The 71,602-nt window shown below is 43.2% G+C and overlaps 1 protein-coding gene across 2 annotated transcripts; it reads left to right on the plus strand.

Moving 5' to 3' along the window:
* The first annotated feature begins 5,990 nt into the window (after positions 1–5,990).
* Positions 5,991–57,330, plus strand: LOC123031787 (junction plakoglobin). Of its 2 annotated transcripts, none has more exons than XM_044447107.1 (15): positions 5,991–6,080; positions 42,379–42,614; positions 43,768–44,021; positions 44,539–44,777; positions 46,584–46,785; positions 47,154–47,298; positions 48,998–49,101; positions 49,438–49,776; positions 51,254–51,409; positions 51,618–51,737; positions 52,229–52,379; positions 53,527–53,648; positions 54,642–54,681; positions 55,226–55,399; positions 56,383–57,330. In XM_044447107.1, the coding sequence occupies exons 2-14, from the start codon at positions 42,386–42,388 to the stop codon at positions 55,372–55,374; spliced, it is 2,250 nt and encodes a 749-aa protein (XP_044303042.1). In that variant the 5' UTR covers positions 5,991–6,080; positions 42,379–42,385; the 3' UTR covers positions 55,375–55,399; positions 56,383–57,330. The 2 variants fall into 2 exon arrangements, with proteins under 2 accessions (XP_044303042.1, XP_044303043.1); XM_044447108.1 differs by having other exon boundaries at positions 6,063–6,080; positions 42,384–42,614.
* Positions 57,331–71,602: the final 14,272 nt, after the last annotated feature.

Below are 71,602 nucleotides of genomic sequence, written 5' to 3' on the forward strand. Positions count from 1 at the left end.
TTCAAGAAGCAAAATAAAATTCACAGTTCTAGAATAAGAAGCTAGCCACAGCATGGTGATCCCAAAAGAGGAGTGTTCTGAATGAAAATCAAAGAAGGCTTGCCAAGATTTATGTTTATTTTAAACATAATCCCCTTTCATCCATAAGAAATCCCAGGGTGCTGTGCATCACCTTAAATGAAGATAAATTCAATATAATGATACAATCACAAAATAAGAGGTATAAAAACTATTCAACCAATAAACCAGCAAGTCAGTCAGAGAGAGAAAAATCTTACCTGGTTTTTGGTTTTTTTTGTTTTTTGTTTTTTTTTCCTGTACAAAAAACAACACTTTTATTTGACATTGAAAAGAAAGGAAGGCTGGTGCAAATTGTATCTCTCTTGGGAGGGCACTCCAAATTGGGGAGACCATTGCAAAAATAAAAAAGCTTCTCTTTTATTAATACATAATTTATTTCTTGCATTGGTGGCACTTGGAGAAGGGCCTCCCTGAAGTTCTTAATCAAAGTCAGAACACAGAAGAGCTACCTAAAGACGTTTGGGCCCAAAGCCATTTAAGGTTTAATATAGTTCTTTAGGAATGGGGGTGATACAGCTCCACCTGCCCAGTCTTCAAGCTGCTGATTTTGATACGAGCTGAATCATCTGAACAGTTTTCAAGGGCAGTTCCAGAAGTAAAATGTTGCAGTAACCTAACCTGGAGTTTACCAAAGTGTGGACTCCCATGGCAAGGCCCTTCCTATGCAGGGAAGGCTACAGTTGGCATGTCAAGGTGGCCAGAGCTGGTAAAAAATACTTCCACACACCAAGGCTGTTGGGATCTTAATTAGGAATTTATTTATGATGATGCTCTGTGAATACAAAAGGACCCAGGAGAGGGAAGAATCAAGAAGAAAATGGGTAACTTTTAATTCTGGCCTTGGAATAGCTTTTTAAACAGGAAAAGATCACCTTTTGAAAATGCTTGTTTTTTCAAAACTCAGGAACAATCTAGTTTAATACTGGGAAACAACAGCTAAATGTGCATTGTATGTGATGCAATTCTTCAAACTTAGTAAATGGATAACTTATTTAATTACTTTTCTCAATTGCTTTTTCTCAGAATAAAACAGCCCCCTAAACTTTATATGTGAATAGACTGTTGTAACTTTTACAGGGAAGAGTGACATAAGGCTTTTTAAATGGATGTGTGGGTGAAACATACTTTGGATTTAACATGCATCTGTGAAGTATATGAACCTTACAAGAACAAGTATATTAACAGTAGGAATTCCAGTCGTAGTCCAGTCACAAAACACTAGAATCCATTGACATTTTATCTCCTCGCCTGCCAGTTTTCTCTTGTTCTTTCCTTGGTGTTCCACAACTTATCTTTATAACTGCTTTTTATGTACCAGAAAACATGTAGTTCTGTTTTCAGTCTGACTTTCTAAGCACCTCAAACAACTAAATAGCTACCATTTCAGAGGCATTTGAAATTCATGATGCTATATGGGCACCAAGAGCCTGAGAAATTGTGACCAAGGAAGAAATCTCAGACGGAGAGAAGCAATATTTGTCCACCATAAAGGCTCCGCAGCAGCAGCTGGGGATTCATTAATCGGTTTCCTCTAGGAGATAGCAGCAAGTTGTTGCACTCAAGCTGTTATTCGAACCAGCTTGTACGCCTTTCCTCCCCCAGGTCAAGCACCATTTTTCCTCATTGCTTTCCGATGGGATGTCTTTTATCATCTTCCATTGTTGGGGAAAATGTCTTTCTCAATTCTCCCCCTGCCGCAGCTCTGGAATCCAACATAAAAAAGCCAATCTTGTTTTCAATTTTGTCTTTGTCACTCTTCGTTGCTCATGTTTTGAGGTAGTAGAAGAATGTGAAAAAAGCCTTTGGAAACTGCTAGTGTTGGTAGGTCTTCTCAGGTGTGTGTATATAATGAAGCATTACAGTGGTTATTAGCATCAGTTACAATTATTGTGGCATATGAAAGAGTGTTATACTTACATGCCGAAGGACGAGCTATTATACTGCTTCATACATCAACTACTCTAAGGTTCCCTGTTTACAACCTACGTCTGATTATCACTGATGGTTTATCAAGTGGAATCAGAATTTTTCTAATCCACCTCTCTAAAAGTACTCTGCGTTATTGTGAAAACTAGAAATTCAGAAATTTATCTGCTTTTAATATAACGGGTGATATTTGATCATGTATATGGGGTTTTGTAAGATGAACTGACTGGAAATTTAAGAGAGAGAAATAGGGCATGGATTTTAGAGACTGTGCCAAAGAAAAAGCTAACACAAATCCTGTCTTTAGAATTCATTGCTATTGATAAAAACAAACAGCAACATTGGATTTACACCTCAAGAGAGCTTGTTGAAATCTGACTGTCTGATTTATACCACAGTCTCACAATTTAGTTAAGCCGGAACATTTGGTATGTTAGCAAATAAGTATATTTCTCTACCACTTTTTGCTCCTCAAATAGCGCCCTACATTAATTTTATTATGCTTATCATATTTTAACAATAAAACAACTGTTCAACTAGCAAAGAATCAGCAATATAGAGCCAGTAGAAACAATATCATCGGTAAAGAGACAATATTTATTTTCATAAGAAGAAGAATCTTAAGTCTACCAACCCTTGAAATGAAAAGAGGAAAGCTAGTAAACCCATCTCAGGAGGAAGGGGATTCCACAGCTTGGGTTGCACATGTTCACTAGCAGAAAAAGTGGGTTGCAGAGCAGAGTCCTCTGCAGAGATCTTAGCAGGTAGGCAGGATAATTGGGAAGCAAGTGGTCCATCAGGAGACCCAAGCCACCTGCAGCATTAGAAGTCAAAGCCAGCACTTCAAATTGGGTTGTGAAACTACTTAGGAGCCAATGAAGCAGGAAAGCAGAGATACAACAGGCTCCAAACAAGTGGCTTCTGCTGGCAGCAGTGTCCTCTACCAGTTGTTTTCCAGACTCTTAAAGGTAGTCCCATGTGCAACATCTTGCCACAGGTTGACCCAGAAGAGGTGATCAAAACATATATGACAGTGGCAGAAGTCTGCCTCCTCCAGAAAGGGCTGCAGTGCTGCATCCATCCAAGGCGTGCTGAAGTACTCGTGGCTACTACTGCCATTTAGGCATCAATGAGCAAAGATAGGCCCATGAAGACCCCCAAACTCTGCCTCTGATTTTTCAGAGGTGTGTTACCCTATGCAAATCCAAAGGAACAATCTTCTTTAGAACAAGTATTCTAAAGCACCTATATTTTGTTTTAAATAAGTCTCAGCCTGAGAATCCATACTGAGCCCATTTCACAGCCTCCAAACAGTGGTAAAAGATTTCTACTGTCTCCTTGGAGTGTGATGGGAAAGATAGATTAGGTTGTTACCTAAATGGTTCTGAAGACACCATTAACATCTATGGATGACTCATATAGATTAGGGTGAGGAAATTGTTATGCTCAAGGGTCAGATTACTACCTGAGAAATCAAGTCAGTGCCATTTGGGAGTAAACAATGTGGCCAGAATCCAAAATGGGCATGTCTATGTCACTTTCCCACATGCCATGCCATGCACACATGTACATCTTTCATGCAGATGCACACGCGTAGCTTTCCCAGTACTTCTTCCCCAGGTAATTCATGCAGCTCAGATGAAGAGAGGGCATATTTAACTCAGGCATTTTTGCCAAACTATCCCACCCACTGCCCCACAATGGAATTAAAAAATACTCAGCAGATCCACTGAGGAACAAAGGGGGCTTAACCCTTACTCCCATCATGGAGTGCTAGGACAGAGGTTTAAACTGCACCTAGCATGCTACAGCTGGGTAAAGATATTTTCAGGTCAGATGCTAATGTGAGATAAGCTATCTCTCCCCAACTGGGGAGAGGAATGTGCTTGGGAAGCAGCTGGATGGCAAGCTGGGAAACGCCCATGAGCTGGAGGTTCACCATGCCTGACTTAGATAAATGGTCTTCAACTGGTAGATTAGAACAGGTCCACTACTGGGATGCAGGCTGATTTGAAGGTAAGTAAAATGAGCAGCACTATCACCATACAAATATATGATAGAAAATTAAGGATTAGGAACCAAGATCTTTGTCTGAGCTAAGGTGAGCTTAAAGGCCTGGTCTGCAAAATCTGAAAACTACTGATGTAGGTATGAGACACGGAGAGAGGTTCTTGAGAGAACCCCAAGGAGTCAAACAACAATCACCCTGCAGAAACATCTGGAACCTACCCAAAGCCAAAACATGGTCAACAAAGAAACATGACACAGCAGAAGCCATAAGGAACCACTCTTCTTGCCCAGTCCTATGTGTAGATTCTCAGTCAAGGCCAGTGTGATATATGGTTGGAGTGTGAGAGTAGGACTTGCGAAATCTGTGCTTTGGTCCCCACTTGGCCAGGAATTTCGCTGGATGACTTTGGATCAGGCACTGACTCTCAGCCTAACTTGCCTCACAGGGCTGTTTTGAGGATAAAATGGAATGGATGTCATGTTGGGTTCCTTGGGGAAAAGGCAGTACAGAAAAAGCTACCAATTGCTCAAAAACCTTGCCTTAAAGAGCAGACTGAAATTTAGCTGATGACTATCAGCTAAGAGGATCCAATGAGGAGGAATTCTGAGAGGGTTACCCAAACCATAACCAATTATTGCTTCCTTCAGTATTGGAGGTATCTATTCTTTCTGTCACTTCTAAAGGAGAGAATGAATACTTTGGGTGATGGAAAGGGAGGTTTTCAAGGCATATTCTAAGGAGAACATTTCCAGTGAAAGCAAGGGAGAGATGGAGTGGGAATTTGGGCCCAGAAGTCCTGATCAGAAATATGGGAGAAAAAATGCATTGGGAGATTTAAGTGAAAGATTGTGGGAAGATAAATTGAAAGGAGAGAAGTGTTTATTATTATTTGGGAACCATTATGCTAACATTGTGATTATAGAATTGTTCTTATTAGGAACAGAGAGTACCATATTTCTATTTCTTATTTTGTTTTGGTTTAAAAGCAGCCAAGTTCTTCCAGGAAATACGGCAAAATGAATATAATAGAAACAAATGGATTAGAAAGATTGCCTAGACAAAACTGAGAGGTAAGAAAGACACTGGAGGTGGGGGAAAATTAAAGGGGCTGAAGATGAGATGAAGCTTAAATTTTCAGTAGGACTGCAAAAGGAAAGACCCTGAGAGAAAACTGGGCAGTTCTGGGAACAACTTTATTTACAAGAATGAAGGGAAAATTAGGGAATTTTGTCGCAGAAAAAGTATGGAGGGGATGGAAGAGGAAATCTGCATGGCTGAAAGAGGACTTTGGAGGAGAAAGTTTAACTGTAGAGGAGGATTTGCGGACTTGGGCAGAGAATTTATAGTCAAGGAAGAATTTGGGAGCGCTACAGTTAGGGAAAGGCTTGAAGAGAGTAAACGGGAAATTCGAAGGAGACTCTTGAGTTTCTGGAGAAAAGGCGTTGTGGTAGTTCGTCATTTTGCAATTTCTGGTATGCAAGTTTTGCCCTTTCATTGGGAAGAAGCGAGATCAGCCGTTTCCTCCTCCCAGCCCAGTCTATTCTGACTTGGTGACGGCTCTCCAGGATCTCACGCAGGGGTCTCTCACGTCACCTGCTACCTGAATGTCTGTCACGAGGGATGCCATAGCCTGAACCGTGAACCTGCTGCAAAGCACAAGCGCGACTGCCATTTCCCCTCACAAGACCTCCTTGCTGGGATTTAGCTCCACCCACACCTGCCGGGCTCGACTCCTCCACGCGCCCTCCAGGCTCAGGGCGGGGTCCACCCTTCTCCCGTTCTCGTCGCCACCTGCCCTTCGCTCCAATCAGGAGACCCGGACTGTAAACACCATACCAAGGCAGGGCGAAGCTAGGCGGGGTGGAGAAGAGGAGACCACGCCCCCTCACGAGCGACGCGGCCAATGGGAGCCTCGGGGGTGTGGCCTGTGTCCATGGGGACCAGGGCTGGGCTCAGGCAAGGTCTCTGTTCACCCCCATTGTTCGCCGGGGCGAGTCACTCAGAGCGGGGCGGAGTGGAGTCGAGTGAGAGGCAAGCAGGGCGGTGGCGACAGGGCCGGCAGGTGGGTCAAGGGGGGAGGGAGCCAAGCGTGGGGACCCTGGAGGGAGGGGAGGAGCGCCCCAAGAGGGCTTCGGAGGGGCCGCATCGGGGTGAGGGCAAGGGGAGCTCTTTTCGCTGGGGCAGTGGGGTTTTCGAAAGACAGTCCGAGAGGCAGCGGGGAATGCTTAAGGAGGGGGGCATCGCCATTGAAGGAGGCTCTGGGGACTGCTGCACAGCAGTTAAGTAATAGCTAAGACCCCCTGGCCCTAGTTATCGGGTGGTGTATAGGAAAGGTTTGGGGAATGAGCAGAGCCCTAACTTACGTACTCTTTTCCCCTCACAACATGAATAGGGGCGGTTGTCCTAAATTCTTCGGTTATCCTAGGGTGGGAGCAAGAGATTCTGTTTCGGGTTACTAAAGGATCTAGACAAGATCCGTCACGAGTGCTGCGAGAGCCTTGGAGATGGGATAGAGAAACTGGAGGGATGGGCAAAGAGGTTCGGGAGGGGTCATATGGCAGGGGAGGGGGCAGGTAAAACTGCAGTCATTCCGTGGGGTACCTTCTGGGAGTGTGAGAGAGATTGTGTGTGAGGGGGGTTGCAGTGGCCCTGCTCGATTAGAAGGTGAGTAGCTTGGTGGGGTGGGGCTGCCCGAGATACCCTTCTTTTGGGGCTGGTACTTTCCCGGTTTATTGGACTGATGGACTTAACTCTCTGGATCCAATCTGGATATGAAGGGAGGGCAGGGTGGAATGGCAAAATTAAGCGGTTGTTGCAGTAAGGTGCGCTCTGAGGGGCTAAATAATAAAGATCTCCCAGGCGAGCGAGTAAGGAGCAGAGAGTGGCAAACGAGCCGTAGTGGGGAAGCAGGCAAACACCAGGAATTTAGAAGTCTGCAGGGGGATGTGCGGTGGGAGATCTTGGGATCGAGGGTGGGGTTAGGGGGTCACTGAAAAAGAGTTTTGGAGGTGGAGAGGGAGTTTTCCAAAGAAGCTCTCTGTTGTGCCCGGGGGTGTGGTGTATGATTAGAAGCTTGAGGTAGTGGTATATACTGCAGGAATTATTGAAGGAAGATGTTAATTTTTTATTTAAGTTCGTATTGCACCTTTTCACCAAAAATGGTACAAGTTGAGAAGGGAAAATCGACAGATTGACATTTAGGATGGAAAATTAATTGGGAAGGGATGGAAGTAGATACAGGATTGGAAAAGGATGCACAGACAGGATGGGGGGGAGGCTGGCATTGGAGGGGGGCTTTTGCATCATAAATTCAAGAAGATCCCTTGGTTTGTTGTGTGACATTGGGGGATCAAAACCTTGAAAGCAGGGATCCTGGTTTACCAGTGGTAAGGAAAGACGGTATTTGTGGCATGTACATGAATCTGAGGGAAGAGCTGTATCTGTTTATTTGGTTCAGGATGTGCAAAACTCTGCTTGTATTAAATTGTGAATCTCTAATGTCTCGCACTGAGTTGAAAGGTAGCACTAAAATGGCTCAAACTCTTTTTTTGTGAGAGTTGAATAATACCTCCACCCTGGTGTTGGTAGAAGGAAGGATTGTATATGAACACTGCCTTTGTCTACCAGGAAAGTGTAGGGTGTTTAAAGTCTCTAGTGTGACTTACGATATTCCTTTGTGCATGGGGGCAGTGAAGGAGACTCCTAGTCCTCATCATATTTATGACTTATAAAGAGTGTTTGTGAAATGTGGCTCTTGTGTTCCCCTTATGAGCTATTGTGTATTAGAATTTCATAATCCAACTTGTTTCTCCCAGACACGCCCTTTGATCCATGTTGTCCCAGAAGCAAATTGCTCCTCATCGTTCAGCCATTTTAAGAGTCTATTAAAGAAACAAACAACTTCACACAGCACTACTTGTAAACAGTATAAAATGAAAGGAATTCACATGATGGTCAGTTGATTTCAGGAACATTTGGGAAGCTGATTGTTTTGTTTAATTTGCAGAAACATTTGTTGAAACTAAGGGGAAGGCCTGTGGTTTTATGTCTTATATTTTGTCTTGGTACAAACTAAGTAATAAAAAACAAATTATGTATCAGGAACATAATTATGCAGGAACTTCCCTATTTAGAAGGTATGTTTAAAGACTTCCCCTCTGATATTCACCAGGTATCAGATATGCAATACAAAACCTTTGCCAGGCGCTGCCCTGTAAGCACTCTGTTAATTGACTTGTCATGATTCCTAGGAACAAATTTGTTGCCAAAAATACATTGAAGGGTCCGTTAAAGTCTCTATAAATGTGTTCTAATCAGAACAGTCAATCACAGTGCATGAAATATTTCTGTATGAATATGAATGAATAGCTAGAATGGTGAGTGCGCTTTACAAATTACCTGTATTCTCCTGGCCCCAGACAAAGCTGAAGCTACCTCTCATGAGCACTTGGGAAGCCTGTTGTCGAATGGAAGAAATGAAGCTAAAAAAAGTTCTTTGTGTTAGGAGCTGTGTAAATCTGTGCTGTCAGTTTTAATAGGCAAGTGAAGTCAGAAGAGAGATTCTGACTGAATTAATCATTGCAACTTGATTTTCATTGATTGCCAAATTATGCAAAAAAAATCTCAGCAAGATAAGCAAACTTGAAATGTTCTCTTTATTTTGGAGTGCTTGGCTAGTAATGTGTGTGTGTTGGTGGTGTTTAATCACTCTTTCTAGAAAGTTTGCAAAGAGAAATCTCTGTAGCTACAGAACTGCTGTATAGTCTTTCATGAACCTGACCCTTCCTAAGCTAACCCATTTTTGGAGTGCTGATTTAATTAGTTAAGTTTCTGTACCTAAGGAATGGTTGATCACTGTATGTTTGGCTTTGCAGATAAATTTATTGCCAGTGCTGTTGTTTAAAGCGTAAGTGTCTCAACATGTTTGTTTTCTGAGACAGCTCTGTCATTACTTTTTAAAAGATGTAGAATACTGGGCATTTTGTTGCTTTGTCTATGTGCTGTATGAGTCATATGGGAACCTTGGTGTGTTTTTCAAGAAGTATGCAAGGAAGGGAAACTGGAAACCAAGAAGCAACTGACTGTTTCTGTTTCTTGTATGTGTCATGTCTTGTCTTGTCTTGTCTCCTTCATTTTCTCCAGCTCAAACCATTTATCTTACTGAGTTATTGGACTATATAGATCTGTGAGGAAGCAGGAAAGACACTGATTGGAAGAAAGGAAGTGAAGACTTGAAGCCAAGATTTCATTTTGGTGGTTCTGTAGTAGAACTGCTATATGACCTTGGGATGAGTAGTTTCACTTAAAATATATGCTGGGCAGGTTACATACTTGTAAATGTGCAGGGACAAGGAGTTGTTTACTTAAAAGTTCTCATGTTCCCTACCAGAAAAATGAAATGTGAATTAAAAAAAATCTAGCCAGCAGCTTTGTACATGTTTTCTTTTGGTGCATGCAAATATTAGTTTTGTAGGCCATCTCAGAATCCATATTTGGGTTAGACTGAGATCTGTGGAATAGAGGGAGCTGAAGTGCAAGTTATACTTGGATTGGACTTTGTGGTCAAGCATGACTGAAAATGTGCAAATGGGCCAGATACAAAGTGACAGCATTCATGGTATGGAGGCAGGAGGAATTAAGTTGGTAGCTGAGTGGAAGTTGGGGACAAGGAAGTTATGCAAAGTATGGAAAAGCTGCCACATGAATGCTAACTTTCTGAGGAAACACAAGGATCTGAAACTGATACAATCCTCTGAGTAGGAGCTTGACTTGAGGAGCTTGGAGATGAGGGTTAATATCTCACTTACTGCCATGAAGTTGTCTTATAGGTGTGAACAAGGTGTGCATTCTCATATCTCTAATGAGAAAATGGGTGTGGTCTACATTTTTTCTGTTTGTCCTCATTTAGCACTATAGGTCATCCGTAAAATGAGGAAGAACAGGGAAGTGTGTGGAATCACAAATCATTTTCATAGCCTGATTTTATACACGCGCACATTTGGCTGAAATGCTCCATCGTTTTAAGAAAATGTGCCTGTAGCATGCCTTCTCCACAAGCATAAGAGCTAGACATGCATGAAAGAAAAGGTGCAAGTCTCAGGGATCCATATTTGACTGCTTGCTGTATGCAGTGAGATATTGTTATGGCTGCAAGTCTCCACTGAATATGTATGCATAATGGCTTCCTGGCATATCTGAGCTAGAGGAGCTTGTAAATGTGGTTCTTGGATTCTGATTAGGATCTGAATGCATGCAGTCATAAGCCAACTAAAGCCTTGATCTAGGACTCTGAGTATGCACACATCTTGAGTTTGTTGTTTTAAGACCTTCCTGATAATTTGTCCCAGTATTGGGAAGATTTGATTCTCCTTTACGACACTCTGAATTTCTTGGAAATTGAAAGTTTTTAGCTTGAAACGCTGTTGCATTTGAGTTGGGGATTCCTTTCTTTGCTCCTGGCTTTTAATCCTGGCAGAGGGTGAGGGAAGGGTGTTCTAATTGCATTAGCCAAATGATTCGCTTAATTAATCGGGCTTGCAGCACAGATGAAAGGATAAGGCTGGGGAGTTGCCTGAGAAAGGAGAAGCTGTCTCTAATGGTGCCTGGAAAAAGAGAGGGAGAGAGAAAGAGAGAGAGATCCAATCTGAATGGAAGATCATGCATAATAAAAGGCATGCAGACATGTATGTGCAAGCACCATAACGTACCTTCCTCAGAAAGCCAAGCTGACCTTAAATTTTACTCTGAAACAGGCCCATCCAGTATGAAAGAGTCTTTGGTAGCCTTTAAGTTTGCCATAGAAAACTGTAATACCCTTACCGCCATTATTCAAAAACTTTAGAGTGGAGTCACAAGTTTATGGATGCCCTGTCCCTTGCTTCCCCACTTAAGGTTTTGGGAGGTATCTTATGGTTGGCTTGAACACTTCCTACCAGAGCAATGCTAGCATCGTTGTCACTTCTCATTTTCCTTCTTCCATTTTAATGTATCTCAGGAGCCTGTCCCTCAGCTGTTGACAGATAACATCCTCAATGGTTGTCATTTTCTTGCTAGTTTCATACTCAAATCTTAAGTTTGCTGGAGGATGGTGGTAAAAATGTGTCCATTATGTCATGTGCCAGGGCCAATAGTTTTGGCTATTTATGCTCAAAACCTCAAAATATGATTTGATTTGTTTGAATATAATTGTTTTTATTTTAAAGGCTCTATGTTAATGACTGTACTTTGATTGTTCTTTTGTTTTACTGTGCTGCCAGAAAGCTGCTAAAATGGGTAGAAATGGTGTGATTAATTGTGCCTTTACACTCATGGTCTTCATGCTTATGTACCGGCCATGCAAGAAATGCTCAGGCTTTTTGCATTACTTCCATTGAGCCTACATTGAAAACAATAAAGTAGAGGCCATATTTTGAAATTACCTGGACAGCCTGGCAAAAAAGCAGTTGGGCCAGCTTTAAAATGGAAAAGATGACCTAAATTATCTGCATGAAATAGGTAAGGTAATGCTTCTATGGGTGTGACTCATGGGTCTTTCTCAAGGTGTGACTCTCACTAGACCGAGTCATACCTGCTTTCTTTCTTAGGCTGGTGGTGGAAACAAGTTCCTTATACCACTCTATATTATTTTTATGGTGTTGTTAAACAATTAGAAGCTGCTAGGAAGCTGCTTTTAATTGTTTCAGCTGTCAGGTTCTTCTTGGGTGATAAGGTGCTTTATGTGGCAAAAATACTCTGGAGGGACAGTGAGCTAGATACCTGAAGTACCCTTGGCAAATACTGATAGCAGGGATGGCCAGTACTTCTGCGCAAATGGCATTTAAGTATGAGAATTCTTCAAGGTCGCTTGCAGAAGGGAGGATTCATATTCATCATACTTGGGTTGGGGCTTAGTGAGCAACCCTGGCTGAAAAAGTGTTAAATAGGACAGGCACTAAGTGACAAAATCTGGTATGGTGGCAGTAAGAATGGAGTTGGTAACTGAGGGGAGATACTGCTACAGAAGGGGACAAGGAAGATATACAAGGTATGGAAAATCTGCCACAGGAATACTAGCTTTTGAGGAAATACTGAGGGTCAAAAGCTTGCCCTCCATTTCTAAAAGGACAGTCATGTTATTTGTAACTGAATACTATATGTACATAAGAATCAGTGCAATAAAATTTGCTTCCCTGAAGTTGTTTTTTGGTGATTCATGGCTATTTGGTTCACAAGCCTAAAATCAAAGATGCATGATGGTTTTAATCAAGCAAATGACCAGCTTGAACAAACATGTTATGCAAGGTAACCTTGTTAATAAGTTAAAAACTGTCTGTGATAAGACTTTTTGTGTATTTTGAACTGGGACACTTAGATTTGCAAGTAAATGCTTGAAGGTTATGGCAAACTTAATGTGTGGGGCTATTAAACTTAGACAAGGCCAGGTTTAATTTAGATATCAGAATGTTAAGTTCTCTGCTTTTGGAATAGCATGCCTGGCTTATGGGGAAAGCTGAGAATTGTAGACCTTTTCCCCTATAAAATAAATAGCATCACACATTTAAATTGTGTATGGCCACCCTGTTTCTCTTGTTCTGTGTTATCAGTCTGGATTTTTTTTTCTTTTTTTTTGGTTTGGCTTGGATCAATTTCTGTGTTGTTCATCTCTCCCCTGTTGAGTGGTGAGCACTCCCTGAAAGAGTCTGGTATTTCCTTTTATTTGGCAGAAGAGCCATAGACCCATGATTTTCCAAGTTGCCTTGGAAATGGGAAGATACTCAAGTAAGACATGTACAAGAAAGCTGTAGAACTGGACTATCCTAAGCTCCAGAGGTGTTGTCCTTAATGAGAGTTCTTGCCATTTGACTTCAAAAGCTGCCGGTTCAGAATTCAGATAACATATAGGGAGAGACATAAATATCTCCATGACATTCAGAGGACAAGCTCCATAAGGGTTAAATATTTTGTTTGTTTCATGTATTTAATTGCTACAAGTATCTCTATGGATAGGATATTGAGTGGAGTTAAGTCTTTCCCCTAAATTGATGCACAAATCACTTAGTTTGGCAAAGTGTTCAATCCCTAAATTGAGAGATGCTTGTAGAGCGTGTGGAACTGGGGAAGAGCATCTCTCTCGTTTTAAAACACCTATATTAAAACCTGTGGTTCATAAATGAATAGATGGGTCTAACAATGTATGCAATGAAAGCTTTCATCCTGTCTAGTTCTTTGCTGATGTTTATCAACGTAGGCTGTAAAAAGCACGGAAGACTCAATTAAGCTGTCTTTGGAAATGTGGACCCTGTAATTCCTCAGATTGGAAAGCTTCCAGACAATGTCATGAAAAATCCATTTCCCTGCAAATTTGACTTAAATTAGCTTGGCTGCTTTTAGTTTTCTAGGGAATGTAATAATATTCTTTGTTGTGCTGATAGCTTGGACAGCTTTAATAGGTGGCTGATTTCCTAGCAAGCAAAGGGATCAGAATGGAATTACTCTTTATAGCAGGGGCAAACAATCTTAATTGTGGCAACTGCAAACTTTCGCTGTTCTTCCGGGAAGGATGGCTTAAAACTACCTGCAGCCATTTCTGAACACAGAGTTCGACAGTGCCTTGTTGCAGCCATCTGTAGAAGGGTGTATCCATGGTTAAAGGCTATTGCTGAAAAGGGTATCATGAATATGTTTAAGAGGTGCCAGCCAGGTTGAGGCTGGTGCTCATCATAACTAATCATAGGTTAATCTATTTAAGTATGTAGTCCATTCTGTGCTTAAGGGTGGATCAGGGTAACAAGAAATGTTATCTCTGTGGTCCTTGTATATGATAATGAAAGCTGAAACTGTGAAAAATCAGATTGCAAGCTTAATTAGTTCAGTCCTTAAATTATTTCAGAACCCAGGTGAATTATTCTGTTTATTATTTATTTCATTTCTGTTCTGCCCAGCACTTGAAGTTCTGGGTAGTTCTCAAGAATTCAGGAAACACAATGGACAAATACGACAAAAGTAGCATAAAACAGCATATTTTCCCAATGTACAACATATTAAAAAGTTCAACAGCTAGAACAAATTTTAGTTCAATAGCTGCACTTGTTATGAACAGCTGAGATAAAGTCTAATTTGAAGAACTAGACTCTAGGAGTTCTTAAAGTGTTTCAGTTGAATTTTCTATCATTTTGAGGCTCATGACTTTATTAAATTCAAAATGAAATTATCCTATAGCGAGGCTAGCAACTGACTTGAGAGAATATCCTTCAAAGGTTGGGGTTTGCAGAAACGTATGTTGATGCTAATAATGACTTAACAATGAATCTGTTAGATGAGAGGATTAGTGGTGTGCCTCCATTTTATTCCTTTTCTATGGCCATGCAAAGCAATGTAATGCCATCTTCATGATTCTGCAGGGTTGCATGCATCTTGTAGGAAATCTGACAATCATACAGGCACCCCAGTGGAAGGGTATTAACTCTAGGGTGAAGAAGCAATACTTTTCCAGCACAGCAATTTATTTCCAAGTTTACTTCCCAGAAGAACTGTAAACTTATTTTTCAGTATGAAATGTATATTGAGGAAGCTAGAAACTAAACCTTACTGCTGTCCTGCACTGAAATCTTTAAAGTAATTAATAGTGAAATTAAGTTGGAAATACAGGAGAATAGAATATCATGCTATAATAAAATAAAATATAAAATAAAATGGCTTGTATGCTCAGTCATGGCCTAAAGAGGCTTGAGGGCAGAGTAATATCTGAGAACGTGACTAGCCCTGGTAAACATACTGTCCTCTAAGAGTTCTTAATATGGGACTCAGCTTTGTATCTTACTCTTCTCATTCCCAGTTTGGAGAAGAGATCACTTCTAATTCTGAGACTGCTTATGCAGCTTTATCTGCACAGCTATATGATAGATGTATCATAAGTGGGGATGGGGGAGAACATGTTCTGTTAAGTGGGCAGAGTTGCATGAGGCCACATAATTCCCTGCCCACACTGTGATGTGATTATATTACATAGTAATGTGACCTAACCTTTAGTACCTTAGGTGCTTTCATCTGAATGGTAAAGGGACATGCCAGTGTAAATTAGTGCCATGGATGAGCTGCTGAATCCTCAGCCACCTGCTCAGAGTGCTGGATGATATACATCTTTAGTGGGTTGGTTCTAAATAAAGTTCTTCCCTGCCGGGTTTTGGAGGCTCACTGTGACAGTCTTGACAGTTCCTGCTGAGGCTCAGAGCAGGACCACGTCTACTCAGATTGACTCTAGAAATGCATCTTGGTTGTTCCTTTAGGTTGATTTACAGCCAAAGTAAGACAAAGTATTCCACCTTTCCATAGGTTTCTGTTAGCAGGTGACTTCAAGAACTTCCAGAACAACTGTAGACATTAAGGGTGTTCAGTACATTCCTCTCTGCTACTAGCAGCTGGGTTTGCAAAGCCAAATAAGCACCCTTTCAGAATCTTCAGCTACCTCCAAGTGTTCACGTGTCTGTGTGTGAAGCTTAATTTGCAATCTGTGTATAGTTTTTCCTGCTTGTAGGGTTGACTACCTGTTTACTTGGTATAGCAAGTGGCTTCATCTAGCTCTGCACTGTGTTTAATCCCAAAAAGGAAAATGTGTGTTTAAAAACAGAATGTGGTGTGTTGTTTTGCCTTTGTATGAATATTCTAAAAAGCAAGTTTCAAGTTCCCAGCTATGCAAAAGGAAAAGCCATTCAAGGCTACGAGGACGAGGACGGAGCAGGCAGGATAGGGTTTAAGTGGCCACTTTACAATTCCAAATTTCACATTTCCTTGCCACTTTTGACTGCCTGTCAACATTACACACTAGGCCGTATTTAGATTTTGCTCATAGGCCAACTGGCTAGCAGCCTTACCCTTCCTACACCACTTGGCATGGCTTGTTTGACTCTGAATGAGTTGCTTTCAAGTGTCCTGGAGCCACTTCGTCTGTGGCATCTTTAGGATCTAATATGACATAGGTTGATTGTGTTTGCAGGCATGCTGGTGTCCAGGTGGTGTTCTGTGGAGCAGATGGTTTGACTTCATGGTGTTTTGATTCTGATTTCCTTTTCATCCTGTTTCCTAAATTGGATACCACAGTGTTTCTTAGAAATTTCCATTACGTTTAAGTAAATTTCATCCGAATGACTATTAATAGCCTTGAATTTATGCTCAGCATTGAAATTTTAGGTATTTCAATAACACGCAGTGCACCACATTTCAGTAAGAAATATGTACTGTATTTCAAGAAGAAGATGAGCATCCTTGCCAAGACTTATCAAACTTGTTTTAGGGCATGGAGGTCACAGGACTTACTTCAAAGTCATGCACTGTTATGATATCTGAGCTGCTTGTGGTACGTTTGTGTGTTTGAGATCCACAGGACTCTGCTGTTTATGAGTTAGTATGTTGCTCCCTGCTGCAAGTTTTCTTAGCCCTTCACTTCACATTCATGCTTGAGATGATGTGCAACAGTCCTGTAAACCTTGATGTTGCTTCAGTGGCCTCATGCAGCGAGTGACACTCTCTAAACTGTCATGCTGTCTCTGCCTTGAGACACACATACAGCACGCAGGCTGTAGGAGTGATCGGAGCTTGTCAGCTGCACTTAGTTTGACGTCTGAAACACCTCTTTCTCCTTCCTCAGCTGTGATGTAGCAGAAACAACTTGCAGAAGTCTGAAGAAGAGACCAGTTTAAACGAACAGTTGCTTCAGTTTCAGATCCATACTTTGCCTTAAGTCCTGTAGGACCCTTTTCTTTTAGACTGACTTTCAAACTAGAAGGGAATAGGGCTACTCATGTCTTAAAAACTAGTGGCTGTTCCACCACCTATTAGTCCATGGGAGCCTTCTCCAACTTGTGCCCTCTTGGTGTTTTGAACTCTCAGGACTCCTGACCACTTTGTATGCAGAGTGGGACTGATGGAACTTGGAAGGCCAAGGCATCTATCTGGTGGGCACCCTTCCTATATATATTTCAGATATAGAGAGAGGGAGAGGGAAGAGACTGTATAACTAAACAGTGGCCTTGAGAAAACCAGGATAGCCTCTGATGGTTTGATCGAGCACGATCCTCTTCATCAAGAGAAAAAGGGTGTTGGGTAGGTGTACTGTCTGTACACCTGTACTAACTGACAGCATGCAGAAATGTCTGCCTTTCTCTCTGATAACACCTTAAATATTCCAAATGTTGGTGGTTTGTGTGACTGTAAATGTAGCTTTAGTACTTCAGAACCCTTAAAAGTAAACTGAGAGCACATTTCAGTTTAACACATATGAGTAAGGATGATAGCCTGTCTGGATTTCTGCCAGGTTCTTTAGTTTTGGTTGGAGTTTTATTTGGATATTTTTATTCCTGAAATGGTTGGTTGAATAGCTTGTCAGTTTGGGCAAACTGGTACTTGGTATGGCTGTAGAACTGTTCCCAGGACTTCCTTTGCACCTCCCATATAGACAAGTTGGTTGTGGACTGGATTCTGTACAAGGCAGATATCCAGTCTCTACTTCATGACACATGGTGTTGTTTCTTATCAACAAAGCATATTTCCAGTAAGTCTAAGCTCCAGGTTCTCTGTTAATCTCATGGAAACCCCCTTTCTGCTCAAGACCCCAAAGACACAAATATTCCTGAGCACATTCCCACTTGTTGTAATCGTTATCTTTCGGCACAATACTACATGAGCTTTGGATAGAAAAAATACTGTAGCTCCCAGGATTCTTCAGCCTGTGTGGGAGTTGTAGGAAGTCCTTTTGCCTAAACATTTACAGGATTCTGCCCTTATTTATTGTTGCCTATGTGTCATAATTTTGGCAAAAGAAAACCTGGTGGTGAAATGTTGAAGTGAATTCAGTAGGGCTTTGTGGATAATCAAGAGAGGCCGTTGCAGCTTGATGATTCTTTGAATAAGTTTGATGATATTAAGGCATGTACATACACTTCCATTTCTGAACTACTTTTATTGAATTCAGGGAGATTTGTGTTCAAGTTATGAGGGATTTTGATTGCATATCTCATCTTTCACTTTTATTGTGCAGTGGCTTTTATGGGAAGTTTGCAAGCACAATGCTTTTATAGCAAGATTCCACAGCTGCTGGAATCCATATAGCTGTTTTCAAGATTATAAGACGTTATATTTAAACAATTTTCTGTGTAGTTTTGCTTAGTTAATTACTGTCCTAACCTTTGACTGCTAAGACTGCAAGTTTCCATTGGTGTAATCAGTAGATTTAACTGTTTTGGATAGCAATTTTAACTATCAAGCATACTTGATTAATATGTTGAGGGTATTTCAGTATTGGTATATTACTATAATAAGGAATGAAAAAGATTGTGATTCCTAAAGATAGATGTTCTTCTTTCTTATGATGAGGAGTAGCTTTCACCAGAAAAATAGTTTGTTGTGTGCCAAATCTTTCTTGTAATCCCTAAACTATTAAAATCTTTGGTCCTTTACCATTTCTCCTATTTATATTGACTCTCACAAAATCAGAATGTAATGTTGCATGTTATATGAACTATAAATCCAATGTGAGACCCTGGAACTTGAACATGTACTCAGCTGTGCTTCTACCTTACTGGTTTTCTAAAGAAGTTTCAGATGACAATCAGTGTTTAGCTTTGAAGTTTTATTATTTCTCTTAGCATAGCACCCTGCTTTTGTTTGGGATGCCTCTGACAAATAGAAACTGCCATCCTCCTGTCTGTTGGAATAATGTATATTTCATAAAATGGCTCTGCTGGGGGAAAAAACAGATTGGGAGACGCCAAGATGTTCCTAATTAGATAGAGGTTTGAAAGATCTGTTTTAAATCTGCCATCTTTGATTGGTTTTTGTTTTTCCTGTATATTCTACCAGGCCTGTAGGCATTTCAAAATGTTTCAGTCATTTCATTCTTAAATGGCTTTCAACAAAAAGGGCAGGAAGGAGGTATTTTAAAAGCTGAAATTCCTTAATACAGATGCAATCGTATGCAGACGTGTGGGCATCATTTAACTAGCGCTGTGGTGGGTTTGTGCTTCCTGACACGCCGCATGGCTTTTAAGGCTTTATTGCTAAACATCAGTCAGGACATCTGGGTTTTACCTGTGCATACTTCTTGACATTTAAATGACAGCTGGAGGAGTGGTAGGTTTTTTGTTTCTGGGGGTTTTTTTTTTAAACATGCTCCACTTATTTATTTACTTGCTTGCTTGCTTACTTATTTATTTATGGAACTTCTATGCCGCCCCATTCGCCGAAGCCTCAGGGAGGCTCACAAACATAAATACATAACATCATATAAAACAATTTAACAGTTTAAATTAAGTCGCCCTGGCCAAAGAATAAAATAAATAAATAATATGAACAATTAAAATAACGTTTGAATAAAAAGGTCTTCGTCTGACGCCAAAAAACAAATAATGACGGTGCCAGGCGGACCTCTCTGGGGAGCGCATTCCATAGATTGCCAAGACCAGGCTCCCCATGAAGACTTGTAAAACTGAATTGCAGCACACTTTTCTGCTGTGAGGCTTGGGAGGCAGTTGGGGGAAACATTGTTCTTCAGATGTTTGACCTGATTGTCCCTGCCTGAGGAATCCACCTCAGTGACACCATGGCCGTATTTTGTAGAAAGAGGAAAAGTGCCTGAAAATTCAAGAAAGTTAGGTATTATATTTCTATCTTGCCATTTTTCCTGCAAACTTACATAACCTTCCTCCACTTCATCTTAACTTCACAACAGTCCTGTGAGGTGGGTTAAGATGAGAGTCAGTGACTAGAGTTAGCCAGTGAGCTTCATGACCAAGTAGGGGCCTGAACCTAGGTCTTCTGAGCCCCAGTCCAGCAGTCTGACCTTTGGCTCTGTTGATAAAGTTTTTTAGAAATTAAATTGAAAATGCAGAAATTGTATAATAGACACAATCAAAATGCACCCCATGTTACAAACTGATATTAATGGTAGGCTGTCTAGATTGGGAATGTTGAAGGCAGCTTTTCTGGATAGAAAAGCAGGTGGAAAGAATTATTAAGCAGGCATGGCTAATAGTATGAGATCAGAAAGTGATATCATTCTCATGTATGTAGAGCACTGTTCATGATCCACATGGGAGAAGCATGTACAAATTACTTTTGATAGTGAACGGGTGATGGTATGACTGAAAAAAATACAGGCAGATGTCATGGAATGACTGGAATGGGGTGAACAGGGGAGCCCAGATACTTAATGGAAAAGGTGGCTGTTGGCAGAGAGAAATGACAGAAAAAAGGGATGTGACATCATGTCAGTATCATTGGAGGGAGTTCCAGGCATAAGGGGCAATCTGGGGGAAGGGGAGCAAGACACCTTCAGCAGTTGAGGGCTGGGAAGAGCCTTCACAAATATAGAAACATTGCAAAATAAAGGAACAAAGATGTTTTAAATAAAATGATAAAAAGCTTGTAGTCAGGTGTAGAAGGAAGCCAGTGGTAGGTATTTAGGCAAGTCAATCATATAAGGAATGGTGGTGATGGTTTTTCAGTGTCATTATCAAAAGTTGAAGCACTCAGATGGTTGGGAACTTGAAATTGTTTAAAATCTTGCTGGGTAAATGATATCATTTTGGATAGTTTTTTATTTTAGCTTTTGTCTTGCTTAACTTAGCTGCAAATCTTTCTCAGGGGTTGCCTTTTCTTCCTCTATGTTTCAGTCTCTTGTGACCAGGCACCCTCTTGGCAGTACTCTCCTTAAATGAGTTGAGCTTCACCATTTTCATCTATGCTTCCAGAAGTCTTCAGAGCACCAGCAAATTTAGGAAGAAGCTAACTCACTGCATTACTATCTTTCCCCACAAAAATGAGAGTTTTAGGGTGGGGCTACAAGCTTAGCAGAATGTAGTACCTGCTGTAGTATTAGTTAAAAACAAGATTAACTACTTACTGGATGCAAATGAGACATTATAAAAGAGCAAGCCCATTTCTTTTGCGTACATTGGGTAATTAAACTTGCATCAGCCAGTTCCCATTTGTTGGCTTAAGTTCTGGCTTGCTATACAAGTATACAGTAACATCCAAGAGAGTATTGCCTGTTTAGACCATGGGATTTACAAACCTTAATGTCTTACTTCAGGTCATTATCTCTAGATCTCTGTAGCGCTATTTAATAGATTAGAGAAAGTAACATGCTACATCTCAGATTTTTTTTTTCTGGGGGGGAGGGGAGGGGAGGGAAAGGATAAACTCAATAAAGGTAATAAAGAAGTTCTATACAAGAACCATCCAGATAGAGTCTGCTCTCCCAATCCCTCCATTCTCAGTCCTGGAAATTACCTATGTTCCACCTTTAACTCTACCTGAGCCATGCTTCTAGTTTTTAAGGATACTTTAGGAAGGGAATAGGAGCAAGAAAAACTATTGCTAAATTTTTCATGGTAACGATGAAGGTTCAGAAGCCTTTTAAATATAAAAATTGAGGTTTTCTAGAAATTTTCCATTGATTCAGCACTTCCATAGCATGCTGCCAGAGTGCAGATAGCTAAGCTCTTCAGACATTTCTTCTTTCTCATCTTCAAAATAATTGCAGATGTTGAGAAGGGAAAAGATGTCCCAAACATTCCAAAATAGTCATGTGTTTGTGTACTTGAATTTCTCTTCTAGCTAGCCAAGATGCCTGAATAATAAGGGAGAAGCATGGTTTCTGTTGATGACTTTGTTGTTCTGTGGAAACAGATGCAGTGAAAATGCATACATGGAGATTCTTGCATTAAATGTAAGCTGGGTAATGAGGTTAGGCTGATGAGGAAATTCTCCCTCTTCATCTATAAGTAGAGAAATCTGGCAAGTTTCATGTTCAGCTTAAAACACTGCAATTAATCACAATAACTCCATCTGGATTAAAACAGAGAATATTATTAAATAAAAGAACAAATTGTCTTAAGAACACAGTAATTGCAGCCCTGTATATTTTTAGGCTGAGTGTGTGCTCTTTGCTATTTCTGTGCTGGCAAAAAATATTGGATTCGCTTTTCAGTGCTACATAAAGCGGCTGGTCATCTTTCCTACTTTTCCCACCCTGTCAAGAACTCTACCATGAAGGAATGAGAGATACTAAGAACACCGCAATGGATGATCCATGCTTTGTCAATTTCATGTGATGTTGTGCCTGTCTGGTATGTGATTATGGTGTCTGGAGAAATCCAACTTTTTGTAACAGGGTAGTGTAATAGCCAAAGCTAAGAGAGTTTACTTCTCCTTTCTACCATGGTCTCATGGCTAGCACTGAATGATCTGTGGTCCTTTGGCCCTGTTCCACTGTGAAAATGGTGGTGATGTGGAGTGTAAGGGGAGTAAAAGGATGATTGTGAAAATATACGAAGTACTCCTAAGTACTTAATGTGGTAAAATAACACTAATTAGTAGTAGCTATTAATATTGTGGTGAAACAAAACTGCAGGATTATATTTTTCATGTTGTCCATGGGAACCTTGCTGGTATCTGGATGCCCCTCTCCCCACCCTCCGTTTCCTTCATCAGAATTCCTTTGTGGAAATATGGAGACAAAGTATGTGAACCTGATGTATTCCTGGCTATATATATTCGCATTGCAGGATGTGAACATCTGAGGTCCAGAATTTACACAGTGTACATGTACTTCTGATGAAAAACAAAATGAAAGCAGCTGATTCATTCACATGGGCTGTTGTGTCCTTACTTCATTTTTACTTCCAGCCAGATTACATCTGGAAAGTTCAATTACTTCACAAGGAATTAGAAGTAACACCCGTCAGTGCCTGGCCTGTCGCAGCAAGTTAATAATTTGTCACCAGGGCCTTGCCCGCATGTCTTGCTGATTACTTTGAGGTTGTGTAAAATAGCTAAAGGTCCTTTTTCTTCTTCTAGCTTAGGGGAAGAGAGAGAACCCTTTGGCACTGCAACATCTGAATGCAGAGTTCACCATACATTCCTGAAATAGCAATTGCTTGGACAGATGCAATGTCGTTCTCAGGCAGTGAGGCCCAGAAGGAGCTTTGGGGGTGGGATGCTTGCCCCTAGTGGTGATGCAACCAGCACATGTGTTTGCTATTTATATCACTCTGTCCCCTCCCTGAAAGGCAACAGTGTGCAAAGGACCCCAAATGGCACTTATCTGTCTGTTGGCAGGATTTGTGAGTTCTTCCAGGCAACTTTGGCTAGAGTTCTGCAGTTTGCCATTTGATTGTGTTGCTGTTTCAGCATAAGCAAATAAGATGAGAATTTACTAGTCCACAGGGGTCATCTAATGATATGGTCCGGCTTGGCCCACACTTTGCTATTGTGTTCTTCCTCTGTATACACTGGCTTGGGCATCTCTCTCTCATTTCTCTTATGTCAAAACAGTCCATGAAACAAAACTGGCTGATTTTTCATTTGCTTTGTTTTCTGTTTCTGTCTTTTCCAGAAGCTTCCAGGGGAGGAAAATGTTCAATGCAGGAAAGGAGTTACTTAATTGTTTCTGGGCTTGCAGTTTTTCTTCTCAGTAGGGTTCCATATACATGTTTGTGAGAGCACACATGTATTTGGAAACCTGAGCAGGAATTGCAGCGGGAAAATTACAAGGGAAGAAAAGGTTAACTACTCAGTTTCTTCCCCACTCAAAATCTCCCCCTTCTCCAGTGCACTGCTTTATACATGGTTGTGTGAAATCTAATAGCTTAGCCTTTCTTCTTGCTAAAGTGGCAAAGGTTGGATATCTAAAAAGCTGTATTAGTGATAATGTTACAATTTAATGCTGAGTCCATTGCTTTTGTGCAGTGGTAGGGAGAAGGTTCTTCCAAGACATGATTGTTTGCAGAAAAAGATAACTCGCAATCTGGCGTGCTGGCTGGCTGAGCAGTTCAATAAAAAGCAGGTTGAGTCCTGTTGACCAGGATGTGGAGAGAGGTAGTTTTGAATGGCGGTTCTGTTGAACTTTCTGGTGTAATGAGAACTAGACCTGTGGCTGATACAGTGCAATCTTTACTTTTATTTCTAGCAAGTGATTTAGCACATTTTGTCAGTGATACAGGGATTAAACCTTGAAGTTTCCTCCCAAAGAGTTATGAGAGCTTGAAGCTTCCTTTGGACTGATGGAATAAGTTTCTAGCCCTTAAACATGAGTGGGGGAAAGCACAGACATTTCAGTATTCAGATTTGAGTTAGGTTTCAACTCCCCTTTTTAATTATTTTTCTCCTATTTTTTCTCTTCCTGTACATCAGCCACCTTTTGATGTTTTTATTTTAATACCTAGCTCTTAAAATATGCTCTTTCAATTTGCCATACAAATTGGAACCAAAAACATCATCTTATGCTTAATGGGAAAATTCCTTCTACAGAATCTTTGTGACTGAAAAAAGCTAACATATAACAATTGGTTTAGTGTATTCCAACTTGTAGAATTCCAGCAGTCCTATACCATTTTCTGTCTTCATTTCCCTGGCGCTTGTTCATCTTGCTATCTTCATCCAACTATCAGTGTACCTTGCCAAGGGACATCTTTCTTCCCTCAACATTTCTTTCCACCTTTTGTTGGTGAAAAGAAATGGACAGAGTCACCCCCCATAAATTGTTTGCTTTCTGGCATGAAATGGCATTGGGGCCCTGGCTAGTAAGCAAAATTAACTGCTTGTTTGTGACCATAGCAAAAGTTTGTGATACACTTAATTTCCAGTGTATTATTTAAAAAGTTCTTTGAGAGTAGGATCAGAAGCTTTCAGTAGAGGCTACTAAAAGAAGTAAAATCTTGCTTATTCTTCTAAGCAATATTTAATGTAGAACTAGGCTTTTGAGAGAGATGGGATGGACTTCCAAAACAATTTTTGGAAGTTGGGAGGGAATGCAGCAACACAGTTTCTGATGAAACTAGACAATTTCCAGCAATAAAATAACATAGTTTTGGGGTTATCTGAGGAAATTTCATTTAAGTTTCAGTACTATGGTAGTCTGTAATAGCCATGCTAAATGATATCAGGCTCATTTCCCCCTCCAAAAAAAGGAACAAGTTTTATATTTATGTAAGCATGTGTGCAGTCAAGGGACACCTCTGACTTAAAAATACTTGAGAGGTATGATCTCTAGTAATGATCTACTTTTTGAACCTTACTATCATAGTTTCTTATTTCTGACCCCAGATGCACACTTGCCAGGACTTTCTTGGCTTTCTTTCATATATCTGCCTCTTGGCCCAGAATTTCAACACTGAGCCAAATATTACAGCTTGTTTCCTTCAGATAAAAATGAGCATGCAACAGCTGAGAGCAGCTTCTCCTAATTTCCCCAGGAAACAGAAAATGGCACAGTGGAAATGGCTAGTCCACCGCTGTTGTGAGATTGGTGTGTCCTGTGCCAAGAGAACTGCCTTTCCCTGGAGAAGACCTGGTGTTCTCTGCCAAAAGAAGGGCTTCAGCTTCCCTTGAAAGATGTGCCATTCATTTTTTTAAAAAAACCGAAATGTCCCTTCTATCTCCATGCACAGATGGTAGTTTGTTTGTTGAAAATACCTCCAGCGAGGGCAGCGTGGTGGGGCTCGGCATTGTGCTGGTTTCATTTTTCCTGCAAGCTAAGTGCCGTAAGGCTCTCAAGATCAAAGCTGCCTTGATCTGCGAAGTTGGGCCAATAAAAGATAGGTTTTGCTTTGTGATTTGTAAATGTCATAGGGAAAACATCCTGCAGCTTTCCTGCAGTTCAGCTTTAACACAGGGCTGGGATGTTGATGCTTTACTCCAGAATGAGCTGCTCTATGTTAAGGAGTCCCAGACTTGTTAGCTGAAAACATAGGCATGAATTCAGTGATGAATTCAGTGGGTGTTCATCTGCTTGCTCTACCTTGCTTGTGCTCTCTTTCAGACTTCAGGTGGGGTTTTGTGTGGGGTGGTTGTCAAGGTGAACATAGGAACACAAGAGATGGACATAGGGGAGAAAGTGGAGCTGGTGGGATAGAAATCCAGTAGTCTCTTTGCAAACATGAGTTACATCAGCAAACTTCTTTATGAATGTAGGCATTTGTGAATAGCAGACCATTGCACTTGCTTGAGAGAGTTATGGGAATGTTGCAGGGTACAGACTTGTGATATGGGGTTCTTGCCCTCCCCCTCATATGACAGCTTCCGTCTAAAGCAGCCTTCTCCGACCTGGTGCCTTCCTGACATGTTTGGACTGCAACACTCAGAATTCTGATTCAATGGCTCTGCTGAATTGGAATTCTGGGAGTCGCAGTCCAAATGTCTCTGAAGGCCACCAGGTTGGGGAAGGCTGATCTAACGACTTGTTTTCTAGGTTAGATGTAGGATAGAATGAGGAGGAGTCTAAGTTCTACAGTAGTGAATTGCACACACAAAAACAGTGAGAATGAAGATTTGTGCTGAAAATATCCCAAATTTGTACAAAATCTGTTTTGCTAAATAAACAAGACTTATCAAGAATATCTCTGGTTCTGTTCTAGTTCATAGCTGTAGTGTCAAAGGGGAAAGATCAGCTGAGTTTTTGTGTGTGTTATAGATCTAATTCCAGCACTCACTTCATATTGAACCAAGCCATTTCTTTCCCCTTCCCCACCCAAGTTGACTCTTTAATACAGGAAGCTGGTAAAAAAGGCAGGGCAAGTACTATAATGCAGGTATATTTTTGTATGTATTTTTTTCATTTGACCTGCATGTAGTAATTAGCTAATCCCTCAGATTAAGTTGTTATCACAGTATGTTTATAAAAATGTAATAGATTATCTTCACTGGATTACATGTTGGAAGGTGTGATTTATGCACACCCATTTTAAGATTTGCGGACTATAGAATCAAGACATGATGCTTTTCCTGGTTGTTTTTGCTACTTCAGGCTGTAGAAGGGAGAGGTTGTTAATGTTCCACAAGGAAAAGACACCTTGCACACAGAAAGCCAGCAAGCCAGGAGTAATGCGAGAGTGAGCTTTGTATTGTCCTGAGTGCCTTCATGTAGAAAATTCCTTCATTCAAACAAGGAATTCAAATTTGTACATTGCTTTAGGCATGGGTGAATTTGATTTTAGCTATTGTTGTTTTTGTGATGTACACATTCTACCCTAGGAGGCTGAAGTGGTACAGTCCCAGGAAGGCTTTACCTTTTGTTTCCAGTGACTGTGTAAACTGCCCCTTGGATGGCTCTCTGCATGTTGTTCAAGCCAGCATGACTCCTTGATCTTTCCATATCCATCCCCTGCCCCTATTGTTAAATAAATGCCAAGCCCTGTGTTTGAAGCGAAATGAACTTGGAAGTGAACAAAATCATAAGAGTACTTCAAAAAGAAATTGCTTAATTCTTAAAGCACTTCTTTGTATGGGTTGAAAATGTGCATCAGTGAATAGTGACTGAGAGCCCCTTGTTACCAGTCCAGATATGAAACAAGGAACAGAGAGAGGAGGCATCTGCATAAACAAGACTAGCAACCTTTTTCAAAGTTAGCAGAGCAGCAAAACTATTGGTGCCCCAGGCCATAAAATAACCACCCAGTAATGCTTTCTCGGTATTGCACATTTGGATGCTTGGGACCTTGCTTAAAGCCACCTTATAACCTCTCTGTCTTCTGACTCCTTTACTCTCCCCGCCCCCCCCCCCGTCCTTGCGTCTCTCTGTCCCTATCCTGCACCACCCAAATAGATCTGCCATTGGCCTCCTCCCATAGTGAAGTTGGTGATCAATAATGTGGCTGGTATAAGGTCAGCACTGTCCAGAACATGTAAGAACCACTGATGGAAACTGATCCAGTAGAGTTTAGCACTCCTCCAAAGCAAACTAGAGCGTGGTGAGAGCTTGGTGCTAGAAGAAAGTCCTAAAGAATAGTATGCTGCTGTCCTGCTGTTTTTGTTTTTTTGTTTTTTTTTTAAGCACAGGCATCATCAAGATAATACATAAATTTAAGCACACAATAGCTTTGAGCCTTCCTGTTAGGGGAAAAATGCTTATTTCCTTTGATTCACACACATGTTTAATGTGATACTGACTTGGCACCAATCATTTGGCTTTTGGGGGGGGGATTAGATCACCCTGATTCACAAATTGATTTGACTGAAATCTTTGACAGAAGCAAAGCATGCTCTTTTGTGCAAAAGAAAAGGGCATTTCTTTTGTGCTACCAGTAGCAAGAGCAAATCTTTTCCCAGCCACCTCACATGATTTCCCCCCCTTCCTAGCTAAAATCCATACACATAGTAAAGACTAAAAAAAGCAGTTTGGGTACACTGCTGTGACAGAAGAATGGCAATGAGGAGGGGAATGAAAATGAGTTATTCTGCAAACACATCCAGCTCTAGATAATATGAGCACATAATGAAGTTCAGCAGGAGTGGGGGTGTTTGTGTTTAGAACTGCATTGAAGGGAACAAAGACAGTTAGGAAACAGTGGGTCTGTCTCTTTCCTCCTTTTGTCTTTTTGAGAGAGCTGCAAATGGAGCGGAGAAGACAACTGTTGAAGTACCACGTTTTCCTTGAGAGTAGGAATGGAGCTCCTAATAGATGATCAAGGACCAGCCTGTCTTCCGTGCCGATAGCATGATGAGGCTGGATAACTAACTAGCTGTGTGTGCTAGATGGAAGCAAGTGCTGTGGCTCTCCCTGTAAGTCTTCTGAGGTTGCATCAATCTCATATTTGGGCTCAGTAGCCCACCCTATTCTATGAGCTTTGGGCAGCTATGGAAAAACCAAAAGCAAAAATAAACCATGTTCCCTCTCATTTAAAAGGGCTCACAAGCTCATGTAATTATCTGTCATTATCTCAAGGTTAGTATGTTAGTGCCATTTAGGATATGGGAATAAGAATAGGCTGTGAACCTAAAATACTGTGCACAAATTTGCTGGGAAATTTTAGGCTGGTGAGCATGTCAGAAGATTCCAGAGAATTTATTTTTTCAAATTTATAGGCTGCTGAATAGCCCTCTCAGGGCTCTCTAAGCAGCTAGCAAGATTTTTAAAAGCCAGCAGTACAGGGGAAAGAAGGGGGGATCTGTTGGTAGCAGTGTGAGCTTTTACAATCAGCCAGGTTTTGAAAAACCTTTGAAAGAGGTTTTCACCTGGCCCTGAAATGAAAGTAGTGATGGCAACAGGCAGATCTCTTTAGGAAGCCTATTCCAAAGGTGGGGAGGGGGGGGCAGCCACTGAGAAGGCTGAAGAAGAAAGCATGATAATTCACTAAACCCTTTATAAAACATTGGTTGAACTCCTGCGGCGGGATGGGAAGGTAGATAATGAATTGGGAGAGTGGGACAGAAAGGGGGCTGAGACTCATAAATGTAAGGAAATACAGATGACAATCAGTACAGGGAAAGTTGGGGGCTTTGAAAAGATGAAATCAAGGCAGCTGCCTGCTGTGATTGTGCAACTAAAGAGATGGTCTGTGTTGAGAAGCTAGAAAGTAGCTGAAAAAGTAGGGATTGGAGGTGACTGGAAATCTTACTAGTAAGCTTACCACTACCCTAAAAAAACCCTGTTGGCTGTGAGCTGCTGTGATGTTGCAGGATGTTGTAGAAGACAAAAAACAGGGTGCAGTGACTGGCATATATGTTGATGGAAGGGATGGATGTGGAAGGCTGCATGTGAAATGAAATTGCATGTACCTCCTCTTAGAGCTTCTGCTTATCTTCCCTTTCTTTTTTAAAATATAAATACTTAATGTGTGTAGAAAAAACTTACAAATACGTTGTAGCTGTTTCAAGCAGCATTTGCTCCTCTTCTTTCCCCAAGTCTAAAAAAGCACACAGACACAAAGTATGTGAAGAAAATTAGGAGTTTGTGCTTCTGTAGTTTCAAATAAATGGACTGAACACTGTAAAAACCTTAACTGATGTTCAGGTTTGGATGGTAATATTTGGATCTGGACCAAATATTTACAAGAAGAAAAGGATTCTGGTAGAGCACCTGTGGTGGATCTAGATTGAGTACTAGACCTTTCACTAAAGTTTGAAGGAACAGATAGCGTTTTTAGCCTAGAGAAAGTGCCTTTGCTTGTCATAAGCCAGGGGTCTCAAACTCGCGGCTCGCAGGCCAATTGCCGGGATGGGTGGGGCACAGGGGAGGGGCCCTGCGGCCTTCAAAGCGCCAGCGGCGCCCAGGCCGGCCTCCGGATGAGCGGCCCACCACCACCGCTTGCTGCGGCCCAGCCTCACCCAGACTCTACTTCCAGCGGCCCCCAGGTAAGTTGAGTTTGAGACCCCTGCCGTAAGCCATACTGGAAAGGTTGCTGAAAGCTGTTGCAGAAAATTTGGGAAAGACAGTAGAAAGGAGGAGAGTGGAGCAGGTTTCCTACTCTTTGCATTTGGGATGGGTCAAGATGTAATGATTTTTTAAATCTTCAAACCACATAGGAGAAAGCTTTCTGGTTAAACAGCAGGAAGGACTTCCTGACTGTAGTTTATTGAACAATGCAATAAGCTTGCAGAGGGAGTTTGGGAACCTCTTTCCTGTCAGGATGTTTAGGTATACCAGGATATCCTGTGTTAGGGCGGGTGGTTGGGCTACACAAGTCTGTTGTTTGTTTATACATCACATAGTTGCAACAACTCAAAGCCTTGTCTTTGTTCATCCACTTCATGTTCTGTTACCTTTTGACTCAACAAGCTTTTCCCTCTACTTTACTCAAAAGAATCCTTGAAGCAAGTCTCTTCATAAAACATCCTTTTCTCCAAGACAATGGTCCACAGATACGCTGAAGATGTTCAGCATAAACATCCTCCAAGTGTAATTTGTGAGTTACCTCTGCCACAGATTGATAGTATGACTTCAGACACACCATTATTGCTGAAGTAGCCTGAATCTCCTATCTGCATTGTAGTGTGGGTCAGGGAAAGAGAAGTCATCCTACCTCTCCCTGCTCTCCATTCCTGTGGATCAGCCCTAACATCTAGGAAACAGGTGCAGGAATAGCTTCTTGTGCAGAGTACTTTTTCTAAGCCACAGGCTAGTCATGTGCATTTTGGAATATGTCAACTTAGGATGTGCTTTCTGATTGCTGGCATCAGCAAGACATTAAAGTAAGGTCAGCTTGGTACCACCCAGAATGAAGAAGTAGAACTTGTGGTAGAATTTCTAGTTCTAGAGACTATCCTTAATTCATTGTGTGCTTGCAGCTAAATCACTCTTCTTTGCAAACCATTCTCCCCCTTCACCCCTAAAATTTTGCTGAAGCCCCAGGATCTTTCTCTGCTTTATCAATTATCTTGTCAACCTGCCAGAAAGATCTGGGGACCGTTCTAATAACATATTCATGTAACACGCGAACAAAGAAATTCATCCTGTCTATTCTTTGGGCGGATTTCCAGGCAAGAGCAGAGTGGGGATCAGAATTGCATTGCATGTGCTATTATATGTATGTACTAAAAGAAGTAGTAGACTTGTAGGATGCAGTTTCTTATTGAACTTCAAGGTGTCTCTTTCTATTCCTGGATTTTTCTTCCTTCTGATAGCCTCCACTATGAAATGGCTTAAGGTGATGTACAGGGGCTGGCTGTGATTTATAACTGATGTTACCTTGGCACTTTGAAAAGCACTTTGCGTTTATCCCTGGTTTTGGTTTGAGATACATAAATGTTCTTTTCTAACCTATAGCCTTCACAGGACCTTTTGTGTTGGCAGCTACTCATTTTCAGGGCATAATTAACTGTAAGTTTTGCCAGCAGTCTAAGGAAAACTGTACCTTAACCATTTCTGGAGCCCTTTTCTGTGAAGGAAGTGGAATGGAAACATCAAAGAGGGTCATACAAAGATGGCTGTTCCTGAATTCAGACATTTCCAGAATTGCATATCCTGTGATCGTGCTGCATAGTCATAAAATTTATCAAGTGCATAATGCTACTCTGATCAATCTTGCTTTCATTAAAATAATAAATAAGCTGCCTATTGAAATTATGGGATGGGATTGGGAGATTTAAATTGGTTTCTTGTGATCAGACATAGGAGGCTCTGCCTTATATAAGTCTTTGGTTCTGCTTTTGTCTAGAACCAGAAAAGTAAGTTATGCAAGTTAAGCAAACTTTGTTGTGTATTTTAAATAGATCACAGAATTCTGTTTTTATGGCAAAGAATTTGAGTTTTTAAAGGATGCAGAATAACCCCCAAAATAGGCACTGAATCTTAGAAGGATCTAGGTAAAAACTGGTAATGGAGCAAGAGCTGAGTAAAGGCAAGCAGTTGATGAAAAGAAGGAGAAATCTGAAAGTATTTGCTGGATTATTGTGAGCAACACAAAGGTGGAAAAGCCAGAGTAGTTTACCCATGTGGTGAATATTTGTGGAAATCAAATCTGGGACAAAATTCCGATTCTGACTTAGTTCCACAAGGCAATGGCATTGATCCACAAGTGTTCTGGCTGTTTCATCCCGGACAAGGGGCAAACAATCATTTGCTGCAAGCGTGAGGACTAGAAATGTCAATACTTCACTGTGAAAAGAAACATTTGAAAAATTTTGTTGAAACTGCTTCATTCAATAATAGTCCAGATACAGACTTCTAGACTTTCTCTCCCATCATGGTTTATACTTCAGCCAACATGATACGGAAACAGTGATGGCCCTGCTATGCTGCTTTATTTGGCCAGCTTGAAATGGCTACCTTGTTCTAAGGAGAAAACAATAGATTACTAGCAGACCCTAGTCACATGTTGCTGTGTTTCCTAGCTTAGTGCAGTGCTTGAAAAGAGAGCAAGAAGGCTCTGTGGGCTTTTGGTGCTCTCCAGCCATTAGAACAAATGTTTATGTGTAGCAGTGGGTAATTCTTCACCTCATCCCCTCATTTAACTGCTCCACATTAGCATAGGTGTAGTAATTCTTGTGTCTGTGAGTTTCTTCTGCCACTTCATAGATACTAAAGAGGTTACTGTGCAGCCAAGTAAATGACTCATTTTCTCCACTTAAATAATGACGGTGGTGGTGATGACGATGATAAGTTTACGGTGAAATATCACAGTCCCTTGTGAAAGATTTGCATTCTGTCAAGCCTAAGAAATCTGCCTCGCCTTCTAAACTTGATCACCTCAGCTTGGCCTGTGTCCTTCCAGTGAGGGGCCACAATCAACCTAGCGCTCACTACTACTTGTTTTCTTCATAGTAGTGCTTTAAGTCTTAGACATTTTAATGTCAGGTATGCCAAATGTATATCAAACTTCAGTCTGCTTCTGCATGCTCACTTGTTCTACAACGGGGTGGCTCCTGGGCCCCATGCAGCCCCCAAGGCCTTGTTCTGCAGCCCTGTTGCTACTCAGAGCCCCTCTCTTCCCCCCTAGTCTGGATCTGAGCAATGGCACAGGCTTGATTGCAGAGAGCTCTCCTGAGGCCACCATTCCGTCCTGCTGTATTCCTGAGCCACAGGAAGAAAGCAGGATGGGCTGGTGACCGCGGGGGAGCTCGCCCCAGCATGCATGACCTTCCAGCTGACGAACGCAAAGGCAGCAGGAGTGGGCAGCAGGGCATGCTGAGAGATCATTGCCTCAAATATAAGAGGCTCAACATGCCAATTCCAAGAGGAGCCAGGGGTCACATGGGAGGGTTTCTAGGTGGGAGGAACAAGGAAGAAAGGGATGGGCCAATGCAGAAGAGCAGTCTGTAGAGATCACAAGCCCACAAAACATTCTTTCTCATTCCATTAGTCCTAAAATCATCTTTAAATTATGTTAATTGTGTGTATTAAATTAAAATATTGTGAACACTTTAATTTACAATATGGAAATATAATTCACTGTGTGGCCTCCAGGTTCCATGTCAAAGTCCTTGTGCGGCCCTTGAGGTACAAAAAGTCGGAGCACCCTGCTCTAGAAAACCATCTGTGGTTTCATGAATGTAATGTTCCCTGCAGAACTAAAATGTGGCTTTTAAACTAACTTGTCCCAAGCTACAAGCAAGATGGTTCACAGTGAAAAATGATGTTGCCTTTTTAGGGTAGGATTTTAAATGTGTGTACATGTGAGATAGAGAATGGCTAGACATTCTGTTCAAGATGCTTTTCATTTCCAGTTCATCTAGTGCATCTGGCCTTTCCAGCCAGGTAGCAATTCCTCTGAGCAAGGAACGCCTTGACTTGGCCATGGGTGCTACTTAAAAGTACATCCACGCTGCATGCTTAAGTAGCATGGCTTGTGCATGAGTTCAGGTGTTGGGCACTGGAAAACATATCTCTTTAAAAAAAAAATCTCGGTGTACTTTGCTGCTGTTGAACAATGCTGCTGTTCAGTGTTGTTACTGAAGCTATATTCAGGAAGGTGATGCATGAGGAACAAGGTACCAGGAAACGCTTGAGTGCTGGATGGCAAATTCTTTTGCTGGAAAGTCCCTCCAAGTGCTAAAAGGGGGAAAGACAGATCAAACAGTATTTCGTATGTTCAGTGCTCTGAACAATGAGCATGCCAACTAAGGTCTGCAAACTGCATAAACTCTGCAAGTATATGTGGGTGTTTTATATGAATGCTTCATTATTCCACTATTTTACATTTATTCCATTTGCTGTTCATGGAAAAGAGCAAAGACCTGTGTAGGCCCTTACTCAGTCCCTGGAAATCTTTTCATCCATCCCTCCAACGGTGGTTCTTCAGGGCATTGCTTGCATGCTTCTGGACATATATCTAAAGCAATGAGCTCTAAAAACTCATGTTAAATGAAAGCTCAGACTCAGCACAATTCTGTGCCCAATCCCATATTCTGTGGGCTGCTTCTTTTACTGCAGAATCACAGCGGCCACAGTTCTGGAGATTTGGAAGGGAACATGAGGGAGAGTTCCAAAGCAGAAAGTATAATAGAAGACAGGATCGCAGTATTAGTAGAGAAGATTTTTTATTAAATGTAGTTAGAATTCATTGAAGAGAAAAATTTGGACGGACCAATGAGGAGGAGGCTGCATAGATTTAGATTTGGCTCTGTAGCTGCCATACTAATGGAAGAGGAGTGAATAGGGTCACTGATAGTTCCTTAAACTGAGCCATGTAATTGTTGTGGTTGGGTCTGATCTTTGGATGAAATCCAGAGTTTGGTTGTTGCAAGAGTTCTGCTAGCTGGCTTGACAGTCTGTGGGAGGATAGTCCTTGAGGTGCTTGTATCTGTCTGGAGCCAGATGCCGGCTCTTCTAGGTCTGGATTTCTGATTCAGCTGTCCTTGCAGAGATGAGGGGGTGTAGTAGGAAGAAGAAAGCTGGAATGTGTTTCTACAGGGTAAGAGCAAAGTCTGTATTCAGCTATCTCAGCATGTCCATAAAAGGAAACTCACTGGAAACTCACTGGTTTTAGTGAGCCAAAGGAGTTGGCTTCTCTTCTCCCTCCCACCCACCTGACCTCACCAGTGCCAATTCTAGTCACAGAACTGGTAAATCTAGGGCCCCATCAGAATTTGGAGGGAGGGAGGGAGGGAGGGGGAGAGACAGAGACAGAAGACACCTGAGTGGCCCTGAACGCAGCTTTCCCTCGAACAAAACATGGCCTTATGACATTAAGGAGCAAGATCCTGGTTGCCTATCCATTACTTCCCTTTCTTAATCAGTCTGGGGAAACATGTAGCTTTCTAGATGTTGGACTGCAGCTCACTCTTGGCTGTGCTGTCTAGGACTGATGAAACTTGCATCCCAACAATACCCAGAGGGCCCCACATTCCCCATACTTGCTCTAAACCTCTTGTAGATAACTGGCTTCCCTCTGTCTGTTTAGAAGTACAGTTCCTATAACCCCTGACTTTTGCCCATATTGTTGACGGTATATGGAAATTGTAGTCCAAAATATGTGGTAATACTAGATTACATAACTGAAATGTTAGGCTCTTGCTACCAGGCCTTCACTTTGCCGGAAAGGAAAGGAAAGGAAAGGAAAGGAAAGGAAAGGAAAGGAAAGGATCCCGCAGCAGGCAAGAAGCTTGGGGATGTAGAAAGCTGTTTCCCACCTATTGCTGTTCTTTGTGACTCTGAAATTCCCGGCACAGTGTGCAGTACTAGCATCAAGGCAAACTGGTTTTGTTGTGATGCAAACTCTGATAAGCCAGGGCTTGATTCATCAACTTCAGATGCATGAAGTTGTGAAAGCAGTCCGTTCACAAACATATATGGCTGTAGTGCATTGAGGAATGAGCCATGGTTAGTACTGTTTGAGAACTAAACATAAAGGGGAATGCAAAGCATAGCCCAGTTCTGTTTGATATAATCACCTCTCATCAAAGCCAAGCATGGGTAAACATCAAACTTGTCAAATTTGCTATGTTCTTGAACCCCAAGACTCATCTTACAGGGTGCCTCTGTGCACATTGTAAGCCTAAGAATTTGCTTGCAGTGCCAGAACTGAACTGAGCACATAGTCCTTTCCTTTCGCAAACAAGTTTACTCCAGGTTACACAAAGCTTCCTTCATTTTCACTGGTTTAAGCTAAAAGGAGCTTATTGCTGTTGTAAGACAATTGGGTGTCATAAACTTGTGTCAGACTTACTGTAAATCACTTAATGATCTTTCAGTAGCTCTTGCAAGACAGTTTCTGCCCACAGCTGGACAACTTTACATAAAGATCCAAAACACATTGGGTTAGACCTGCAACACTTACTACTGACTAATTCAGTTTGCACTCTCCATTTGGTGTTCAGGTGACCCAATTTGTGGACATTTTTTTCCCATTGCTTTTTGTACTATCTAGCCTGTTGAAGTGTTTTGGAGAAACTTTTGGTCCTTAGAACCTTGATCCTAAGAAAGGTATTTATTGCCCAATTGCAGATTTTGGTGGGGTTTTTTTCCTCATGAACCAGTATGGCTGTCCTTGCTATTTTATGTGCATAGGGTTATGACTAAATGAAAGCAAAGGTTCAGCTCCCAAAATTTGATGAAGGAAAACATGAATGGCATTAATTTTTCCCACAAGGAATAGATTGTAAGCTGTTGTGTACTGGCTAGTAGTAGTACTAGTAGTAGTGATGATGATGATGATGATGATGTCCCACAAAAAAACAAATCTGGCTTCCCAGAGAACATGATGCTAATGAGTGGCTTTTATATAAATTTAATAATCATATTGGGCAGGCAGACCAGAAACTAATTTTTAGGGAGCTAGAATCTTTTTGTGGAGTCATTGCAAGTCTGCTTGATATTTTTAAGAACTTATTAAAAGGTGCCTGTTTACAGTATTTAAAATTTAATTGACTTAATGCTTGAATGGCATTTTTTTAAAAAATGTAAAATACTTCTTAATCATCAGTGCTCCAAAATTACTGTCAAGGGTGAGCCAAAATGGCCTGTCCTTTATTATTCTCTTCTCTTGAAATCTTTTACAGCATTATAGCATTCCTTGTCCCATGTTGTCTGCTCACATTGTATTCTTTTCTGCGTTTTGCATGCCAGGCAAAGGTAGATGTTAAAAATAGCTGTACTTAAAGCCCTTTTGAAGGAGCAGAAGGATCAAAAAGAATTGGCTTGACTTTTTATAAAACACTGCATTGTGTGTACAGTGGGTCTGGAAGAAGAAAAATATAAATTCAAATCATGAGCTCTCTAATTTTATTTAAAGAAATGTTTTATATGCCAAACTGCCCCACATGCTGGATGCTATGCTTCAAACCTGTAGGTGTGTAATACTTACAGTCAATTGGGTTTGGACTATATTTTTTCCCAGATTCTAATTATTTGCATTTTTTCTTTTTTGAAAACTGAGCAGGTTTTTTTCCAAATTGAATAGAAACTCCAAGCTCTACCCTCCAATGCCATTAATTTGTGCTCAGTGCACATTTAGAGATAGCGTAACACTCAGAAGTAATGGTTTCTGCATATCACTTTGCCAGGGGCTCATTTATTATGGGGCAGATTCAGTTGGCTAACTAGCTGCCATATGGTTCCAGTACAGAGGAAGGAGAAAATTACCTGCAGTAAAAGAACGCAACTCTTTATGCAGGTCTTTAAAACCATGAAGTAGGAAAGAGCTAGCTCAGTCCTACGAGCAGAGCACCAAGCTCAGTTCTCACATTTCCTTTGGGGTGAAATTACCACCACCAGTAACAGCAAGAGCATCATACTAAGCTATGTGGGAAGCAGTTTCCCTATGGGTGTGGTGGTTTTAGCTTTGTCAGCACAATTACCTGAAAATGAATGGCTCTGCTGACTTGATTAAAGCTGCCCCGCCCACATCAGAGGCACTTAATACATGTGCATGCAGTGCTCCCCAGGCTACTTGGTTTCCCTGTGATTCAGCATGGCGGCAGCAAGCGCATCACGGGGGTAACTTGTCAGCTGGGCTTTGGCGTTGGACTGGGAGAGGTATATGTGGGCTGGATACATGAATAGCCTTTGGCTCAGGCACGAGCGGCAAAAAGCCACCCAGAGAACTCTGTGGCCAAGTAGGAATTTGAGTCCAACATGTTCTTCTCTGTGCTGCATGGACTTGCTTGGCTACTGCTGAGGCAACGTTAAGCTGAAATGCAATTTTCCTTAGAAATATGTTGTCCGTCACCTTTCAGTCTGCCTAATTCTGGAGGGAGTAACCTGTCTGACAGGCTTCCTTGGGGAAGGGAAAGGAGGTGGCAACTCACTGTCATTCCTAGTTTGGGTGTGTCTGATGCTCTCATTAAGTCTCTTTTTGAAGGGAGGCTCCTCCAAAGCACCTGAATAGTACATGCTTTGTTGCCAGTTGGTACAGAAGCTTTAACACCAGGACAGCTCTCAGCTTTAGCATTGCAGCATTGCTTCTACTGATGTGCTTAGATGGTTGACCAGGTTTGATGTCAGTATACTCTAGTCTCTACCACAAACATACTTACGGTTATTTGCTGCGCAGCCGTACCCAGCCTGGTGCTTTCCAAATGTGTTAGACTGAATGTGTTGACTGAGGATGATAGGAGCTGTAACAGTGTGAGAGATGCACTTTCCTCTTGAGAAGCCTCACTAATGCTCCCAGGCTGCTTTGGGAGAGGCTGAGAAGACTTAACTCAGTGTCAGACCCTTAACCTGGATTTCTCTAGAGTTTCTTTACTTAGGACTACTTCGTGCAGTTAGCAGGATCAAGTGTTAAAAGCTCTACTGACTTTAGTTAGATGGTGGGGGGCTGTATATTTGAAAGCTCTTGCGAAGAAAAACCACTCCCGAAACGTAAGCTATATGGGAAAGCATGCTGAGATTCCATGTGTACTTCTCGTGGTATACTTCTCGTGGTATTCAAGTATGTATATTCCCCATTAAGGTCATTCAGGGCCTGCTGAACTGTTCCAGAGTGTTAACAAAGGAGTCCAATGTGCAAGTAAACATTTTCTTTACATTCTGTGTCACATTAATGACACATTACTTTTTAAAGAACTATAGGCTCCCAAATGTTCCTTGGCTGTTCATCTGTGGAAAGCTGCACCAAACTTGCAATATAAAAGCAGTGATTAACTTAGCTGCTATTTATATCTAAAAGTTTCCCTGCATGGTTACTGCAGGCATCTAGTCACGGGCTTGTGAGCAAGGCTTATGTGTGCAGCCCCAAAGCCAGGGAAGAAAGAGCACAAATCTCTTGTTGGATTGCATTGGGTTTTCACACAATTGATTGTACTTCCAAGATTTGGACTGTCAGATGTGCATTTGTGGTGGTGGATTGTGGGCGCTGTAGAAAGACATGATGCATAGGACAGTTATTGTCTACTGGCCTATTCAGGAGACATGGAAAGGGGTAGGAGGGTAGCCGAGGGTGAAGGATGAGGAACTGTACAGGAAACTGCACTGTGCTCCATCTGTTCATAGCCCCCCCACCTTTGCTTTTAAAAGTTGTCCACAAAATTGCTGCATTCTCCAAACTGTGCTTGCCTGTTAATTCCACTGTGCAAACCCCCACACATGACTCAGTCACCCTCAGGTCCTTATGGAGAGATGACTTGGTGATTTGGGGCAGGGTGTGTGTGTGGGATTGCACACACACATCCCAACACCTCTAAATTGGTCGTTCTTGATTGTCACTGTTGGCATCACTGCTTTCTTGCAAGTTACTGCTCTGTGGAATTAACATGGGACAGTTAATCTTTGTGTTGGTCAAGGGTGGTATTTTGGTGATTAACGTGGGACAGTTAATCTTTGCGTTGGTCAAGGTTGATATTTAGGTGGTGGTGGAGCAACTTAGTAGATTTCATCTACAATCACTCCAGGAAAACATCTTGGCAGTGGATCTGGGGTCTGGAGCAGGTTTCCAAGCAGGCCTCCTGTCAGACCTCTATCCCCAGGGTGACCTTACCTGCAGAAGCTGATACTATCCCAGCATGTGCTTTGTGCTCTCACTCCCCCCCCCCCCACACACACACCTGGGGCTGACAGGTGACAGGAGTAGTCATTTGCCATTTGTTTCCAAAATCCAGCCAAATAGAGTCACATCCTAAGGTGTCTCTGTGTTTGTGCATGCTGGAAATGGTATGTATTTATTTTTAGGCTTTCTGAGGATGGCTTAGAATGAGTTTCTTTTGGGAAGTGTTTTGCTATACTGCCCTTCAAAACCTCATCTTTCCTTTCTTGGCTGCCTTGAGGTTTTTCTGCTTTAATAAGAAACCACATTTAAGCTCCTTCCCCAAGGCAGATAGTCGCCACTCCCCCTCCTGTTTTGCAAAGCAGTGCCTTGTGCACAAGCTTACATCTGCCCCCTTTCAGATATATTTCTGCCTTCTCTCTTGCCCTTCCTCACTCTCTGTGCACTTGGAGGGTAGTGTTGTTCGTTTTGTGTGCCATCAAGCCATCTTTGACTTGCGGTGACCCTACCAGTGAAAGCCCTCCAAAATGTCCTGCCCATGACAGCTCCATTCAGCCCTCTCAAGTTCAAGGCTTTGGCTTCCTTTATGGAGTCAGTGTATCTCATATTTGGTAGTCGCAGTGTTTTTCTTTCTGAAGCCGCCCTTTCTACCTGCAGCCTGCCTTCATGTCTCAGCATGAACTTCAAAATCGTGGAGTTGCAGGGATTTGACTTTGAGGTATAACCTTGTATGTGGCAACTTTCTCTCTCTTGCCCGGAATAGAGCTCTGTTAAGAGTTTCATTGCCAGAAAAAACGGAGAGCTATCCTCCTCTGTGTAGGCTTTTGACCCATACTATCAAAAGGTGTTATGACCAAGTTAAAACAATTCATTTGAGTCATGTAGCCACAATCACTGCATGATTTTTTTAGAGAAGGCAATAACAAATGTAATACCAGTCTCTGCCCTTAAGAGCATGCAATCTAAATTGAGGCAGCAGGCAGTGTTCTAGTACATTATCAACTGTTGCTGTGCTGTTTCCAGAATTTTTTTTTTTTTTGCTTTTCCATACAAAAACAATAAAATGGAAACAAGGGGAACACACAGAGTGTTTTAAAATAGATATACATTCTGAAGAAAAAGTTGCTGAAAATGACATTGTGTGGGTGTATTTCCTGAACTGTGCTGTGCTAAAATTGTCAGAGCCCACCAGGTAGGCGGACTTGTGTTGTCATATTCTCCTTGAAAAAAGAGTTTGAACAGGGTTTTATGTACATTATAAAGCAACCATGAAAGGTTGCCTAATCAGCTGCTATGGACTCATTCTGGAATGCATGTGTGTAACTTGATCTCTTGTTGCTTGAGCACTCTTTTGCAGTGGCATTTGATTTAATTAACCCATGATTTACAGGGACATGTGTTGTGGGTGAGCTGCTTCCAGTTTACAAAAACCACTCTCAACTACCCTTTGGGTCGATCATTAGTACGAGGACCAAATCTGCATACTTTGGGTTATTTAGCAACCAAAGTTACCTAAGGACAAAATGTGGATGATTTTGGGTTGTTTAACTCACAAACAGCACAAAGTGTCCAACTTTGGATGTTGTATTAACAATCTATGAGCAAGTCAGTCAAAGCTTGCTGTTTAAAAGTAGAAGAGGCAAGCATGCCGGTGGGAACATGTCCATGCTGTCCACTTGTGCATTTGGTTGTCACATGTGCAACAAGGCTCAGTGGACTGTGTAAACTGTCATCCTTGAAAAGGTATTGTTTTGGAGTTGGCACCTGGTGTCAGCAGGAGTTCTTACTCTGCATCCATTATGCAAAGTGATTTAGAATTCATGTATCGCTGCCAGCTTGGTGCAGCAGTTTAGACCCAGAGACAGAGCTGTGAGAAGGCTATAACAAAGCCTCTTGTTTTCAAGAAGCTGGAATTATCTGGGTGTTGGAGTCCATGAGCTTGACAAAAATGACTTCAGGACTGTGTGATATCCCTTCCGTTATGGGGAGTTACTCATTTGAACTGCTTCACATGAAAGGCAGGAAATAGCATCCTCTATTAGCAAGGCAAATGTTCAAGCTTCATGAAGCTTTCAATTTTCTTCATTGTCTGAAGCTCAATATTGGGCAAGTTCAAGTGTTGGTGTAACTTAGTCAGCTCCTTGTGGGATTGTAGAAGTTTTAGGCCGATGCATTTGGAGGGTACCAGGTTAGAGAGGACTGATCTAACTTGCCACAGCTATGCTTTGACCCTGTTGAATGTGCTTGCAGAGCAGCCATGGAGGTGGTGAATATGATAGAGCAACCCATCAAGGTGACAGAATGGCAGCAAACATACACCTACGACTCAGGCATCCATTCCGGAATTAACACCCAGGTGCCTTCAGTCAGCAGCAAGTGCTTGGTGGATGATGATGATGTTTATGGCAAGCAGTACACAATTAAGAAGACCACCACTTACAGCCAGTCTGGAGCTGGGCAGGCCCAAGTTCAGGCCCAGGCCCAAGGTAAATTTATTTTAAAAATGTATATGTATTGTGTTTACATTCTCCCTTTATTCCATGGTGGAAGTTTGTATGGGATAATATAGGAAGTTTTGAATTCAGGCACTGACCAGACTGCTAAGTCTTCATGAGATCATGCGGGAGAACCTGCTGATCGTATGGCTAGTTACCACATCACTGTTGGTGTGGAAAGCAAGCTTGTTGACTCATCCCATAGGATCTGGTAGCATTTCATTCTTGGAAAACAGTGTGGGATGTGACTATACTACTCCTTTACCATAAGAATTGTCCCTCATTTTCATGAAACAGAGGGTTCAAATCCCAAATCAGCCGTAGTCTTGTAGGGTAAGATAGGTCACTACAAATGGAATGACTACCTTCAAGCAGGAATTGGTGAAGAACTGTGCAGTGACTTTAAAAGGTCTTTCCATAAGAAACCTGGAAAAGCTTATTTTTCTTATGCTATTTCTTGACTTGCTGCATGGAAACAGGCCACCTGAAATGCAAATAAAAATTTTTGTCCAAAGAGTGCGTTTTTAAGACAGTGTAAGGGCTCTGCTCTTTTGCAACCTTCCCTTGGGAATATGGTAAAAAGCAGAATTAGTGTGGAAATGACCCTCTTGTGAAGAATAATACTGCAGATGATTGGCATCATCACAGAGATGTGCAGTTTTTCAAAGTGATTTCAGACCTCATGTAAAAGGAGCAGGGAATGAGGAGGGCCCCTTTTGTTTGCCTGTTTAGTGGGATAAATATAAGATAAAACTTTTATTTTCTAGCATGCTGCAAAGAAACAATAAAATGGGCAGGTAGAGGCTGCGAATGGTTTTACTATGATTCCCACCACAGAGTGCTAATTCAGTTGCTACATTAATTTAGTGACCCCGCCTCCAGTGCCTGAATATATTTTTTCCAGGCCCTTATGCAAGTCAGTTCCCATTTCCCATTTCCCTTTCATGTTTTTAATTAAGCAGCTTTGTGTTACAACTGCCTAATCGCACTGGCTAATTAACTCCTGCCTTATCTCTTTGCTCACATGTTAAGTCTCCTGCACCTTGTAGAGCTGAACAGTTTCGTGAGCCTCCCAATGTGGCTGATTGAAATCCTGGTTGGGATTTCCTCCGTGTTAATTCTGTCCTACCCACCTTCTATGCAGCGGAATTGGAGTCCCAGCTTGCCATGACCCGTGCCCAGCGCATCAGGGCTGCCATGTATCCAGAGACAGTGGAGGATCGCTCCCTTCTCATCACCACCCAAGTTGAAGGGCAGCAAACAAACGTGCAGAGGCTGGCCGAGCCTTCTCAGATGCTCAAGTCTGCCATTGTGCACCTCATCAACTACCAGGATGACGCTGAGCTGGCCACTCGCGCGATCCCTGAACTCACCAAACTCTTGAATGATGAGGATCCGGTAAGGCAGTGCCTTGAGTCCTCTTGCAGGAAGTCTGTGTGATCTGTTAGAAATGGCTTCCTCCGTGCGGTATGGCCTGGAGCATAGCTGGCACTTCGGTTATCCCCTGGAATAGTAGAGGAGTTAGGAATTGCAGTACTGATCACAGAGAATGTTGATTTTCTTCCATTCTACTACATCCCCCAACTAAAGTGCTTAGCAGATATGCTTTCCAGGGTGCCAGGGATCTCTAGTAGAATTATGGAAAGCAGAGGATTTGACAGATAAGACTTCAAAAGGCAAAGGGTGGGACATCAGCACCCTCTGAGTCACAGAAGTGGGTGGAATTATGTAAAGTAGGAGAAATTAACTGGGCCTAGAAGTTGACTGCTCTTCAGAATTCTGGCGCGTGTTTCGTGCAGAGGACATAATGGGCTACTTCATTTCTCTTGGCATGAGCTAGCAAGCGGCACATAATAGAAAGGTGGCTGCTGCGATACCAGCAGAGTAGCTTACCACTGATCTTTACCCCTTCCAGGTGGTCGTCAGCAAAGCAGCCATGATTGTGAACCAACTGTCCAAGAAGGAGGCGTCACGCCGGGCTCTGATGCAGTCCCCGCAGATTGTCGCTGCTGTGGTGCGCACCATGCAGAACACTAGCGACCTCGATACGGCCCGCTGCACTACCAGCATCCTGCACAACTTGTCCCACCACCGTGAAGGGCTGCTTTCCATCTTCAAGTCTGGGGGCATCCCAGCTCTTGTGCGCATGCTCAGGTAACCCTGCAGCCCCTGACATACCTCACATAGCGGGGGTGCATTTGCAACCAGACTTTATTGTCCTTGGAAGCGGTGCAGTCCCAGCTGTTGCTGTGCATTGGCTCCCATGCCCTGCTTTGTGCTGAGGACATCCCCAGCCGAGCAGGCCCACTGTGACCTTGCCAGGTGAGGTTTAAAACTGAAATTGTGCTAGGGTGCCAATTTTTTCTGGAAGCAGCACTTTGCACATGGGGAAAATTCCCCTTGGAGTGTCTTTGCACATGCTCACTGCCTTGTTTGGCCATGCTTATTAGCCGTTGAACTTGGTTCCGTGGGTGTGCTGTGATTACAGCACTTAGCCTGTGCCAGGATTCTGCCCGAAATACGTTTTCAGATGCTATTGGACCCCTGCATGTAGAGCATGCCGTCTACCCCACCCACCAGTGAATAATTAGAAGCAATCTGTCTACCTGAGATTTCAGGACAGTGCATCCAGAGCAGGGGGCCTTTTGATTTTCCGCATCATCTGCTTATTTGCATGGCTCTTGTTAAAACCATACTTGAAACAGGTTTGCAAGATGTCAAGAACATGACAGAATACACACTTGATCCCTTCAAACCATTTGCTTAAAGTACTAGCAGATTCTGTTCTAGGAGTGGATTAACTCTAAATCGCACCGCAATTCTTGCATGTAGTGCTCAGGTGTAATAATCCCAGGCATCCCAGTTTTCAAGACAGATTGCTGTGCAGTGTTCTGCCAACTCTTTCCTCATCTTTTCACGGAGGTTCTGCTATTCCTTTCCTTTGTGAACCTAGCTAGGTGGCTGAGCTGAAGTGGCAATCCGCCAGGTCCCCACCCAACTGGCACAAAATGGAACTCTTGAACAGCTTTCTTAATATGGAGGCACCAGCTTCATTTTTGGAAAGACAGGTCTTGGCATGTCTTCACAAAGTCTTTCTCAGGCTTCGCTGCTACTGCTTACAGTTTTAAAAGTCCTGTAATTTCCAAAAAAAGAAACCCCTTCTCTGATCTGGACAGAATACAAAGAAAATATTTCTTAGTGGCTGGCCCACAATCGAGCTGGCAGTTTACTGAAAAGAATGAGTTACCACCTCTCCCATCCTCAACGTCTTGCTGATGCTCTTTACTGAGTCTACAGGGAAGGAAAACACATGGGATGCAACCACAGTGTAAATACCCAGTCAAATGCTAAGTATGCAACAGGACATGGCTTGGATCCTTGTCCTCTCTCTATGTTGCCAGCTGGATAAGACTGGCTGCTTGATAGCACGGAAAGAATAATAGGTTAGATGGGCCATTATCTTGACCTCATATAAGAGAATGCTGTAATTTCATAGCATAGCAGTTTGGTACATAAAAATTTCCACATTTGGTTCCTGACTGGGTCAAAGCATCTTGGTATCAGCCCTCTGCCTGTGCCATTGAAGATCTGCTGCCAGTTTACTGGTGTAGACCTGAGGTCTCCAAACTGGTGCCTTCCAGATGGGTTGGGCTTTAGTTCCCATAATTCCCAGCTACTATTCCCACTCCTGATCAGATCACTATAAAATGCCCTCCTCTGAACAGAGACTTACCTGGTGTTTACCCAAGATTTAGCATCTGTATATAGGGTGGCTTGGGGGACAGGATGAGAAGAACTTAAACCAAATGGTTTTAAGTGTGATTTAGCTGTGCATTTAGGTGTTCAAGTTGTAGCTCAGCTTAGCTTTAATTCATATTTCTGTGTATATGTAATTGTTACCTCTCCTGAAATAACAGGAATTGTGTCTTCTTCATTTTCCTCCCACCCTTTGGCAAATAGCTCTCCCGTGGAGTCGGTCTTGTTTTATGCCATCACCACCCTTCACAACCTGCTGCTGAACCAGGAAGGTGCCAAAATGGCTGTGCGTCTGGCAGATGGCCTTCAAAAGATGGTCCCCCTGCTGACCAAGAATAACCCAAAGTTCCTTGCCATCACCACTGACTGCCTGCAGTTGCTTGCATATGGGAACCAAGAAAGCAAGGTAAGGGGAAAATAGCCATGCCATTAAACTTGAACACTTCCATTGGTGGGAGGTGACTCTCTTGGTGACTTTGAATCTGCTCAAAATAAAATAAAAGCAAGCCTTCCTCAGTGTGAGCAGTTACTGCAGTGAGGTGTATATACTGACCCATTCCCAGTCATGTTTGAAATTTGGGTTGCATCAGTCCCTGTTTTTGTTAACTTGCATTTTGCAAGGAGCAAGAAAAGGCAATGATTTGAGGGTATGGGGTAGAGGTTGAAGCCAGAGTTTGAGAGGAAAATACACGTTGAGCACTAGGGGAGCTTTTAAATGGTCAGATGCATTTTTCTGTGCACTGAAAATATCATTCTGTGTGTTTGCTTTCTCAGCTCATCATTTTGGCCAACAGTGGCCCCCAGGCTCTTGTCCAGATCATGCGCAGTTACACATATGAGAAACTGCTGTGGACTACCAGCCGTGTCCTCAAGGTCCTGTCCGTCTGTCCCAGCAACAAGCCAGCCATTGTGGAAGCTGGTGAGTAGCCCCAGCAGGGGAGCCCTTGGGTGCAGTCTGACGGGGGCACACCAGCTGCCCCCAGTAGCTCTTGGTTACTCACTGCTGTCTTGGAGCATCATGTGCAACAGTTGTTGAAGGTGGTGTTGTGCCTTGATGATTTGTCCTCTTCTCCCCAGATTGGCACTTGCAACTATGCAGTGCCATCAATGGGATGCAATGCATTGTTTAAAAAGTGAGGAAAGTTTCACTGTAGGGAAAAACATTGCTAAACATTGCCCATCTCTACTGTAATACTGATAATATTAGTGTTAATGACATTTCTACTCCATTCAGTAACAATTTCATTTGAGTTAATTACAGTTAAGAGATAAATGCCATAGAAGCAATAAAATTTAAAGTATAGTACCAATACTTAAAGACACATACAATTCAACACAAAACAACAAAGGGTGCTGGATTAGATCAAACCGTTATGTGTTCTGATTGGATAAATGGTAGTCAGCTCATTCTGGATGGCTCTGTAATCCCCTAAAGTACGAGGCTCATGCTGGTGTGCGAGTTTTCGTGTGTTGTCATTGTTCCTTGAGACTCAGAGTGCTCCAGCGGCACAGTGGCTTCCATCAGCTTTGCCATGTGTCCCAGCTTCCCCCACATCAGGGCAGGGATACATTAAGTATTCAGTGTTCTTGTAATTTCCCATTTGATTAATACTGTATGCAATGTTGGGCTGCCTTTGAAGATTGTTCTGAAACTGCAGCTCCTACAAAATTTTGCAGCCAAATGGATTAAAAGGGATGAGAAAACACAGCCATGATACTCACCCATTTGCAGTGGCTCCCTATACATTTCTGAGTCCAGTTGAAGTTGGTGATCTTAACCTATAAAGCCTTACATGATTTGGGATCACCTCTATAATTCATATCTGGGGTCCTCCGCAAAGAGAGTTTTGGAGGATCGCAACAAGGAAGAGGACTTTTTCATTCTGATTGTATTAAAGAATGCTGTCCCTGGCAAGACATGTCTGTCACATGAAAGACAGTTATTTTTGGTGCCTAGTCAAAACTTTCCTTTATTTCCAGGCATTTGATGGCATAAAATAGGCTGTTGGAATATATCAGTTGAGTTGTTGCTTTTAATTGTCCAAAATTGTCAGTTGCCTAGTTGTTTTATGGAATGTTCCACTTAGAATATGAATCCGGAGTTTGTAGATCCATCTTTGCCATGGGCATTGATCATAAGCCCATGGACAGGACCTGTGTCTTCTACCTTGTAAAAAATGCCTAGTTATTGCAAGTAATTTAATTTAAAATTTAGCATCCATTTCCTTAGCCTTGGCTCTCTCACCTGTTTCATTAGTAAAGTAGTAGTCTACCAAACAGGATTGTTAAAAATTGCTTTTTTAATGTGTTGGTGTGAAGAAGATGAGGATGAATATGTTGTGTTATATATCAATCTACAAAACTTTACTTACAGCTATCAGGTTTCATCATTAGCCTGCAATAGCTTGTCTTGCCAGTTCATGCAGTTATTTTTTTTCCCTGAAGGAAAAGCAGACTCCCATTTCTGGAGGGAAAACAACAAAACAAAAGTGCTAGTTGTGGTGGTTTAACATTGCTTGAACATACCCATTTCAGCACGGTATTTTATTTCGCCAGTCCCAGGTAACCCAGACAAAGGGATAATGATGGTTTTATCTTCTGCTTTTCCCCAATGACAGGTGGCATGCAAGCTCTGGGAAAGCACCTGACTAGCTCCAGCCCAAGGCTTGTGCAGAACTGCCTATGGACTCTGAGGAACCTCTCAGATGTGGCCACAAAGCAGGTGGGCAACAGATTTCCACGAACCCTTTATCTGTAGTGCCCAATATACTCGTACAACTGCTGTCAATCTCTCCACAATAGCTGGCTTTGTTGGAGGGCCTCTTTGAGGAGGAGGGGGCGGGGTGGAGTGGTGCAGCTCCATCTGATGGCTCAGTGTGCTGACGGCAAGCCCTGGTGCTTCCCCCGCCTGGCGCCTCTCTGCTTCTGGATCAGCAGCTGAGGGCTAAGCACATTCTTCAGGGGCCATTCCAATTTGACCTTGTAAACATGTAGGAGGTCAAGCTTCGGGTCTGGAGAGAGTGTAACTCTTGCCCCTCATACTCTGTTACTTCTGCAGGAGGGTCTCGACGGTGTGCTGAAGATCCTGGTCAGCCAGCTGAGCTCAGATGATATCAACGTGCTGACCTGTGCCACTGGCACCCTCTCAAACCTGACCTGCAACAATAGCAAGAACAAGACCCTGGTGACCCAGTCGAATGGCGTGGAGGCTCTGATACACACCATCCTCCGAGCAGGAGACAAAGAGGACATCACTGAACCAGCGGTCTGTGCTCTCAGGCACCTCACTAGCCGGCACCCAGAAGCTGAGATGGCCCAGAACTCCGTGCGGATCAACTATGGCATTCCTGCTATCGTGAAGCTGCTTAATCAGCCCAATCAGTGGCCGTTGATCAAGGTAGGGGTGGAGAGAGGCCATGGCTGAGCATTTGTGGGCTTGCTTTCCTTTCTCTTGTGTTCCTCATCAGGTTCGCCTTACCAAATTTTCTTCCAAGAAGTAGCTTGTTGTAAGATAGAGGAAAGCTGTATGTGCTGGAAAATGTGGTCTTACTGTGGTGGAGGACAGGGCTTTGCTGGCTATCAAGATGCATAGACTTTCCCATAGCACACATGTGGCTGGCACCTGGCTGAATGCGTCTCCAGTCAAAAACTCCCTCCCCGTGGAATGCTAGCCTATCGGGGAGAAGAGTCTGTAGCTTGTCCCCTTACTCTTTCCTGCAGGAAGGGAGTTTAAGTTAGTATGTTGGAGCCTTAAATTATATCCTATGATTGTGAGCTAAAAGTGGTGCAGTCCTTTTAAAACTTGCCTTTCAGGAGGGCTGTGATGGATTCATTAAGCATGTTCTGGAATTCGGCTTTCTGTGCTGGGGAACAGTGTTGAGCCTTTAGAAAACCTTGAAGGCAATCTGTGTAGACTGGTGTGATGTAGTGGCTAAGTACGTGAGCTGTTAGCCAAGGCATCTTTACTTTCAAATCACATCTCAGCCACTTTTCTCTCTCTCAGCATGGTACCGATGGCCAGCAGTGTGTCTGCAGATGCCTCGTGCTGCCCACCAAGCTCCCTGTCACTCCTGATTTTTATTTTACTAACATTTAAAAGTATATTTTTAGCTCGAATGCTTCATGCTGCAAAGGAAAGTGCTGCCCTCAAATATCATCTTTATATAGGGTTGAAAAGTAATTTTTCTTCTAGATTTCAGTCTTTTCCTCTTATACTTAGCTTCTTGGGAAAATCACTTTTTTCTTAGTCTCACCAGTTTGTCTTGTAAAAATGCTTTTTTTGTGACAGCCATGCCCAACATACAGTCATTTTATAAAAGAAAAACTACCCATCATGGCAGCCATTTTGTGAAAGCATCCACAACACTCACAATATCCCAGATTGGCACACCAACCCAAAAAAGCTCAGGGACCCCCCTGTTTTAGGCAATCATCTAGAATTAGGAGATGATAGATAATTCTAGTCAATAATAATAGTCATACTTATTGCAAAGATTACTTAGCAGTAAATGTGAAATCCTTTGAGCTGTTACTGCTTCCCTTGTATAACGAGTTTAGCAGCTATTATTAAATAACAGCATCCACAAGGCAAGGGATGCCCAGGAGGAGAACGAAGTGTTCCGAAGTCTTCTGGAAGTGTTTATGTGACGGGAGATCCAGAGGCAGATGAGGAAGCAGGGCTCTTGTTTCCTAGCAAGATGCCACGGAGCTTTCCTGTAGCACTTTTGCATTTGGTTTTAATTCAGCATACAGGGCCAGCTTGTGCTTCCTTGTGGCAGCCTAGTGACAAGAACCATACTGTCAGTTCGAAGACCTTCCTGGTTTAGCTTCTGGCCACTGTTTTTTAATGCGCACCATCTCCTTCTTACTAACAGGCGACCATTGGACTCATCCGTAACCTGGCCTTGTGCCCTGCCAACCACATTCCCCTGCAGGAAGCTGCCGTCATCCCGCGCCTGGTCCAGCTGCTCGTGAAGGCTCACCAAGACGCCCAGCGCCACGCAGCTGCTGGCACGCAGCAGCCATACACGGTGAGAGGGAGGAAGGGCGCTGGTTCTGCAGCGGGATCCCAGCCGCTCTTGATGATTCCTGCTTTGAGGCAGTTCTCGCTCAGAAGCTCTGGAGGGCTTGTCACCCTAAGCACAGCCTTCAGCTCGATGCCCTTAAATGTATGGGATGCAGACCAAGAAATAGACAGAACTGCATATCCAGTCCCTAGCAGCTCTCTCTCTTCTTCAGGATGGGGTAAAGATGGAAGAGATTGTGGAAGGCTGCACAGGCGCACTGCATATTTTGGCTCGTGACCCCATGAACCGGATGGAAATCTTCCGCCTGAACACCATTCCTCTCTTTGTGCAGGTGAGGACCACTGAAAGGAGTGGGGAAGGAATGCTGGAGGACATGTTGCTAGAAATGAGTGCTCTGATTCTTGTCGAGTTAATGGAGTGTTGAGGATTAGACTTGGAGCAGAGAGAAATTAATTAAAATCCCCTCTTGGCCATGAAGCAGGGCAGTTGTGATTATAAAATAATCGGTACCACCTCGGTATACCATCTTAAGCGCCTTGAAAAGGGGCGGGATAAAAGTGGGATGGATGTAGTAATGAGAAGCAAGCAGCTCCTTGGACGGCTTTGCCAGTATTCTCAGGGCCTTGCTTCTCTTCTACACCTCCCCTGTCGGTTTGCATCACTCCCTGGTAGTGCCGCCATGACACATTTTAATGTTTTTCGAGCACCTGCAGTAGCCGAGCACTCTGTGTGGACCAAGGTGTGAGAGGAGGTGAGGGAAATAGTACGAAGTTAAACTTGTTCCTTGCTTATTCTGTCCCCGCTTGCTTTTCCCAACTGCAGCTCCTGTACTCTCCAGTCGAAAACATCCAGCGTGTGGCAGCTGGTGTGCTCTGTGAGCTGGCCCAGGATAAAGAGGCAGCCGATGCCATCGATGCAGAGGGCGCCTCAGCACCACTCATGGAGCTTCTGCACTCCAGGAATGAAGGCACAGGTGGGCACAGGCTTGCCTGCACTTGCTCCTCCCCATGCAGCGCTGGGCTTGGCTGCCCGAGCACTGCATGCTCTTGTGCTGCCTTGTTCCAACGAGCTGTATTCCCTGGTGCTGAAAAAGCCTCTCACGAAACAGACGAAGGATTCCGTGTGTGTGTCTAGCAAAGGGGGAGGGGGCGGAAGGCAGCAGGTACTTGCTGAAGTCATGCTAAACTGACAGTGTTTATTTTCTGCAAAAGGGAAATGGAGAGGATCTCTACCATATTTGAATTATTCTGTAAGATGGACTATCCGTAAGATAGGCTTTTGCAGACTAATTGTTCCAAGTTAAAAACAAATAACCAGAGGAACCCTCTAGGGTTCAGACTCGGTCCTATTTTATTCCTTTGTCTTGTTAGGGACAGAGGGTGGGTGGTACTTGATGACATGGAGTTAGTCATCTCTGTGGCAGCAAAAGAGCCAGAAGTTACGCAAAAATTAAAATGGATTACTTCATGAACTAGGCGAGTAGATACCAAGTGCTACACAGTATACCGTCATGCCCTTGAAGGCAAGCAGCTAGGAGTCATTATCCAAGCAAACAGGTGAGGGAGGGGTCTGAAGATAATAGTTGCAAAAGAACTGGAAGCTGTTGATGTGATATAGTTGCACATAGTGAATACAGTTTTCAGAAGCATTAAGTATTTCTAGTAAGGATAGATTGGGGCAAGTGTGCTACCCGAGCCTTGGCTGGGACTCCGCAAGTGTGAGAAGGTGCAATATGGAGTTCACACAGACTGCAGAGTGAAGTATTAAAACTTTTGCTGCACTGTAGTACTTCATTGGGGGGAGGGGCAGATGCTCCAGAGGCTGCACATTTGCATGCTTCCCAGCTTGGCAGTGGGGGACCTCTTGCCCATAAAGAAGAGCATTTGCAAAAGATAAGTTTATGAGTGTGTGTTTCCCTATGAAGACGCATTCAAATGTGTAATCTCTCCCACTGCAGCCTAAAGTGATGCAGTGTACAGAGGCTCCTAAAATGAGTAGGAGAAATAACGGACTCCAAACTTGTATAGAAGAAGTCGTCAAGGACATCAAGGTGGCTGCCAACATATGGGGACCAACAGGGAGAGCATCTTTGTTTACAGTGTCTCTTGGTCTTTCTTCAGCTACATACGCAGCAGCTGTGCTGTTCCGCATCTCTGAAGACAAGAACCCCGACTATCGGAAGCGTGTCTCCGTGGAACTCACCAACTCACTTTTCAAGCATGATCCTGCCGCTTGGGAAGCTGTGAGTATCAGGGAGCTGTGGAAGCGGGGAACTGTCTCTTCCAAGGAAATTCGAATGGCAATATGTATGATCTTCCAGTGAAGTTGGCTGAAATTGATAAGTTGTTTCAAGAAAATCAGGGTGTGCCAAAGTATTTGGCAATTGAATACTAGTGCTCGATCTAGAAGTACGATCTGCAAGCACATGAGGCATCCACCTTCTGCCTTACCTTCTTCCTTGCAAGTATCACTGCAGTTAAATAGGCATCTCTCAGCAATTGCGTTTCACTGAATATGAAAACACGGGGAGACACCTGTGTAACATTGCTTCCCTGCATGGCCCTGAGTGTTTATGTCATTGCCTTAAACCTGGGGAAGCAACTCGTAGCCCTCTTGGCTGCTGTGGCTTCCCAGGGTGCCCCCTCCCTAGTTCACCTTCCTCAGCCAAGGCTGCATTGCCATGCTGCAGAAGAGGGTTCATGCAGGTGTCTCTCACCAAGCACCTTCTTTTCATGGCTCTGTCACACTTCTGACAGCCCACCAAACTGGAAAGGATGAAGATAACCGGAGGAGCTACCCACTCGATAGGTGAGGGACTGACTATGCCCAGATGCAGACTTTGGTCTACTCTGAATCAGTTGCTTGGCAAGCATGTCTTCAAGCCCGCTCAATAAGCTCTGTGGACAGGGATAGTCGCTAGCCTGAGACAGACTTTTCTAGGGAATTAGCAGAATGGATACCTCTTACCTCCTTTTATCAGGTATTTAGGCTTGCTTTGCAGAGCCTTGGACTACAGCCATCCTGTTTCCAGACCACTGGCGGTCTGAGGGTCGACTGTTCTCTTGTTGGTCAACAAAATGGCTGCCTCAAGGTTGCCATGGGAAACCCAAGCTTAAAAGGCCTGGAAAGCATCCTTTAGAAGTGAGCCCTTATGGCAGGCTTGGGTTACCTCACAGCCTCTGCAAGGCTTCTGCTACGATACTGTGTGAACACCCTGTCTGCCTTCCTTCCACAGGCCCAGAGCATGATACCTATTCATGAACCATACACTGATGGTAAGTACGAGCTTCCAGCTTTCCCGCTCCCATGTGACTGTGGTCAGTGACGGAAGACTGAATTGCCTGTTCTAGAGCTCACATCACCTCCCTCCAGCTGGAATGCTATTTCCCAGGCTCCAGGTGAAGGTGTGGGAACGTACCATGATGATTCAACAGTCACATAAAATAGTTGGTTAAGTATGTAGATGAAGTCATCTTGCTCTCATTCCCACCCCCTGCTGCTCTGTTCATTACAGGAGCGCCTGCTAGGCTGGATGGGGAGGGAAGCACTGTGACCATTAAGTCCATTTTAGCGGTATGCCAGAGGCTTAGAATGCAAGTGACTTAGCCTGGCACATATTAGTGATGCCTATTAACATTTCTGTACAGCGCAAGCTGGAGCAAATGGTGTGGATGTGCCCATAGTTAAGAGGGTGTTGCCCTGGAGAGCCTGTTGTGTGGACATTCTTAGCAATCTCTTTGTAGGTGAGCAGCCTCGCCTCTCCTGCCCCATTTCGCCCAGCATGAGCCCATGTTCTCCTGTCTCCCTCTTACGCTGCAGTGGAGCTAGATGCCGGTTATCGCGGCATGTACTCGGGCGAAATTCCCATGGACCCCATGGACGTGCACATGGAGATGGACGGTGACTATGGCATGGACGCGTACAGCGACGGCGTGCGGGCACCCTACACGGACCACATGCTTGCTTAACACGCCCCCTTGGGCAGGGCTCAAGGTAAGGGCATTTTGGAATGAAGTTCGGAACCGGCCAGTTAATCAAATTAAAAGTTCCATACACTTGTTGGGTATGTGCACTCTTTGCCTGCTCATTTACCTGAAAAATGTAGTCCTGCTTTCCATTCCAAAAGAACACTCTGTTCTATACAGAAGTGTTAAAAGGCAATAACAATTCTGAAGTAGAATTGAGGGACACGTGTGGATTAACTTTTGGTGCGGGAAGGCAGACTTGTGAGACTCTCCGTAGTTTTTTCCTGGAACCCAATCTCCACTAACCAGAGCCCGGTTCAGAGGTAAACATTTGAAATTAAGAATTCTGAGCCCAGGAATTACTTTTGAATACCAGAAGTGAATGGAGCTCACAGTCACCGTCCTTCTATATGGAATTCCATTCCTGGTTGATCTAAGCCTTTTTCATTTCAGCACCGTAACGTAAGGTTGGCAGGGGAGTCATTTTATTACTGCTGTTCTTAAATAATTGGGAGGCAGAAATCCTAGTGAGCCTCCTAGTAGATCCAGATTGATTTCTGCCCATCCTTGGCCTAGACAAAATTAGATGTTTGTCACAAGCAGAACAAGAATATCTTGGTGGGATTGCCATTTTAAAATGCAAAAGTGCAAAAGCTGTGCATGAGGTCTAGAAACTTGCCTGTCCCTAAAATAAAGGGGCTATCTAGACCCACTGAATAGGGGGACTGCACTACTGTGTTGCTGACTGAACAGAAATGGGTGAGGAGAAGATGGTTCTGTGCAGTGATCTAGCACTTCTTTGCAAGTGCTGGTTATTCCCCTGACAGGTACTAGGAGGGGATCCTGGGCAGCTGCTGCCAGTTTGAGCAAACTGTACTGGGTTCGATGGACTAATGTCTGCTCTGGTAAAAAGCAGCATCCTGTCCCCAAAGGGAACTCTCTCTTTAGAATTTCTCGCATTTTCCGAATCCTGCAAATCTAACACCCATCTCCCTTGTTCTTATTCCACAGATGTTTTCTTAACACAGAAGAGGGCAGCCCCAGTGCTCAACCATGGGCACTTGGGAGACAGAAGTGCCTGAGAAAGATGATGACAAACTCTTCCTTTCACTGCAAGGAGGTTCTATTTTCTAAAGCAAAACCATTTTTCCCTCTTGTGGGCAAAAGGAAAGACCTCCACCCCATCGTTGGACTGCTCCTAACAACCTTGTGATAACTTTTTACTAGCAGTCCACAAGATCCTCCCCTGCACCACCACCACGCACCCACTTTTAATCAGCCTATCCTCCTCCTGCCCCGCACCAGTTTTTCTGCAAATCTGGACAACATTGTCAAACTGCCATTGGATCCTCACCAGAGTATTTTTCAAATGCACACACATTTTTCTGTGTTGTATATTGACAGATTTTTCTTTCTCTGATTGCACTTCTAACGCTTGTCAATTGGGAAGTGTGCAAAATGGAAACGTTGCTATTTTTTCTTTTGCCTTTGAGGATTTTTTTTAAAAATAAAGAACAGCTGATGGGTGTGAGTTTGCCAAGAAAGGAACAGCTTTGCATTTCTCAGCTTCATTTTTTTAACCTTCAGCAGATGTGGCGGTGGGCTTTGGCACCTCAGTTGAAGAATCCCTTAAACCTACAAAGTGGAGTAACTAACAATTCTAAGAAAACTCTCCTTCTACTGACGACCTCTTGCACATTTTTAACCTAAGCCCTTCCTTTTCTTCCCTCCCCCAACTTTCCTGGTGATTGGCATGTTCTCTTCTCCCTTCCCCTCTTGTTCCTTCTAATGCATTTTTAAAAGCGGCTCTCTCAATGTGATGGCTTGAGGCTTCCACTGGAAAAGGGATCGATGTAGCTGCAAATATACTTCAGAAAATTTTATTATTATTTCTCTAAGGGATTTTTTTGTATAGACCAAAGCGAAAAAACAAATAAAAACTCAAACCCAAACTTGCAATGCAAATGAACTTATTATTTTTGTTTTTACATTAGCTTCTGAAAGACAAGTAAATTTCTACATGGAGGAGATAGCCAAATTCAGTTACATGAGCATAGGTTTAATGCAGTAGGGGATCTATGGTTGACCCAAAGATGTCATGGAAGGGTTTCAGAAAGAATTGACTAGAAGTGCACTGTTCAAATTGGGAAGTTACATCTTTTTTTTTAATTGATTAGCTTGGCATCCACAAATTTAATCCACAGGACTCCAAGCTGAGAGTACACTTAATTTTTCAAGGTTAGTTTGAGTTGTATGAGATGAGAGTGGGTCAAGAGCGAAACTGAAGAAATAGTCTTCTAAATGTTAGCTTTTGTGTGTTAAATTGTAAGTTTCTTATTTTATACTTCCTTTGATCCTTCAAAAAGTCAATATTGAAGTTTTGCTGCTGAGCAAATTTATTTTCAATGTAATGGCCTGTTTTAAGTTGAGATTAAAGAAGGTTAACATAGTAGTAGGGGGGCGAGAATGGACCTTTAAGAATATGAAGCAGTTGTGGGGCTGTTTGAATGTTAATCTTCGCATAGCTGCTCTTAACAGTAAATCTTTCTCCTGAAGTGGAGGAACTGGACAGCCCTAAAATACACTGGCAGCCTGGGTTACTTTAATTCAACAAACAACAGTTTATAACCTTTGCACCAATCCTAATAATGTCTCTTCCTAAGAAAAAGGAAGGACCGTTCTGAAATGCTTAAGGGAACAGGGGAGTGATTCACTGCAGTGGCGGCCAAGGTCACACCTACCTGGGAGTTTCTGCCCTTTAATCCTTATAGTTTGGTTAGGCTGGCTTGCTTCATCAGCAAAAGAAAAGCAGCTTGAAACATCCTCTCTCTGAGGCATTCACTTGGTATTCTAAGGCTCAGCCCTGGGCACTTGAGGACAAAGACTGGCTCTTCTGAGGCCTGGAAAAAAACAAAGAACTGAGCATGTTTGTGTTACTGCTTCAGAAGGATGCACATCTACAGAATAATACAATGACTGTGCCAGTCCATACCTTGCTTCCTTTGGTTGAACATTAACTCATCCACTGATGTGCTGCCAACCTGTATGGTCCAGAAGCTGTATGTGGAAAAGTACTATCAAAGGTTATTCTACTGGGACAAAGGCCTTAAAGGCATTTTGTTCACTTTTATCCACTATCCCATGTTAAAACTGAATGACCATACAGTTGCAGGCACACAGAGACTGTACTACACTGACACCGTGCACCATAATCGTGCACCAAAGTTAATCCAAATTCTGCCCCAGAAAAAGCTGAATCCTGCACACCAGTTTGAATAGTCATCTCTAAGTGCAAAGTTACGGTTGCTCTGCATAGCTCTTTGCTTCTTCATCAAAACCATTAAGGACTGAATTTCCATTCCTGACAAATGAAATCTGGGTATGAAAGTCCTGAAGGTTCTCTAGACATTACCCCCTGCATCCTGGTACTTACAAAATTCTGGAAGCAATAGCGAAAGACTCCAAACTTGAGGCAGCCACTGAGTTTACAAGGGGAAGTGCCAATATTTTTGCAAACAGTGAGAATATGCTTCCACTAGTTTACAAACTTAGGTTTATGTGCATTGGGAAGCCATGCTTCTGTGTTTTTCATGCTGTATGATGCTTGCTTTTGGAAGCCCCCTAAAACAACAGCTACCCACGGCACTTGTGGTAGCATAAAGTATGGAGGTACTGTGACCTACACAATCATTTTCAAGTGGTGACATCAGCCTCCTTGAATACAATGATGGGGAGGTAAGTTCTTGCTGTTTAGGAGATCTTTCTCCCTAAGAATTGTCATTGACCAAAGGGATCCAGCATTCAGAAATGGGTGAATGCAGGAAGAATAATAGGTGCTCACTTAGTGGCTGGCACTGTTTTAAGTGACTTGATTCCTGACTTAAAGCAGAGGGTGGGGTTTTGGGGAGTTCTTCCCAAGTTCTTGCCGCCCCCTCCCCACAGCCCGTTCTCATTCCCCTGACCTGCTGGAACATTTTCATGTCGTCTTGTGAGCTGCTAATCCCTGCAGCATGGCAAAAGGATCGAGCTGGGATCAAAGGGAGCTGAGGAGTAAAGCTTCCAATATCGAGCTGCTTTCTCGCCATTCTGCCAGCTTTCTGATGTGAATTGAATTTGATTTACTAGAGATTGGACATGGTGTAGCAGAACATGAGATGACTGGTAAGATGAGTAACATAAGCAGAGTGAAGGTGGGCAGGACTTTCGGATTTCATCTCCGCCTGAGGAAATGGCATGATAAAGCTACAATGATGAAGCTAATCAGAGTTTGATTTTTTACATTTCAATCCCTTACATTCAGGTCAAGTAACAACCATTAAGAAAACACTAAGCCTGCAATTTCAAATGAAAAAGAGCTTATACCGCAATTCTGCTGGAACACAGAAAAATCAGTCATGTTAGCTGCAGAATTTAGCTTAGCACCAATCTTGGGCTTGACATGCAGCAAATATTTAGCTCTTAGGCTTGCAAAGATGTGTGAGAAATGGCAGAAGCCAGATAGGTGGTTCAGTGGGATTTCCGGGGGCAGGAAGATGAGAAACACATTTTTGGTACTTGCTTCTCTCAGGCACTAAGTAACTGGACACTGCAGAATGGAAGATACATTTTAAACTGATGCCAACATTAGTATTACCAACTTCAGATCCTCTTTCTTGCAACCCATTTGGAGCTGCTAATGTGCAAGTTAAAAGTCATGATTAATTGCACATTTTGAGAAGAAGAATAAATACACCTACCTTCAATCTGCTTGTTGGGAACTCCACTAATTAAATAATGAAAAGTGTAACACTATTTCAGAGTGCCAGCTCCCATCTCGGTGTGCCTCTCTTTAAAAAGAGACTAATTAAAAGTTTTTTCTTCCAGCTTCTATCCAAAGCTAGTATATTGATTTGCTTAGTACTTTGCTTTTTCCCCCTCTTCAGATGGTAAGACTGGGAGTTGACTGTTCAGCTGAAATCAATATAAATATATATTGTGAGCTATGCTTTTCCTGAAGCTGCTTTTGCTACTGCTGATGGGAAATAGTCTATGTTTGCAGGCAAAGGAAAACAGTGCCCTTTTTCCCCAAAACTACAAGTGATAAGAGTTGATGCTAAAAAGCATGGGGCATTATAATTATCAAGGGGATATTCTGGCAAATTCATAATAAGAACTGGGAGGCATAACAGTCCATTTTGGAATTGTGAGATGCCTCTTAATATAAATGAAATGGGGATAAGATGAAGACTTGAAATAGAAGAACTAGAAATAAGTATCTTTGGGGGTATAATCTAGTTAGAAAGTGCTAATAAAACAAAGTTGTTCACATCAGGGCACACTGTTTAGAAAACAGTACTTTTTCTATTAATATTAAGATGGAGCAATTTCTATTAAAATGTTAAAATAGCCTTTCTAATCTGAATTGTAGTTTTTCTTAATTTGAAAGGTAAGGAAGGAATGGGGACAAGGTAAACCATGATCTATTGATAAATCTACAAGTGATTTGCAGATCATCCTGGGTTTCCTTCTGGCTTAATCGTTTTAGCAATGCTTTTTCACCTAAAATGAAGAAAGCTGGAGGAAAATTCAGTTCAGTTCTAGTGCTGGAAAACTGATGAGCTCAGAATATGCATCGATACAGTTCTTTAAGTCGAAAATTTGTGTCTTTTCCAACTGATTCTGGTTTAGTGGCTGTTGGGGTTCTAATAAAAAGCAGGACAAAATCAAAATTAATCTGGCAAGCTTGAAGTCTGTTCACTCGTGCTGTAAATTGGCTTGTATTTCAGGGGAAACCATCCTTCTTTCTGCCAGTACAATCCAGCTTTTTTGAATAAGATACCTGTGCAATAAGTGGGAATTCACGTACACTCTATATTGCTTGCACACTGTATGCACGACGACCTGAAGCTGAATGTGTGAACTGATGCTGCCGAAAAACATGGTGTTCGGAGTGATAGGAACACTTGCTCTGTGTCTTGCTCTGTGATGACCATCCTTTCATGCAACCCTGCTGAGACTGTCTAAGTGAACTTGCACATACGAAACAGCAAAGTATATACACAACAACACACTACAGGGTGTTGCATGGGTGTAACAGCCTTGCTGATGCATCTCTGCCTCATCCAGCACCAACCCATTTAGACAATGGGCAGATTGTCTCCGCCCTGGTTTGACACATGCCTTTCTCAAGTGGGGAAGCTGCCATATTCCATCAAACTCAATGCCCTGAAGAACCCCGAAATGTAACATTGCTGTGCAATATGGTGGGGAATTTTAACATGGTGCCTATGTGGCACAATTTGTAGGTGTCAGCGGAAGGGCCTGAAGTTGGCCTTGGTCTCCTCAGAAACCAGATGCAAATGCTGCCTGGAAACCACATTTATACTGCCTGAGTTCTGTTCAGAAAGTGGGCTATAGTTGTAGCCACGGAGTTGTACAACATTTCAGTTAACAGAATCTGGGTGAGCGGGGATACACAGTCTTTACTAACCTTCCCCGTGACATCCTCCACAAGTGACAGCAGCAACTCACAGCTGTGCCCAGAACAACAGCATGTGGATGTCTCCTCACTGCTTCTGGTCTGCACTAACCTGCCAGTTATTCCCTTCTAATCCCCACCTGGGCGACAGGCTCTGTCAGTTTCTGTTAAATCAGGTTGCAACAATGGAGAAAAACTAACGTTCCTGGCAGGATGAGCAAAATGTCTTCTTTGTGGCTTCTGGGCAGAGTGTTTAAACTGTGCAGTTATTTGATACTAGAACTCCTGGTTCCTCTGTTACTTTCCGAGAAACAGAGCAGAAATTAAACTTGTCAGGCAAGACCTCGCAGACTTGAGTTGTGCCTTCATCTCATCTCATACCCGAGTAAGTGTTTTTGTCTCTCCCTTTCTCCCCTTCCTTCAGATCTCTTTGGCTGCAGTTGCTACCCACCTGAAGCAAGCACAAGTACTTATATGGGCATGGCTGGGAGGTGTACAACTTTTTAAAAATCTGAACACACAGAAGGTTGCAGACTTCGCCACCTTTGTTCTTTCTCTCCAATTGAAAATGGACCACTGTTTCTGTTCTGCCTTTCAAAAGGGTTTGAATTCCTCCAATATGTGTGTGAGAGGGACTGATGAGCAAAATTTGGTGTAACATTCGGAACCTTGCATCGTGAGATGTTTGGCTGCACAGTATCTTAAAAAGCATTTTCCATACCTTGTGAAGCTAAACACTGCAATGCTGGGGGCAACTAAAAGCCCAAACTCGAGAGAGACTGAGCTGGATTTGAATTCGACATACTGCACCACCGTTAGCTTTGTGTGAACTACTTTGATCCATTCCAGGACAAGCAGAATAAAGACTGCACATTCATGCATATGTGTCTAATTTGCTTAAACATATGCAGATTACAGAACTGCACGTACCTGTCTCTGGCTTGCTCACACTGCTGCTGAATACAGAAATAACTTTATTTTGCTGGAAAAAATGGTTTTATCAGTAGAGCTCCCTAGTGGTGGAAAGCCTCGTGGCAGGGAGGGAGGTGACCTGATTCTGGTAGAAGGGTGCAAATTTTGGCCTGTTTAGTTTTTTTTTTTTTTTTTTTTTGAAAGAAAGAAGCAGATTAGTAGGTGGGCCTGGGCCACAGCTGCCAAGTATTTTCTAAAATTGCCTCTGAGGTCCAGAGATGCCATTGCAAATAAAGAAGGTGCTGGAGTCGGGTATGGTGGTGCCTTGTAGTTCGAATGACTCTAATATTGAACGATCCAGAGTTCAAACATTAGAGCTGACATAAAATTGCCCTGCAGTTTAAATGATGCTTCTATGTCCAAATGGCAGGCGAAATGAAAAAAATGTGATCGTAGCGAAATGTCATCTGTTGTGTGCCCAAGTTGTCTCTTGTGTTTTCAGTACATGCACTTTCAATACTTTTTTCTGCTTTACTTTTTAGTTATATAAGTGGTGTGATCAAAAAATATGGTGAATGTTTACATTAAAAAACAAACAAACCTCACTAAGGTACAGTAAATACACTACTACATCAAATGCACATTACTATATCAAACTTCATTTGCTTCAGGAGGCCATATCTGCTGTTTAAATTTATCAAAATGGGTATTGTTTAGGGTCTGGGAGCAGATTAATTCACTTTCCATTATTTCTAATGGGAAGAACTGATTTGGACTTTGAATGATTCAAACAGCCTCACCACTGTACTTGGCTATCTACTGCTCATTACCCAAAGCCTCCCTTCTGAACCCTTCTGTGTGCCAGCCCAGAAGGGGGGGCTCTACTGAAGTGTGCCCATCGGTGTTCCTCCCTCTGAGCCCCCAGTTGGGCTTTGCACCGACTTTGGTGCCTAACCACGGAGTCAATGCCCATGGGGCTCCCCGTTGGAGGAACTGGCATTTCAGCATCCTGCCCTGTGGGTGTCGCCTCAACACGTCGCCTCAAAGGAGGGGAAGGGTACCTATTCTGACATTTCATTTATAGCACAAGGATGTCTGAGAAAGACTAACCAACCCTGAGTGAATTACTTGTTGACAGTTTTTAAATTTTGATGGATTTAAAGAAGATTTAGTGTGGGCAGAAACTTCCTCAGTATAAGAGCAATTCAGCAATGGCCCGTGCTATTTGTGGAGGCTGTGGAATTTTCTTTCTTGGTGGATGCTCAGCAAGAGTAAGCACTAACAAGGATGTTTTGTGTACTAGAAATCCTGTTGAGGGCCAGTGAGCCTCTTCCACTTTCATGGGTGTAAATCTGACTGGTTTAATGCTCAAGGCCAGAACTAGCCTCAGACTGGCAGTGAGGGTTGAGTGACAAGGACTGTTGGCTTTCACTCCCAGCCTTGGAAGAAGAATTGACAAGTCACTTGTCTGAGGCCATGGAACATCCCCTGGTCTATTCAGGAAGCTTTCTTTTCTTTTGTTATAATCTGTATCCATATTTCATAAATTGTATGTCATCTTTGACACAGGTGGCTTTGTTTTCTTCCCAAGTATCCTCAAATCTAAAGTCAGTCCAGGCCTGTGGGGATCAAACACCTGGCACTGAACCGGCAATAGCTTGAGATGCTGGCCTCACGCTGCTTCTCTTCCCCCTCAGCCTGCTCCACCTCGAAGACTTCTGAAACTGTTCTGAGGAAGGTCAAAATCTTAAATGTGCTACATCGTGTTGGTGCTGTAAAACTGCAGATTGGTGGGTTCTTCAGAGAGACAAGTTTAGTACTGGTTCAGATTGATTGTATAGCAGACACATTTAGTTAAAGAATAAAGTTTTGCTCTTGGAATGCAAGTTCACAATGGCTTCCCCTAGGAAGCTCCCATGACAAAGGGAAAAGAGGCATTTTTTTTCTGAATACTGTATTCTGGTTGATTTATAGCTTGCTATCGCCACACAGTGGGGCTTTGAGGCACAGCAGTTGAATTGCAGCATTACCCTGGCAGTTCACTATTGGAAGATTTGTGGCAAGGAAACAACGATAAAGACACAAGGGGACAATCTTATTCTTCCGCCATCAATTCACAGACTGTATGGTAAATAGAAATTGATGGCGTTTCAATTGTATTTATTTGATTTGTACTCGATTTTCTACCAAAAGAACAGCATTCAAGGAGATTTATAATCACGGATAAAAAAGCAATAAGCAAATAAATGGGTCGCACTATCCTATGGCTGCTGGACATGTTTAGTCAGCCATAGGATTTTGCAGATTGCCAGCTAAGAAGGTTGGAAAATTGATCCAACAGAGGGTTCATATTTAGATCCCCCTCCTCACCCCTGCAACTGATGTGGAAAGAATGGCTCCACTGGCTGCTTCCCCAAGGTCGTAAGAGTCACCTTGCAGAAGGACTTTTCTGGGTGCTCTGGGGGTAAGCAGGAGTGGATCACCGAGATGCAACCCAGCTATGCTGGGTCGGGGGGGAGAGTTTGTTCATCACAACAGCCCAGAAGGAGAACCCATGTTTTGTTGCTGGGTTGTGAATTCTGCATCGTTTAAACTGTGGGTGGTTGTTACATGTGAATCTAGAACCATGGACTGCTCTGCCAGACTACAGAAGTGGCATACGTGAGTGGTTTAAAAAAAGATCTAGCCACTCTGTATGGCAGTACTCATGCTGCAAAGGCATTTGCGATATAGGAAGGGAGTGAAAAAAGGGAGAGAGAGAAAACCTAGGGACTGAGAAAATAAACCGCATTTTGTCCAATCATCTTCCAGATAGACCTGGGAAGGCAAGAAGCCCTGGGTCAACCCTGGGTTAATTTAGGAGTGGGCAACTTGTGACCTTCCAAAAGTTTTGGTGTGCAACTCCCATGATCCCTGAGCCCTGATGTGCTGGCTAGAACTGATGGGAGTTGTATGCCAAAAGTCTGGAGAATCGGAAGTTGCCTGTGCCCATGTCAGCATTATGTACGAAGCAGATCTTAGTATGATTGTGTCCTGATCCAACTTAATTTTTAATTCGTACATTAGAGTCTGTGCGCTTCCCTGTAATATGAGTCCCCCCCACGAGCATCCTAGGAACAGAGGAAGCTGCCCTGTGCTGCCAGGCATTTCATTTAGTCCACTACCAGCCACACCGGCAATAGTTTTCCAGGGCTTCTGGCAGAAGTTTTTCCAGCTCTGCCTGGAGATGTCAGGGACTGAACTTGGGATCCTTGTTGGCCATTCTACCACTCAGCTGCCTCTTCCCGAGGACTTAGGAGGAGTCTGGTTCCACTTGCTGTCTCCAACCACCTATGAAATGTGAGTTAAAGGAGCAAGGCTTTTATGGTAGTGGCTCCAGTTCTGCTGAGCCCAGGAAACCCATCTTTGGGAGATGAGACAAGACAAACTATCCTGGAATTTTGTAAGAGTACAAAAATAAGAATACATTTAACAACCATGGTCTAGATCTTTATTTCAGTCAACAATTTGTTTAAAAAAAGTTGTAGCAAGAGAATCACTCATTGTCCACATTCAGGCAATTCTCAGATTTGGTAATGAATACGCAATTCTGCAGTGTTTTGCTCCTTCTTGTCTCAGATTTGCTGCAGTGTGCCAGTAAACTGGTGGGCAGAGATACAGCAAGACGCCTCTCTCCAGAACAGCAATGAGAAGGTTTATCCCTGCTTAATGAGGTACAAGATTTCATATAAAGCCGATCAATCAGTCCACTGCCCCCAGGATCTAAGAGGCTGCCCCCAGGACCCCATGCTAATGTATTTGTGATAATGCCTTAGGAGTGCCCGTATCTCTGGCCAGCACACTGGTAAAAATCACATGCAACAAGCAGGTCCATGTTTATGTAGAAGTCGCAACATTGTCAATGGTGCTTAGTCTCAATTAGGGGGTGCCCAGTTTAAATGGGCACGTGCATTGAATACGCAAACCAAGGGCCCATATCTCTTTCTTTCAGATGTTTAAAGGGTGTATGACTGTGAACTGCACTTAGAACATTGTAGTTTTTATGAGATATTAAAGCACAACCATTGCAAATGCTGTATTTTTTGGCATGGATCCCTGATCCTAGCTGAGAATCTTCAGCTGGTGTGACAAATCATAGCATATGCTGTACATCATTTGCCAGCATCTGGAAAGAAAGAAAAGAACAAAAAGCAGTAGATTTGGGCTATATTGAGGGAAGACACCTGTGTCTAAGGCTACAGTTCTAAATGCATTAGAAAGTAAGCCCCTTGAAACTCCATGGGGCTTAGTTAGGATTAAACACATTCAGAACTGTGTTGTGTGTTGCCATGCTGGATCCAGAGACCATGATAATACAGACAGCAGGGAACATTCCAAATGTTCAAAGCAAGGAAAAAGTGGGGAACCCCTGATGGAAAACACGGACACTTAACATGCAAGACCAATTGTTTCCAGCAACATTTGATAGTCTTTAAAATTTAAAAGTAGAGAAACGGCTGGAGGAGTTGTGAAAAATGTACATAAAAGCAAAAGGAAGACGTGGATGAGAACCTCGTTAACTGGATCAGAGGTTCTGATCCATACGAACAAGCAGGCAGAGAAGCTTAGGGAACACATTTCTCTTACAAAAGAGAAATCACCTCTGTTGTTCTCAGCTGGACTACAATTCCCAGCAGTCAATGCGGCCAGCCCTCTCTGCCTTTGCACCTGCCGGAGGAGAGGCTTTGTTCACCCGTTGCAGGGAAACAGCAACGAAGGGAAGTAGGAAAGTTTTCCGCAGTTCATTCCGTGCTCGTCCTGGTGGGAGCTGTACAACTGTCGAAGCGAGAAGAAGTGAAAGTAAGTTTTGCATCTCAGTTTTGCATACAACAATTTGCTATTTGGTAAAGCGGCTTTGTTGGTTATTCTACTCCAGGAGGGGAGAAAGGATGCTTTTTGTGAGACTGGAAAGAGATTTGCAAATTTGCCGTCCTCTTTCCCTGACATTCTCTGGGCTTTGCACAACTGGAGAGGTGAACATTTTCTTTGTGGGGTTTAAGTGGTGTCCCTTGCCTTGAGCAGCTTGCACGATGGGCAGACATTCAACAGGTGAGGCTTCCCCATTGCTGCAGCTCCCTGTCAAACTACAACTGTTGAATATCTGTCTCTTGTTTGGCTGAAAAAGGAATTGGACGTCTATCAAAAGAAAAGGGGGCAACTGTATGCAAAGTGATGCCAAGATCTCATCTTGAGCAAACACTGTTAGTTCTTCTTAACTTGTCTTGCATGAAACCATAGAAGCTAGAAGGGAAAACAGAATATATGGCCCTGATGGGATCAGGAACATTGCAGTTGTCAAATACCAGTGCTGATAATTCAGTGGACTCTTTTCCCTCTTGTCCCGCTTTCCTTTTGTCCAAAGGTGCCGTAGAGGAAGCGATGGCAGTGGGTGGGGGGAAGGATTGCCCAGGATCTCCCTCCTGTGAATCAAATGCTATTCCTAATTTTCATTAATCGGTCTTAACCTTTGAAATGAAGCGAGAAAGAGCAAGAAAGAACAAGTTTGCTTCCCTTTTCCCTCTTGGCTACCGGTCTGATTAGCCGGGGCATAGTTAATAGCTTTTCATGGATCATTAGTAGCATTCATAATAAGGCCCCTGGTGAAACGGGAACAGGCTTGCGTGCCAGAGGATGAGTCTCCAATGGCGGGAGGGGAGGGGGAGATTTCACACTGGGTGTCTTCGGTGGGCTGGCAGAGCCTGCTACTGCGTGGCTGCTCCGTGTGGAACACCGAGGCGGCAGCGGTGCAGAGAGCACTTATAGCCTGCACTTCATTTAGCAGCCGCCGGTCACTACACGTCTAGGTTTTGCTGTGCATGGAATTTGGCATTCACTGAAACCTTGGGAATTGTCCTGGGGACCCTGCTTTCTTTCCCAGCACTAGTCCTCCTGGTTCTGGGAATCCACTTAGAAATGTACACACAGTGCGCGATGCCATCTCTGAAACCAGAGGGGCATAAACAAGCAGGATTTCCAGTGGGGCTGCATCAATGCCATGCACTGCCATTCTTCTTGATTCCCAACTCTTCAAGTAACTACCAGATCAAACTACTTTTCAGGGCAGGGGAGAAAGTTCTTCTGTTCTCTTTTTGCTGTCCCCAACCAGGTTTAAACAATAGCCAGACATTTTGTTCTGGGTGCGGCCAGCTTGGAATCAGTAAGCAGTTGATTGCCACAAACTGGCACAGAGACAGCTCTTTGGCAACAGTCAGGCGACTAAGGGCATGAAGTTGGGCACCTGGAAAAGCCTTCCCTGGGCTAGGCATAAAATGCCAAGTCAGGCCCAGGAGAATTAAATATTAAAATACCAGCCAGGGGGCATCTTTTATGGACCAACTTTTGTTGGCAAAGTACTCTGCAAGATTCAGCACTGCACAGAATTCTTCAGCATCAGGGACAGAAAGGTGGCTATATGGCATAAATGTTGGTTGGGACAAATCTTTTCAGCTGGAAGGGCAACAACAACAGCCTCAAAATGTTAGCTTTTAAAACAGAGAAAGGCTAGGATAGTTCAGTGTGTGGAGTATTGATGGCTTTCTGTGACCTAGTTAAACCACAGCAGCAAAGACTCCCGAGACTGGTGAGAAGGCTGGCATGGAAGTTATACTAGAGGCCAGCCCTTACAACATCTCGCTCTGGCCGATGGTTGTTCAGTTGCTTCCTTACAGATCTGCCTGATATCTCCTTACAGGACTAGAAGTGTTGTCTTTGGCCAGAGCTGGCTGGTGGTTCAGGTAGCCTTGTGTCCTGGTTTACAGAGGACAACCCTCTGTTGCAAAGCTTTTCAGCAGACAGCCCTCCGATGCCATTCTGCATTCAAAGGGTTGTTGTGTCCAGATCTGTGCTAAAGATAAAAAGCCCCAAGACGGAACCGCATGCAGGGCCCTCGGAGTTCCCGTCAGTGGTCAGCACTGGACAGCACACCCTCCGATCGCCTGACCAAAATCTTCCTCCCTCCGGTGAGATATCTTATATTACAGCTCCCCAGGTTCAGCACTACCTCTGCGGTGGGTTGCCACAAACCTGTTTAGATAAAAAATGAATTGTTTGGAAAGTATTTTTCAAATGTTCAGTTTGAAGAGAAGCCTTGGGAGCCATCAGTCACATGAGCTAGACTGAGCTGCCTTGTGAATATTCTAGGCCTACCCACCATTTTATCAATACTGTAAAAAGGAGAAAGCTGTGGCGATTATGATGATGATGATGATTTTCTTCATTTCTGTTAGTCACTCTTGTTTTGTAGGGGGACATTTGGGGGAACAGGGGAGCTGTGGGTAGAGGAAGGGTGGGGGATCTTTTTCAGATAGAACCTCCATTCAATTTGGAGAAGCTTTTGGAGGCCACTTTCCAGTTGTGGATGGAGCTAAAGGTGAAAGGGACATAGCCAAAATACTAGCAGTGTATTTTAGATCAGGACTCTTATTGCCAGTGACTAAACCTTAGGAAAGGCAGCTCAACATTTTGGATGAGGGAAGGCTGCACAAAAGCCTGGGCCAAACAATCGGTGGGTTGGGGAAAGCGGTGAGGCTACAGAGACGGGGCGGCCATTTGGCAAACTCGGGGTGGGGGGTCCTATTTTGCCTCTGAGCCTGCAGTAGAGGCTAAGTTGGTGATTCTTTTGAGTGACCACATACATCTCTCAATTGGAGTCATGTGTCCACTTTCCCAGAAGCCCACTTTCCCAGCTGGAGCCGGCCCAAGGCATACTGGCGGGAAATCAAAATGGCACACCTTCTGCTATTGAACATTTGTCTCCATGAGCATTATTAAACAAATGGGACCCATCCAAGGACAGTTTTGTTTCGGTAAGGCTTGCTGAAATCTGGACTGAGCCACAAAGGTTAAACCTGGCTGCTCTGAGAGGTGCCAGACCTGCCCGCTACCTCGCCTCATGGTAGGGCCGGCTCCATTCCCGGACAGAGTTAAAACGCTAGCGGGAGCCTGGCCAAGTGAAGCTGCAGTGCTGCACAAGAGGGGCAGCCAAGGAATCTGAGCTGACTCACTGAACGCGCAACCTCACTCCCCAAGGAAAAAGAGCCTGGACCCTGGGAAGGCACTGCAAGGAGCACGGTCTGTGTCCTTCCTTCTCCTTGAATGACCGAGATGGGGAGTCAGTGGTCGGGAGCAAGGGAAGCGGGCAAAGATGGGGAGGGGGGGGAGAGAAAGAGGCACTCCCCTCCTTCCATTGCTGTGTCTCACTAGCAGCAAAGCTGTCTCGGCTGGGTGATGGGAGAACTGCAGCTCAGGAAGGGGATCTTGTAGCCAGGCTGTGACAGCAGAGGCTACGAGTTGAAATTTCCAGTGCAGCTTGTGTGATCCTCTTGCCTGGCAGCAAAGGTACTGCATCAAGAGAGAGTCTAGCTGCCAGATGTTCTCCTCTGTGGTTGCTCAGCTGCCACAGCTTTACAATGATTGCCCTACTGGCCCTCTTTGCCAAGGCTGCCCTCTTCTGCAGGCAGGAAGTTTCGGGGAATGGCTCCTCGCCGGCTACTTTATGCAGCGGAAGGAGTTTTGCTGAGGACTGTTGAGATCGCACTGCAGACTTCTGGCTCTTGAAAGGATACGGCTGGACAAAGCAGAGCCATGGTATGGGTTAAGGCAGGAAGGGGATCAGAGGTGTAGAAAAACCTGTGTGCCTGTGAAGTGCGGCACTGGTAGCATTTGGATTCCTGATGATCTCAGCTTCTTCCTTCTTCTTACTGGCAAGCTTCTCTGCCTCTCATGGCTGATACCTGAACAGAGGCAAATCGTGCCCATTGGTGGGGCATGTCATTCATTTCAACATGTGGCTACGTCAGCCCTGCTGCATTTGGGGGACTCCTC

Source organism: Varanus komodoensis, unplaced genomic scaffold, assembly GCF_004798865.1.
Source record: "Varanus komodoensis strain SLA01 unplaced genomic scaffold, ASM479886v1 scaffold50, whole genome shotgun sequence".
Classification (NCBI taxonomy): Eukaryota; Metazoa; Chordata; class Lepidosauria; order Squamata; family Varanidae; genus Varanus; species Varanus komodoensis.

What these genes read in the sequence shown, in the direction of transcription:
- LOC123031787 (XM_044447107.1), top strand. Translation starts at nt 42,386, where the DNA reads ATGGAGGTGGTGAATATGATAGAGCAACCCATCAAGGTGACAGAATGG. An exon ending in AGTTCAGGCCCAGGCCCAAG is followed by an intron (nt 42,615 to 43,767) that starts GTAAATTTATTT and finishes CCTTCTATGCAG; the next exon opens with CGGAATTGGAGTCCCAGCTT. An exon ending in CTCCAGGAATGAAGGCACAG is followed by an intron (nt 52,380 to 53,526) that starts GTGGGCACAGGC and finishes GTCTTTCTTCAG; the next exon opens with CTACATACGCAGCAGCTGTG.